Below are 69,153 nucleotides of genomic sequence, written 5' to 3' on the forward strand. Positions count from 1 at the left end.
CGGCGCTATACTCACAGCGGTGACTTCATGGGTTTTAATTGGCAACCGCCCATCATAACGTAGCCCTGTAGTAATGGAAAAGGGGGGTGGAATGGAGGTGGGGGGTTGTTTTGGGCTTGTATATCGCAACATCACATCGCAATGACGGCCTCCATTTTGGAAGCATAGGAGCTCTGAAGTGTTATTCATTCAAAACTCAGAACTTAGCCCGCCTTCATGCTCAGGAGATCTGTAGTTCAGCCAAATAAATCATTAAAATATTCCATGTTAATGAAGGACAGACTGACCGAGAGACAGACAGAGACAAACGGACAGAGACAGACAGACAGACAGACAGAGACACACAAAGCCAGACAGACAGACAGTCAGAGACACACAGAGCCAGAAAAACAGACAGAGACAGACAGACAGACAGACAGACAGACAGACAGACAGACAGACAGACAGACAGAGAGAGACAGATAGACAGACAGACAGAGACACACAGAGCCAGACAGACAGACCAAGACAAACAGACAGAGACAGACGGACAGAGACAGACAGACAGACAGACAGACAGACAGACAGACAGACAGACAGATGCGCCCTAGTGGCTCCTTGCAGCGTGGCAGCGAAGAGAGTTCAAAAGTTCAACAGGGAACGGGGGCGCTGTGAGGTCTATTGTTTAAACACATTAAGCAACTTAAGCGACTTACACGACCCATAATCCTTTGTGTGTAATTGATTTAATGAACAAAGCCTGCACACAAAAACACACAGGCTTTATGATCTTATGATCTTAAATCCTATGATCTCATCCCATGATTTCACTCACTTCTGTAAAGCCACCGGTTTCTGGATTTCAATCAACCACGGAAAGTAAAAAGTCTATACATTATAAATATAGTGGATGAATTAAACTTCCCTCAATAAAAGTTCCCTCCTTCAATAAAAAAGGATTCTTAAAGTTTGTTATGGCAGTTTGACAAGCGGAGAGAGTTTGAGTTTTACAGAGAGAGAAAGCTCCGGACATTAATTTGTTTCGTTGTTTTTTTTAGCTTCTTTTTATCCAGCAGAGAACGTCAGAACCCGTGCCAAGCCAGTCTATCTGCTGAGGTGGGGGAATCCCAGCAGGAAGGCTGTTGGCTCATCATGAGACCTCTGTCCCTTCCACCTGCTTAATACTTAATACTTCATGTATGATGCTGTCAAAGTCTTCTGTGTAAAAGCGGTAGTTTGAGCTCTGTTTAATTAAGGTCTTAAAAAGCTGAGATTAATCCATGAATGTTATTCAAGGGGATTTCGCCTTTTTTTAGCTAAATGCTAAACAAACAGAATTTCAAAGGTTAATATTAGGTGAAGTTATACAATAATAAATAAACGTAAAATACTTAATAACTATTTTCTAACATTTAGTGTAAAAAAGTGAGCTTTTTATAAATGATAAATATATTTATATTCACTGTTGTGCTGTCTATAAAGGGATTTTTTCCACTTTAAGTACTACATTTCCATTTAGATACGGTTCTAAAGAAAGAAATAATCACATGTTTAATCACAATACGTTTTGAGACTATTTCACAGAGGCCTATTTGTGTACAACGGAAAAAACGTGCATGTCTGTCGCACAACCTCTTTCTCCCCACGTTATCTTCATACTAGAAAACCTTAACCTCCCACCGAGTCGGAAGCATTATCATATCATCCATCTCTCTTAAATCTAGCCTGCTTGACATAGGCCTACATGCCTGAATGTATCCAACACATGAGTTCCATTATAGATAGATGAAGGCCTACAGTCCTGACAGTACCTATCGCTCGCTTTATGCGCATCGAGGCAGAATCAGATAAGCTCTTTTAGACATTCATTCATTAAAACAATAGTGCGTCAGTGCGTCACACCGTCACTGCGCAAAAGATAGGCTTTGCAGCAGTCGGTCGTGTTGACTGATTTTGTGATATCTCGCGGTATCCACCAGCATACACATGCTGGCTTGATGCTGTACAGCTGCTGCAAACTAAACGTCCCTTATGCTAATGAACAAAGAAGGACCTTTACCGGGGCCTCTGGTTTCAAACTAACCTGATGTCGCTTTACCTATTAGTCCTCCTTGATCACACTGCGGACACTTCAGAGTTCCCATTCCCCTTTAAAGTTGTTTTTTCTTTTCTTCCTTCCCCAACCACCGCTGACTTAAGTATGAATAGATTTTTGTCACAAGTGATTATTCGTTGGAAAACATAATTGAAGGTTCATTTAAACAAAAACTTAAAAAAACATACGGACACGCTATTCCTGTTGACTTTGCGAATAAGCATTTTTTTCTGGAAGTGATGTAATTAGATATGAACCTACAGTTCCCCCTTGTGGCGGAGGTGATTTTATTTATTTATTTATTTATTACGCTTTCTGAGACAGGGTCCATAGTTGATGACCGTTGGTTAGCATCCAGCAATACAATATCCAGGGTGGTTATGAAAGTAAAGAGATAAACAAAAATATGTTCCAATGTTAAATAAAAAAATCTTATATTCAAGGTCACAATTTATTAGATCTTGTTTTTATATAAAATGATACTAAAATAAGGCATTGTGCCCAGTGTCTGATATTTAACATTCCATGCATCTTGAGGTCAATGTTCACCTCATCCAGTGTTTATGGATTGAGTATATCGTCGTAATCATCCGTAGAAGAGGAGTGGGTTTCAGGGCTGACCGGGGAATAGAGACCGTCTTCATCGTCACCCCCATCATCATCCCCATGACCTAAAATAATCAAGGCATGATAAACAAGTAAGTATTGGGAAACGTGCTGTAAAACAGAACACTTCAAAGTAAAAGCAGCCTAAAAACATAACCGTTTGTAAATTAGCCTAAGATCCTTGATGCATAATGCTGTTAGAATGGAATCGTAAACTTTACCTTGTGTTGATGAAAGAACTGCGTGAGTGAGTGACTGAGTGAGTGAGTGAGTGAGTGAGTGAGTGAGTGAGTGAGTGAGTGAGTGAGTGAGTTTCCTGACTCACCTGGGTCCAACATGGTTGACATCATCCCTCTAGGTGGCAGCGGATAGCTGCTTGAGGGTAGAGAGGTTGAAGAAACGTCAACGCCCACATAGCAACCTCCGGGTTGGTGGGGTTCTGTCGATATAGCGAGTGGATGACACTGTGGCTTTAAAAGCTTTTAAAATGAAGAACCACTAGAAAGGTTTATGCTTTGAACGCCGTTTGTTGCATTTGATACTGGATCTTTATTTGGTTTGAATAGGTCAAAAAACATCTCTACTCAGACAGAAAACACACACACAAATACCCAGAAACCATGCACACACACGCACACACACACACACACACAGCAGAGAATTCGTAGGAGCAGTCCTCTCCAATATGTCTTCAGTGTTCAGTGACAGAATTCAAAATGGCAGCTTCCTCGTTACGGAACCGACCTCGGTGACATGAAGGCTATCGCCACGCACCAGATGTGGTGCCCCGCACATCTGCCTTTATGAATGGCTCCCTCTTATATGTGTGTGTGTGTTTGTGTGTGTTATATTCACGTATGTGTGTGTATGTGTGCGTGAGTGTGTTATGTTCGTGTTTGTGTGTGTGTGTGTGTGTGTGTGTGTGTGTGTGTGTGTGTGTGTGTGTGTGTGTGTGTGTGTGTGGGTTATATTCATGTGTGTGTGTTAGATTCATGTGTATGTTTGTTATATTCATGTGTGTGTGTGTGTGTGTGTGTGTGTGTGTGTGTGTGTGTGTGTGTGTGTGTGTGTGTGTGTGTGTGTGTGTGTGTGTGTGTGTGTGTGTGTGTGTGTGTGTGTGTGTGTGTGTTATATCCGTGTGTGTGTTACATGCATGTGGTGGTGGCGATGTTGAGGCTGAATGAACGTCACCCACCAGCTGTGACCTGGTTCTTCTTCTGGTCCGCAGAGTTCTGGTAGACTTCATCCCCAGAGGAAGAGGAGGATTCAAACGAGTCCACTGGAGAAGAAGAAGAAAGTCATTCTTCTTCCCTTCATAAATCGTTCATTCCAGAGAGTTGTAGTCGCACAACGATATATTACCACTGGGGTTGAGGCTTCGATGTTTGGAGATCATATCGCCGTTGAAGGTTCTCTGGTCGTTTCCTGATGCTGAAAAATTGAAAAATTGTTGCTGCATGTCATTTGAATGATCTCAATACTGTGATTTGTTATGGTGTTGATTTGCTATTAGGGAATAAACCCGATCATTGATGCATCGATTAACGCTTCACAAGCAAATGCTCCAGGCTGCGGACATCGGGGTTCGAACCCGGAACCCACCGACCCGCTCCACTTACCTCCTCAAATCATCCTCAATATGTCGAAAACATCAACAGGGCTTTTCACTTTAACAGCAACATATAAAGCCTTCCATGTTAACTCACCCTCCTGATAGAGGGTGTTCACAGCTGAGCCCGTCGCAGGGCTTCCCCGGCCGTGCCTGTGTCGCTGGGAATCTGAATCCAAAGGGCAAAGGAACGTTATGGGAACTATCGGCAGGTGACGACCTACGAACGGCTGAATCAACGGCACAATGGTTTTGTTAGGCCGAGCCAAAGCTCATGTTAAGCATTAAGATGTTAAAGGTGCAGTAGGTAAGACTCAGGAGCTAGAATTTCCCTATCATTAGTTGAGAAATGCCATCCACCAGGTATTACTAAGTGAAATCCTCCGTGAGAATATTTGCTGCGGTGGACGGAGCATGTCTACGTATGAGACCATTTTGATTTTAGCCCCCTCATGTATGTCCAATCAGGGCATTGCTTCCCAACAGCGGAGAAGACCTTACAAACGCCAACTTTAAGCAATTGAGAGGAATAATAGAGAAACGTAAGAGGGGGGCATAGCTCACTGTAAAAGGTGGACATGTGGACAGGAGGTGGATGGCTTGGCTGAAAAGGGCCTTGGTCTGAGGCTAGCATGCCACTGGGCTTGGAGAGGACTTCAACCAAACAGACAAACAAAGAGCAACCATGACTATGATGTAATGATTTTATATCTCTATCTGCACGCAGCATGTACTAGGGGGAGAAAACGCTGCACATACAAATAAATATTGACATGACCTCATGCACCGTGTGCATAGAACGGATCCACTTTCGATCTATAATAACGAGCATATTCTGAGCACGTAAAATACTTACTATTTACAATGGTTTTCTAGAGTTAATGCAATATATTACAAATCAAACACAACTTTTTCCCATAAAAAAATATGTAGACTAAAAGATAAGACCACAGGTCTCTAGTGACCGGTCCAGCATGTCGTTGCTCTTCTTTTCCCAGAGTGTCTTCACCCTCTATTGACAGAAGACAGCAATAGAGCACCATGTTAGCCCTACTTACCAGGGCTCCCGACGGGGGCCATCTTGACCAGAGTGAGGGCCTCTCTGTAGTCATTCAAAGCCTTATCTTCATGCTGATCTCTCTGCTGTCTCATCCATGCTGAGGTAGTGTGAGACGAGATCAAACAGAGATTGCAGCGTCAAACACAGGCGAATACTGAAGGTTACCAGTTGTGCTATGGATTAGATTAAACTAGTAGATTTATCAGATTAGGTCGATTTTGTGAGGTGAGGGATTAGATTAGATGAGGTGAGAATAGGTCATTCTCAACTGGTGGTTCGGTTTGGCATTTTGAGTAACAATCACATAAAGATATCTGATCAAATTAAATAAAGAATGGGCAAAACATGTTTCCATGCTTGACATCAATATGTGGAGGCGGGACAAGTACCTTTTTTTCTTCTTCTACTCTGGAGGCAGAGGACGCAGTTAACCGTGAGCAAAACCAGCAGCAGGACTGACAGAGTCACGCAGCCAATCAGCTCGGGAGACAAGGGGAACAGGAAGTGGTCTGGGGCACTTCCTGTTGTTGTGCCAGCTGTGAAAGGAGGATGTGTAAGAATTAATCCGAACTGTTGTTCTTCTAACCTTAAAAGAAAATAGTTAAACATTAAACATACGAATAGCGATATAAATAAGTAAGAAGTAATATATTATACGTAAAGCATAACAAATAAATATAAATTACCTCTAACCATTAAGACATTGTAGTTCAAACCCAGTTCCTTCCGGCTGGTAGTCGAACACACTAGCCACAACACTATCCTGCCTTACCATTTGAATGTAGTGTTAAACTATCAGTTATTATATATAAAGGGTTTATATGGTGGTATATATAAATATGTATATATACACCACCATATAAACACTACATATAGAGGTAGAGTAAGTAGATACGACATCTTTTGGGTCTTGGTTAGGGTTGGTTAACTTACCAGTCGTCAGTTCAGTCACTGACGTTACATTCGCTGAGATGGAGATAGGAAACCCTTTTGAGCCTGGTGGACAAGAACATATTAATCAAATAAATGTGGAGGTAATCTCCCCCCTCCAAAAAATATTTGGTATCAGAAGGGAAAGAAAAAGGGATATTCAACCTGTCGAAGCACAAAGCAGCCTCAACTAATCAGGACCATGACGACTAACACAATAATGGCAACCCTAAATTGGTACTGCCAAAGTAAAAGTAAGTAAGTAAAATGTATTTATAAAGCACATCTATAACATATCACACTGACCAAAGTGCTGTACATAGTGCATTAAGTAGGTATAAAAATGAAGATAAAAATAAAAATATTAAATAAAATAAAAACAGATATCCACATATAAACAAAGTAGTGCAAAGGTAAGATAGTTATTGGGGAGAAAGAGCCACGGTGTGCAGATGGGTTTTGATCCTTCATTTAAAGGCAGAAATGGAGGGGGCATCGAGTATGGGAGGTGGCAGTTGGTTCAAAGTAAAAGCCCCTTCGCCTACCAGCACACACCAGCCCGGCCGCCTTCGAGCTCGTACAGAGGTGTTTAACGTTGATGAACTCTTGGCACTGCGAGAGATCTGTGTGCTCGTCGGCGCACGAGTAGAACCACAGCGTCCCTTCGTTGTGCGTCAGGTGGGGCTCGAATTGTGTGTATTTCTTGGGCTCGGCCCCACAGCCCAGCATGGAGCACACCATGGCAGCCATCTGTCTGTCCCAGCAGGTGTCACACACCGTCCCCCACGTCCCGTTGAGGTGGATCTCCACCTTACCGGAGCAGCGGTCTGCGCCGCCGGTTAGACGCACGGCTCTCATCTCTGTGGGGGGGGGGAGCGGATATGAATGTCAAGTTGAACTTGATTGAACTTAACGTGGATGAGCTGCTTTACTTTGTCTGAACTGAGGAAGACGGGGCCTTTCTCGGTTTGGGAACGCTAAAACAGCTCTATGGTAATGAACCATTTTTGCAGAATAGATAGTGTAGGGCCAACATGTCAATGAACAAAAAGAGAAAAAAAAACTCCAACATGGGTCTTTATTATACGGAAACCGTAAAGGGACACCGGGGAAAATAAATAAAAAATTAACGTTTCTCGTGAGCACGAGAAAGTAACTGGTGAGCACGAGAAAGTATCTCATGAGCACGGGGAACTATCGTGCGCATATCACTGGCTGTGTGTGTGTGTGTGGGGTGGACGAGCGAGCGATAGCGTGCGTGTCAGTTTAGTGAAGTAATGAACGAGTCCGGTAGTGTTTAAGAATAAAGTACCCAGCCTGTCAAGAATTGGTGGCCGCTTCATTCCAACCATATTCCGACCTATAAGCAGACCCACTGTCGGTAAAAGTGAAGGGTGTTGCCCCCGAGAGAACATCGGCCCCCGGAGAGAACGTCTCCCCTGTGCTCCTCGGTCTGGGAGCCAACAGCAGGAAAGTGTAACTAACCATCTCGTAGTTGGAGGCGGAGCGCAATAGAGTATACGTGATCCAATAATTTGAGATAAAAATAAAGCACATTAATTTGAATGATTTAAGCTTGTGTGTGATTTATCGCGGGCACGGGCACACACAAGCTAAAATCATTCAAATGAATGTGCTATATTTGTATCTCGCACTATTGGAGCGTGTATACTCTCTTGCCTCCAACTACGAGATGGTTAGTGTGACTTATAGGTCGGAATATGGTCGGAATGAAGCGGCCACCGATTCTTTACAGGCTGGGTAATTTATTCCATGGGCGTAAATTTGGTCTCAGCTTTGGTAGGGACACTTCACAGACGTAACCCCAAATCACTAGACTGCATCATGCTGAACAATAAATACTCTATCTGTAAATCTAGATTTACATGTGCACTTATTCACATTTAAAGTACACACACACTGCCAGTGATATGTACACGATACTTTCTTGTTTCTCCCAAAATCACTACACACACCCACTCACACACACACTGCCAGTGATATAGGTACGATACTTCCTCGTGCTCACGAGATACTTTCTCTTGCACTCGACATACTTTCTCGTGCGCACAACATACTTTCTCGTGCTCACGAGAAACAATATATATATTTTTTTTTATCCCATGTCCCTTTACGGGTTCCGTAGATTTCAGACCTTTGACTGTCAGGAGTTTCAAAACGAATGCGCGACAGAACACTGCCAATAATCACGTGACTCAAAGCTTGTGCCTGTGTGGTCAAATCTCTGAAAAGTCAGTGCTGAAATGTCAGTTCTGAAAAAATACATTGCAATGGTGTAAATTTACACCTTTACAAGTTTTTAAAAATAAATATTCAACCTTTCAAAACTTATTTCTCAATGTATGAACACCTGTTTGCAGAATGCCATTTACAAGGTTTCAAAACCGGGAAACAATGAAATACACTGTTAGAACAGTGCCAGATTTGAAACTCTGCAAATGCGCTGGTGACATTTTTTAAACTTTGAAAATGTGTTGGTGAAAATGATGAAGAAGATAAAATAGAACACAAAATCATGTTTGCAGATGTTTTAATTTTTTTTTCAGGCTATAATCTCTTTTTTCAGTGTTGCAAAACCTTTTTTACAAGGTGTTGAGTTTTCAAACCCAGACTTACAAGCCTTTGAAACCTTTTTTTTCAGGTTTGAATTATGGCAGGATACTGGCTCCATACCACTTCAAAGCTGAACACTTGCAGAGAATACGAACAGACTTCTTCCTCCTCACCTGAGCACACCACCCCGGCGTCCTCCTTGTGGCCGCAGTCGTGGTGAACCCCATCCAGTGCCACAGGACATGCCCACAGGCTGCTCTCCGCCCCGGTGCACATCAGCTCGTCCAGGTGGACGGGTCCCGCCGTCGCCGGGGGAAACGCCCCTCCCTGCCCCGAAACGTTGACCGCGTAGCCGCAGCCCAGCTGGCGACAGACCACGTTGGCGTCGGCCAGGTCCCAGCGGTCGTCGCACACCGTCCCCCAGACGCCGCCAGACCACAGCTCCACCCGGCCGCCGCAACTGTGAGCGCCGCCCGCCAGCCGTGCCACCTGGTGGCCTGAGGTGGTATAGCAGTAAAATATATATATCTGTTGGGTACTGCATTGTCCATGGATTAGTTGTCACATGTGGTTGATTTGTAGACCTGTATGTCCTCGTCTAGAGTGACTTAACAACTTCAAGTAGTGCTTAAAAGCTTTAAAAGTGTAGGGACTTGGGTATTAGCCTACTGATAAAGCTTCAAAGTCACAATATTGTCAGCATAAAGTCACTTATACCTAAGGACTACTTTAAATTCACATTCCGTTTTATGAATTCATTTTATTTATCAAATTAATTTCAGCCTATTTTATAATTTATTTAGTTGAGAAAAAACATATTCTATGTACTTTCTCATGACAAAAATGTACCTTACCACAAACAATTTCAGAAACAACCGAGCAGTTATCCACCACCTCGGTGCAGTTGAAAAGACGTCGGTCGCTGTAAGAGCAGTCCTTCAGGCAGGCGCTGCTGCTGCTGTTGTTGGTGCTGGTGTGGCCGTCCTCAGTGAAAGCATACACCCGGCCGCAGCCCAGGTCCGCACACACATGTTCCAAAACCTCATCTCTGGACTCTCGGACGAGAGAAACCGGCTGGCTCTCGTTCCCTTCCGCCGCAAGAATCCAGGTGCACGTCCCCGCGTGTTGCACCACTCGCACGCTGTCTTGGGTGGGGGGGGGGGGGGGGGGGAGACGTTCACATATACATTAACGCTCTTTGATAGGATATTTTTCTTTAGAAAATATAAAAATACAGAAATATCGCAATTTAAAGATAGTTTGATCGTTGATTGTTGGGTACTGTCACACAAATTAAAATGCAGTTTTCTGTCCAGTTGGGACTGCGTTTAAATGTGCTTTATGGGGACAAAGGTACTACTTGTAACACCAACGGTATGGACTTAAGCACCCTCAACCCATATGTCAAGTCCCTTATAAGAAGGGACTTGACATATGGGGACCTTCACTTGCCGGGGACCTTCACTTGCTCCCTGTCCACCATAGAATGCATTTTAAGATCCTGCAACTAACATTTAAATGCTTAAATGGAATAGCCCCAATGTACCTATCTGACTTACTAGTCAAATACACTATATAAGAAGTCTCAGATCCTCTGACCTGCTCTTACTGGCTGTTCCCAAAACTAAACAAGAATCTAGAGGAGATAAGGCATTTTCTGCTGTTGCCCCTAAACTATGGAACAGTTAGCCACTGCATATTAAATTGTCCCCCTCTGTAGCTATTTTGAAATCAATCTTAAAACCCATCTCTACTCTATTGCCTTTAATTCAGTATAACCTTTCTTTTACCTCATCTTTTAGTCTTTTGATCCTGATTGCTCATTGATTGCATTGTGGCAACTTCTAGCCTACATTATCATTGTAATTACTGTTGTTATTATTATTATTAGGGGTCCGATCAGCGAAGCTGCTTGGCCCCTATTGTATCTGTAACGTTTTTTTTTCCCCTCAAATTCTGTAAAAAGTCAAAGCGCAGCCTTTACCGTGATGCCAAAAACTCTTGAAAATGTTTTCGACTTACGCCCATCTACCCATAAACCCAAATTTGTGGTACTGCACCCAAAGGTGGCGCTATTGTAGAAAATCATGAATTAGGCTTATTTCTCCTCACCAGATTGACCTGCACTCAAAATTCTTTCAGAATATTAATCTCTAGAGTCAGACGCATTTATAAAACCACAGGCTACAACAAAATAATTTGTTTACTTAGTTCCATTTGAGAAATATTGGCCAATAAAGTTGGAGCAGTTAGCCCATTTTTCTTAAATAACCATTTTGTTATTGTATAAAAAAAACATACGACTATTATTAGGTGGATACCAATACCCCCCACTACTAATGAAAATTGTGGTACTGCACCAAAAGGTGGCGCTATTTAAAAAAAAAAATTAACTAGCCTTATTTCTCTAGATGGATCTGGACTCAAAATTCTTTCACCATATTAATCTCTAAAATCAGATGCATCTTTTTCACCTTCTGCTCTAAAAATATTTACTTTTCCCACAATTTCATAGAAAAGCCAAACGTCCACAGTCTCAACCTATTTTGCCTATATGACCATTTTGTTATTGTATAACTACCATACGACTATCATTAGGTGGATACCATTAACAGTGCAAATTTTCAGATCTGTACTATTTTAGGAAAGCCCTTAATTCTCTTATGAAATGTGTGCTTGGAGTTTTCTTGATGTTGTGTGCTTATCAATCGACATTTTCACCATGTGAATGAGAGTTCATGCAGTTCAGGAATGTCAGTGTCTCAACGGGTTAATGCCGTGTACTGGTGATCCTTAGGTTGAGAGTCCGAATCCTGATTAGAGCATGCTGAACATGACATTCTGTCATTGCCACTCATTTAAAAAACACAACATTGAACAGCACCTGAAATTTATCAGGCAAACAACAATCCGGCTCATTAGTTTCCAAGTATTGGACTGCCAAGACACAGTATGGCATTAAGGGGAACTTCTTCGTTAACCATTTTTCCTTCATAATTAACTGTCATATTTATATTTCTTCCGTTAGTGTTCTTGACTACAAATGTTTAATTTCCCCAGAATTTCAAAGATTTTTCAGGTATATGCTTTGAAGAAAGCCCTTAATTCACTTGAGAAATGTGTGCTTGGAGTTTTCGGGATGTTGTGTGCTTATCAATAGACATTTTGACCATGTGAATGAGGCTGCAGTTCAGGTTTATAAGTGGAACATCTTTCCTTAAAAATGACAATTATGTTATATTTATAATTTATATATCTGCCATTAGTGTGTTCTTGACTTTTAATTTAGCTCGGACCCCGTTAATCACTGCTTGCGGTTATATTTATTATTACTATTGTTACTATTATTATCGTCGTCTCAAATGTGTGATTGTTACTTGTATTATTGTTTGTTTTTTATTTTATCTTTGTTTTTATAGCACTTGGTCAACTGTTTTTTAAATGTGCTTTACAAATAAATTTAGAATACATTACATCACAAAGGTCTCGCTATCCTGAGTAGACAATATAAAACATGATTCCCCCTCCGACCGTAGTAATATCAGCAGACAGTTATAGTAAGGCGTCATTCTGTGTGGCAAAGAGAAAATGCTTTGGGGGTTATTGAGTTCAACAAAAACTCACTTACACAACTGCAAATGAAATATATTTGCACTGCATCCATGGCTGTGTGCTTATGCGTGTGGGTTGATCGTGCACCTGCAAAATGATGAAGATAGGGTCGACCTCACATCCGGTAATAACAGTTCTCAAAGCATATCTTTGGTTGGTTTACGCATTTCAGAACTGCATGCCTGTGTGTGTATGTGTGGGTCTTTTTGTGTGTGCCTTTTTTGAGACATCCATTGTTATCGTTATTTATCCAGCTCAAATAATATGAAGAATATATTTTAAGATGCAATACAATACGAAACTTCATAAAAAAAAATATATACAAGTAGGCCTATAATCTATAAAATTTCAAACTACCTAAAATACAAATAGAAAATTATTAAAAATTATTCGGACTACTGTTGGATTGGTGGTGGCCTGGGTAAACTTTGAACCGTTCCCAGTTGCTTTGGACCTGAAGAGATATCCCTATTTCTCGGTGTCTAAGTCATGAAGCCCTAAACCAGGGGTCAGCAACCTTTTCAACATGCCGTGCCAGTATGACATTTTCTCGTTAATGAGTGTGCCTTAAGCAACAATATATTAAATATTAAGCTGAATCATGACACAGCGACCAAAAACATTTCCAGAAGACCTGGAATTGTATTATTTCCATATAGTCCATAATCATGCATCAACATTTTAAATGTTTTTTTTGGTTGTTATATTTGCTACATGGGCTTACAAATTATAATTACATATGTCCCATCTTAAAAAAACACTTTCAGAAAGTCATTCAAAAACACATTTGCACTTTGAGAAATGTAAAAAACAAGAATAGATGTTTTAGACCATTTTGAACTATGGTGTATCTAAAAGGAACAATCTTTGGTAGTGAGACTGCTGGTCCACAGTGTGACAAAAACTACTCGGCTCTATTTTACCACTTGACCCACTATTCTCTCTGATGTGGTCAGTGTGGTGCGATGACACTGAAAACACTGAAAATATCACATTCCTAAAATGTCATAAACACGCCTGTTATCGTTATGATTTAAGTACGCATAATAATAAATTCAATTTATTTTCTCACTCACGCTTAGCATGCGGGGGACAAAGATAGTATTTACTAAAAGCAAAGAGAATGTGTAAACCTATTTTCTACTTGAATACTTTGAATTGTAAAAGGTTATTTTCCAAAGTGTTTGTGTTTCTAAAGTGTCAACTTTTGAAAATACAATTTGTAGAAAAAGGGTACCCTCATGAAAACCTGAAATAAAAAGATATCTCCAAATATAACAAATACAGATGAAGCATAACAAATACATAGTAAAAATACAGCTTATTACCTTGACAAATACAGCTTGCCAGCACACAGAAAATGCAGTTTATAAACTTCATTGTGGAGAAGAGTCTCAGGGAAACTGCTCTTATTGCCGTCTACCTTTTGTCTAACCTCCACACTGTACACAGACTTATTTATCTACTTCCTACTTCACATACTGTGGTTTCCCCTCTGCCGTTGGGATAAGCTTCAGTTCACAGAACGCCATGTTAGCTACCAGAAACCCCTACCCTTTAGCTTATTTGGGTAAATAAAATGTGATTATTATGTAAGACAATGTTGTTTATTAGTCTTAATCAGAGGATACTAGAACTTTGTTAATTTGTAATAATTATTGTCCATACTGAATAGTGTAATGTTGTGGCAAAATTAATATAATTCATATTTGTATTATATGGATTATATGTATTATATGGAAAAATTATGTGAACCGTCTAAACTAGAAGGACGTCTGTGAATTGTGCATGTTCGATAAATTACACTATAAACGTATTTATATTGTGTGTGCTTAATAAACCCCTGGTTGTTGGCACTGTGTTCCCAGTCCACATCCCCAGCCTGCCACCCACTCCAACCAGGTGTCTCTCGTTAGGTCCTAATTACAGCCATACCACGCTGAACACGCCCGATATCGTCTGATCTCGGAAGCTAAGCAGTGTCGGGCTTGGTAAGTATTTGGATGGGAGACCGTCTGGGAATACCAGGTGCTGTAAGGGACAACCGATGGAAAATAGCCTTCTGGCTAACTCTGGTGCATTTACAGGAATGTTAATTAATGTACACTGTCCCTGTTAAAATATAAATAAATAGATAACGCAGTGCCGTTACTCCCTTAATTTCCGCTCAGTTTTGACTTGTCAAAAACAAGAAGGCATGGTTTTAAAAGAAAATAAAGTAACAATTGATGAGAAGCAGATTCAGTATGTATAAATCTTAAGTGTAAATGTATTTTTGTCATTGAACAATATTTTCGATGACAAAAATATGACAAATAAAGCACACAGAAAATCTGAACGATCTTGTATGCATTTAAAAAAGGTTTATTTTTCTATGACAAAACTTGTTGGTTTGTGAGTCGAGTGTTCAAGTGGCGGTTAGAAGTAGAGTTTAGCCATGGCTTGTAGGAACCGCTTCTTTCGTTTTTGCGCTGCTAACTGCAACACTTCCTCTGGGTTACTGGTATTGAGCTCTGCCTGGCCAATGGCTTTAATCTGGAGGGAGAGGTATAGAGAGAGAGAGGTAGAGAGAGAGGTAGAGAGAGAGAGGTAGAGAGAGAGAGAGAGAGAGAGAGAGAAAGAAGTTTGAGGGGGCATGAGCAAGATTGAGAATGAGAGTGTGAAAGTGAGAGAAAAAGGGGCGAGGCTCATGTTATTGTGGTCTCTCATTGCCCTACAGTCTGCAATATGATACCATTTTAACAGATTCCCCAGGAGTTTGGGACACTACTGCGCCTGCTTCAACGGCCAACACTAGAATTGAATGTCCTTTTTTATTTACTAGTTAAATGCAGGTTTAAGTTGTGCGTGTCACTTACTGCTATCTGTCTCTTCTCACTCTCCCCTCGTTTGTGATGAATGTCTGAGGGGGAGTTAAGGGGGAACAGCTCCACATTCATGACAGTCAGCCATCCTTATGACTTTGTAATAGTTCCTGCTAACACAGAATCTTAGTCGACACATTGTCATCATGTTTATCGTAAGTCACATGTTTAGGGTTTGCACCTCCAGCAATGTCCCTTCCAAATAAATGTCACACAAAAACTTTCTTTTTTGCAATCAAACCAAGTTTTGCTTTTGTGAAATAGTGTCACCGGATGCGCGCGCACGCACGCACGCACGCACGCACGCACGCACACGCACACGCACACGCACACGCACACGCACACGCACACGCACACACACACACACACACACACACACACACACACACCACTAGTCTCCGCGGTAGAAGGATACGTGTGAGGTACTCCAGGATGGTGACGTCCCAGATGTAGTCGTAGAAGGAGTCCATGGCATCATGGCTGGAAAGCAGCAAACAGACGTCAGTTGGATATTGATACTGGTATCGGTTGTGATTGATATTCCAGGGATGATCGGTACATCAGGACGTACCCGTTCTGCTCCTGAAGAGCTTTGAATGCCGTCATGTAGTCCGTTTCTCTGAGGAACTGGCAGAGAACCGCGACCTACATACACAAAAGAAAAAGAAAGAACTATTCATTTAGTGTTCAGGGCATACACAGTACAAAAACATAACAATGCTTACAATTATTTAACAATACAAAATAATTGACACAGTTTTGACACGGTATGGATCTATAACTTGATTTGACCTTTCCTCCTTTTGGAGCAACCCCCTTGGGATTGTGGGTAATGCTCTCACCTGGGTATGACAGTTCATCATGGAGCAGCACTTGATCATCCTCTTCAGCACCTGCGAAAGAGAGCGTCAGGATTTCAACCAGCAACCTTTAAAATCTCTCTTGAAACTCTCTCGAAGTTAGAGTCGGTTGGTGCACAATGTGCGTTTCCTGAATGACGCAGTCAACAAGATCATATCATCTATTTTTTTGCGCATCTCAGTTATACATTTTATTAATCTAGTGATACCGGTGCCTATGAGGACACAACCTTAACTTTACACTATTCAGTCCCTGGAAGGAGGGATCCCTCTTCTGTATTCCTTCTCCACAGTCTTCCTTAAACCGGGGGGGTGTTTCTGAGCTACTCGAATTCTGAGCTACCCTCGGCGGGATTTAGCGTGAATATTCATTACGGAGGTTGTAGCACACAATACAATGGAAAGATTACAAATGACAGACTTGGGTGCAAAATGTAGTCCTTTATAATACAGAAATTTGCTGTTGGTGTATTAGCCTAGGACAACACCCTTACCAGATTATTTATCTAAATAGCCCTATGTTATTAGAATTTACTAACTTTATGCAAGGTCTACGTTAGTGCAGTACTCGGCGTCGGTCGTAAAATACAATATCATTGTAAATTATATCACATCGAAAAAGTGGTAGCTAAAGTTAGTTCAATCAAGCAAACAAATAGCTGTTGTTTTTGCTCCAAAAAGCTTGACTTACCTCGAATTTAACACAAGATAGTTCCTTCAAATTAGGGCTGTACGGTATGGACTAAAATGTATATCACGGTATGATTTGAGGCATAGATGGTAACGGTATCACGGTATGTTAATTTATCTTCAAATTTCGATATAAATGCCTCTGAAGGGGTAAAATACTGGTAAGGCAGCAAAACTGTATAAAAAAGTCAGTTACTTCCATCTCTGAAAAACACTAATGTTTAATAGTATGGATTTGTTTCTCCACTTGCTTGCGGACCTTGCCGTGGCATCTCAATTGGGCTGAAGTGTGTGCAGGCAGGTAACGCGTACCTGGGATCGAGTGTTTTGACCATCTCTTTAACCCATTTGTGCCGGCTGCTGCGCGGCGCAACATTGTATCTAGTAGATACATTGTTGCGCCGCGCAGCAGCCGGCACAAATGGGTTAAAGCCCTTTGAAAGGGAACCATGACATTACACAGTGACGGCGTTTGTTATCTCGTGCCACTGCTGGCATTTTGTCGTAAGGACTGGCTTTCAAAATGCCTGCGGAAGCGATGTCTGATTGCAGAGACAGCTTCACGCTACCAGCGTCTGTCTCGTACGCTAAACTAAAATGCAAGCACGCAGGAACGCTGGCTGCGCGCCTGCGTGCTTGCGCAATAGCGTACTGCCTGAGAAGGCAGAATCACTGTCAAAGCTGTCCCTGGGAAAAGTAACGTGGCGCCGAATTGAAAAAGGAACTATGTTTCGTTACCATATTTTCAGTAGTTGCGCGTAACTTTGCTTTTTACATGAAAAAGTAGTTAGGTTACTGTGTTAACGCGTTACTTACTTTGTTACGCGTTACACACAACACTGTCTACCGTCACACCGGTCTTACGGTAACGTCAAAATCCATACCGTAGCGCAAATTCACACTGGTGTACTTTCTATACTGTTTATACCGTAGGCCTACACCCCTACTTCAAATTGACGTTGAGAGTTTCCATCAGACTCGCGCGGTAGCCAGGCGTCTCATCCAAAGGCGAGCTCAGTTGGCGCTGTGTGCTTCCTGATTCTGAAGCAAGTGCTGAGATTCCGATTGGCCCAGAGAAATGTAAATTCTAACAATTATCCAATAATGTTTCATATGAAGGACAGCCTTCCCCCCCCCCCCCCCCCTTAAAAAAACTCTCAGATTCTACGCGATTCACGTGAATGACCCAATTGACCAAGAGAACGGCGATTGGTTCAGAAAAGCGACAAGTTTGCAGGTGTGTATAAGGGCTAAGGGCCAGAGGAAGTGACATCACGCGGGCCTGTTAAGCCCTTTGAGACTGTACCTGTGATGGAGGGGCTACACAGGTCTCCATCACCTTGACGACCACCCACAATAGTGGGGGCTAGGAGTGGATACAGGGGTGTGGTAGGAGGGTTGGGGAGGGCTTGGGGGGGGGTTTACCTGGTCGTTGTAGACCTCAGGGGGTACGGGCCGGGTGAAGAAGTCCGAACAAACGGCCCCCGCCTGCAGGTAGAAGTGCACAGCGGCCGAGTACTGGCTGGTCACTGGACAGAGGAAGAGGAGGAAGAGGAGGGAGAGAGGAGAGTCACAAGGCAGCCATCTTGGACAGGAAGTACCTACAACAGACTTCATAGAAGGGATCCACAGAGCAGCAAATAAAATCGGTTTAATAAGGAAGAGGAGGGGGTTTGAATTGCAAATACTGATGAAGCTTATTATATAAAAAGGACAGCATTTATATGGACACTTTTATCCCAAGAGACTTGGTCAGATACATGACACTGGGGGACGAGAAGGGGTGAGGGCATCTTACTCAAGGATGAGTTAGACTGTGGGGATCGAACCAAGCACCTTGGGGATCGAACCAACAACCCTTTTGGCTCGAGTCTAACACCCCAGCGACGACACTATCCCACCGCCTTGTCATTACATGGGTACCCTCAGGACGACCGTTGGACAGCAAGCCTTTACAGTGTAGCAGGGACCCATCCAGAAAGCAACAGGAACACGAGGCGGCGCAGTGACCCTCCCTGACCACCAGGGGGCAGCAGGGGGAGGCGCTCCGTACCGAAGTAGATGTCCGCCTGGGTGACGAGCCAGGCCTGGTTGTTGGGGTTGAGGGTGAGGGCGTAGGAGACCAGCTCCTTCACCGTCACCGTCACCGCCACCGCCTCCACGTCCACCGCCTGCATGCTGGACGCCGGACGGAGGGAGGGGTGGAGCACAACATGAGGGGGATGGGTGGAGTCCGTTGTGGTGACGGTTACAACAACAACAAAAACGATGGGATAATAAGTGCAGAATAACACGACAATACATTTATCAGATTTGCATTCCTCATCAGTTGATACAAACTAAAAAGTGGCATCCGAACCAGTTGGTGTTGATTAAAGTGGTATCGGTATACATCGCTACATGCAACACCAAACCACTAGATACGACCAGACCAAATAACAGCAGTTACACTGGGAGCACTGGGAGTGGGGGCTCACTTGAGTAGGGTGGAGGGCCAGATAGTGAGGTGTTCTGCTGTGACTTCATTCACAATGTCATCCTTGAAATGAGAGGAAAGAGAAACGTTTCTTTACTGACAGAAACTGGGTTAAGTACAAAAGAACAGCGAACACGTCAGATAATTATTCACAGGATACTATCATCGGAGCAATTTTCAGTTCGCTAGGATGACTTCTGCAGCGTAAGTGTCACCCTTGCGTCGGTCATCTTCGTTACCTTGGCAACCAACGTCAACGCTAGGAGGCAAGGGGGAGAGAGAGAGTGAGAGAGAGAGACACAGAGAAGGGAGGTGAGACTCACCCGCACGATGCTGTGGAGCTTGACGAACAGGGAGATGAGGGCAGTCAGCACCAGTGGTTCCTGTCAGAGTTCGGGAGAACGCCGTTAGGTTTGACATCATATATACCCGTCATAAGCCTTGCAGTAACCGTCAAGACCAACAGGTTATTCACAATCGATTCTTGACCCACCCTCAGCTTCTTGACAAAAGTGATGAACTTGCTCCTAAAAAGAGGTTGGAAGAACAAAGAAAATTATTCAGGATGGCAGTTGCTACGGCGATGCTTCTTGAAAGCTGTCATGAAACATGCCAGCATGTGTAACAATCGTTATACAATATTTTTAACGTGTGAATATGTCTTGAATATAGTAGTTTATACCATTGTGACCCTGTTGCTACAACAATATCGTAATTAAGAAAATACATCGGTGTCACGTTTTACTCCGTTCCAAACTCCGACACCGGCAGGAGCCATTTCAGAGACCAAAATCTCATACTCTTCGACTTTGAGATCTGGTTCACTAACATTTGACAATTAATGCTTTTTTTGGGTATTTTAACAGCCCGACCATCATGCACACAACCAAATATCAACACAAAAACAAAACTCCCTCCATTCCATTCCTCATCTTCGCTCCCAGTAAAGCCCAACAACCCTGCACTCCGGTGAGAGGCCAACCACGGACCGCTTCATGATGCCCATGCTGGACTCGCGGTGCTTGATGAGGCTCATGCGGCCGTCGCTGTTCCTCTTGTGCTGCGTGGACATGCTGCAGATCTGCACCACCACCTCCCACAGCTCCTTGGCCGTGCGCCGGCTCTCTTTAGGACCCGGGAGCTCCTTGCAGGTGGAGGCCAGCAGCTGACCCAGCTGCCAGGGGGTGGGGGGGGGGGGGGGGGGGGGGATTTAGAACATGTTGGTTGCAGCATTACCCAGGGTGCCTTGCTGCTGAATGTAACTGACCCAGCTTACATCTCGGTTAACAATAACGAATTTGTGCTTTATTTTATTTTCCTTTCCATTTTCTGCAATGCGATTTAGCTTCTATGAAGATAATTTACATCATATCATTTCTATAATAAAATAATAATAATTGTTGAAATAAAATCAAAGAATTGCTAAGAGATAATAGTAAACATTTCATTCAAAAAGGTGCAAAAAGAAATGCCTGGTTTGAACCATCTTGCAAACATCCTATCTCCCCTGCATAATACAAATGCCACATAAGCCCCAAAAGTAAAGTCAGTGTATCTTTTGCTACTGCTGCAAAAAGGAGGGAGGAGGGAGGGAAGGAAGGAGGAACCAGGCCGCCTGGTTCCTCCTTCCTTCCCTCCCTCCTCCCACCTTTTCGCAGCAGTAGCAAAAGATACACTGACTGATATTTTAAGAATTGCTAAGAGAGAGATGCTAAGAGATAATAGTAAACATTTCATTCAAAAAGGTGTAAAAAGAAATGGGAAGGAAGGAGGAACCAGGCGGCCTGGTTCCTCCTTCCTTCCCTCCCTCCTCCCTCCCTCTAGCAATTGGCAGGAGAGATCCTACATTACTACTACTACTGCTAAAGCAGAGTCCAGAGAAACAGAGACACCAGCTGGAGGGAGGAGGGGGGAAGGAGGGACCCCCTCACCTTGATGTAGGGGTTGCTCTGGACCAGGGAGGGGGGGACGTGTAGGGTCAGGTAGTCGTTCTCCCGCCAGTTCAGCATGAAGGCCACGCACTCCTCCCCCACCACCTGCCTCAGGGGGAGGTCTGGGTGGGGGGGGAGACACAGAGGGTCAAACATCACGGCTAGATGAACAGATGCCACCCACACACTTCAGTGCAACGCTCTGCATTTATAGATGATTAATAAATGCCAAATGTTAAAGGAAACATATTTTGCCACCAGGTTTTTTGTTGATTAGCCAGCACAAGCCAAGTCAAAATGGACCCTCTAGTGACATCACAGATGATCTATAAATGTATGATTTATAGATCAGCCTACCAGTTGTGACAGCACACTGGACAGGCTGCTAGGCCGAGCACATAGTGATAATTCACAATTGTATATTCATATTTTGTTAAGGAATAGTTCACCAATGACTAACAGTTGTTCCGACATTGATATATTGTTTCTCTTTCTTCTAACAAATGTACTTATTTTAAGTCTGCTAAATGCCCAGAATTTAAATGTAAATGTAAAAGCTTATGAATGACTAAAGACAGAACGTTATTACAAAGTTTTACCAACACCAGTGAATCCAATGCGTTTCATTCCATCCAAAATGACCTCCTCTCCCCGAGTCCTGACTCACCGTGGATCCTCCTCTGCAGGTAGCCCCGCCCCCCCCTGTACCCTGACTCACCGTGGATCCTCATCTCCAGGTAGCCCCGCCCCCCCCTGTACCCTGACTCACCGTGGATCCTCATCTCCAGGTAGCCGCGGACCCGGCTCACCAGGTCGGAGGCGGGCCGGTCCCGGCAGCCGTCGGCGGCCAGCGTCTCGTGGGCGCGCACCTCCAGCAGCAGCATCTCGTTCAGCATCACCTGCCGCAGCCGCGGGGAGAACTCCGTCACCAGCTCCAGGCACGCCGAGAACAGCTGCCGGGCGTGGCCGAAGTCCTGCACAGAGGGGGGCGGGCGCAATGCATCATGGGATATTAGAACGCAGGACGGCAGCGGTTGTTCACATTTTAGTTTAGCTTTTGTTGTGTAACTTTATTTTGTAGGACAATTATACAATTCTTTATCAGATAGTTTAACTTCATTAATAGCCCATAGGAGAAATTTGTTAAGAGATTATTATATTATTAGAGATAATAGTAATAATAATATATAGTTTTTCAGGAGAAGGGAGAGGTAATGGTATATTGTTAAATAAAGCTTAAAAGGAGTGTGTGGAGATGCGCATGTACATAAACCCATGGATATGAACCCAAAACCTCACCCTAACCCCTACCAATCTAGAATCAAAGCATTGCAAGTACAACATTATCTAGCCGGAACTGAGGACGAAGAGAGTAAGCGTTTGGACAACCTTTATGGTGATGCAGTGGAGGCCCTTAGCCATCAGTATGTAGACCAGGTCTTTAGTCAGGGGGTCTTTGATGCCCAGGATCACGTTGATGTAGTCCGGGGGGACCTCCCACTGTCTCACACACACACACACACACACACACACACACACACACACACACACACACACACACACACACACAGTTTAAGTGCATTAGTCAAGCTGTAAGTATTTAAATACCATGTAGGACAGCAGTTTGCAGCCTTCTTCACTGGACCCAAACAGCAGTAGCTCAACCGCTGCTTCTAACCCCTGCAACGGCCATCAGGGAGTTCCTCCGAGTTCTGCGGCGGGTGACCTCTGACCTTGCTGTTGATCCTCCAGAAGTGCCTCTGGGCCATGCCGTGGACCTCGATCAGGATCTGACGCACCCTGCGGGGCTCCAGGGACAGAATGAGCTGCTGCTCCAGCTGCCCGATGCTCACACTGGCCGAGGCTGAGGTGGGAGGGACAGAGGGGGACAGGGGGAGAGACAGACGACGGACAGTGAGTCACTGAGTCAGTGAGAGAGTGTGTGAGAGGGTGAGTGAGAGTGAGAGAGTGAGAGTGAGAGTGAGAGTGTGAGAGGCTGTGAGTGAGAGGGTGAGTGGGAGGGTGAGTGGGAGGGTGAGTGGGAGGGTGAGTGAGAGGGTGAGTGAGAGGGTGAGTGGGAGGGTGAGTGAGAGGGTGATTGGTTGTGAGTGAAAGGGTGAGTGGTTGTGAGTGAGAGGGTGAGTAAGAGGGTGAGTGAGAGGGTGAGTGGTTGTGAGTGAGAGGGTGAGTGAGAGGGTGAGTGGTTGTGAGTGAGAGGGTGAGTGAGAGGGTGAGTGAGAGGGTGAGTGAGAGGGTGAGTGAGAGGGTGAGTGGTTGTGAGTGAGAGGGTGAGTGGTTGTGAGTGAGAGGGTGAGTGGTTGTGAGTGAGAGGGTGAGTGAGAGGGTGAGTGAGAGGGTGAGTGAGAGGGTGAGTGAGAGGGTGAGTGAGAGGGTGAGTGGTTGTGAGTGAGAGGGTGAGTGAGAGGGTGAGTGAGAGGGTGAGTGGTTGTGAGTGAGAGGGTGAGTGAGAGTGTAGCAAAGAGAGTGAAAGTGAGTTTAGCAAAGAGTGAGAGTGTGTGAGTGAGTGAGTGCAAGACAGGGCGAGAACGTGTGAGTGATTGTGGGTATGACATTAGTGAGAGTGTGTGAGTGAGTGTAAGACAGGGTGGGAATGTCCGTCCGTCCGTCCCCCGGGTACCTGGGATGTCGTAGAAGGAGGGCAGGGGCTTGGCACTGAGGTTGATGGTGGCCGACCTCTTCCTCATCTGCTCCACCAGCACCTTGCGCTCCTCCTCCCGCAGCAGCTCCATGAACAGCTTGTGGGAGGACACCACGAACACCAGGGGCAGCTCCTCCAGGCTCTCACACAGGGTCCTGGGGGGGGGGGGGGGGGGGGGGACACAGGGCTTCAGCATGCGTTTCCTGATCTCCTTTTTCCTTCAGTATTTACATTGCCGTCCTGGGCTGTGATTTATGCTGCGACGGCCATGATTCGTATATGGGATTATTAATGAAGCGTTGTTTTTCATCAAGACAGGGAATACAGAGAAAGGTTTTGATGTAGGACAGGGAATACAGAGACTACAGGGACAGGTCGTAATGGAAAACTGGGAATACAGGGACAGGGCGGGAAGGAAGACAGGGAATACAGAGAAAGTCCATTATGGAAAACACTAGGGAATACAGACAGGAAATTGAGGAAGACAGGGAACAGAGAGAAAGTCCATTATGGAAGTGGACAGAGACAGGTTGTTGGGAGCAGGTAGGGGTTTGGCTACAGGAAGGCTGCAGACACCCTAGCCACTACACCAGACTAAGGGTTAGGGTGTTCTGTGGACGTGGTTGAAAACGTGTCGGATGTATCCTCTCTCACTTCATGAAGTTGGCCATGTTCTGTCGAGACGTCTCGGAGGGCCGGTCCTTCTCCAGGGACCGCGTGCACACCTGCAAGGTGAGGATATTGAATGGTTTTAAATGTGCACTGCATTCGAAACCAAGTTGAAGTTGAAAACAAAGAAATAATTAAATCCAGATTTCCCCAAAAGGATTTGATAGAAATGGAACTATAGTTTGTTAAAAAATCGGGCTTAAGAATTATATAATAAGTAAAATAACAATGATAACAGTTAAAGCTGCACTATGTAACTTTTCCACTGCAGCTTTTTACTCCAATAATCAATCTGCAGTAGAACGTTTCTTAAATAAAAATAAAAAAACATCCACGATTCAAAGAAACTGACGAGGCTGTTCACTGTTACCACAGCATCTCAAGCCCCTAGAGGCTGCTAATGGGAAGACGAACACAGTGCCTCTTTAAAACGCAGTGCCATAGGGCTGGGGGCCCTTACCTCCAGGATGAAGTCTACCAGCCGCTTGCTGGGCTTCAGCAGCAGCTGGTGGAAGCGCACGCTAAGCCCCTCCCCTTGCAGCGCGTCCCGCACCGCGTTACAAACGCACAGCTGTTGGCACACGTCGTCCAGACCCCGCTCCCTGGAAACACAACAGGCAACCGAAATGGTAATGAGCTGTTGGGCAGTGCTGGTGTTGATCAGTACATGGCGCAGTATATGGTGAAAGTTAAGAAGTTAGTCTGGTTAATGCTAATTTATATATTTTTTCCTGGGATATTCCTGACGAGTGTATTCCAATTGTTCAATTCATACTTTGCAGTCACGTGACTACCATGGCTGCCTGGAGGGCAACAGACACCGACAAAATGGCGACGAATAGCGGCCAGCCAGGGGAATTGCAGCCTTGCAGAATTCCAATACTACAATCAATCAACTATTTAGACCATAAATGTTCAAATTAGATATCAAGAAAAGAAAAACATACTCGAAACTTGTGATCCATACAAAGCTGATGTGTTCATTGCTTTGAAGTTGGCAACGTCTCAACCAGACGTGGAGTTTGGAGATATTTACATTTATCTTATAGAGAATCCGTCACCTTATACCGCACAAAAAATGAAAGCCTACAAAAGTACGGAGAGCTAACTTTTTTTCAAGAGTGGGTGGATTAACAACGTTATCGTATGGGAGGTGAAAAACAGGAATATCTTCATAATCAAAGCAAAGTTAAGTGAGTACTATCTAGCTACCCGCAAAACGATAAGCAAATAGCTTTTTTCTGATTCAAATAACTTTTAAGTAGCTCTTTTATTGACCAAGAAATGCGGTAGCGTCCACACAAGTTACATTTTCTCAAGCATTTCTGAAGTTCCAGCGCAGCGGAGCTTTTTGCTGCACTCAAAAAAAATAAAACTGCTTCGGATCGTAAGTGACGCCTCCGGCAGTGTTACCACATTGGGCAGATTTCCCTCCCAATCTGGAACACGGGCTATCCCCATGACGGCAGAGGGAGATTTATTTTCATTTTGAAATAATCGTAATTATAATGTGCAATTAAACAATATATTAGTTATGGCAAATTCTAATCTTATAGACAATAATACAGTTTTTCTCCTTTTCGGATGGGATCTGGTAAAAACATAACCCGGCTTCACTCCTCGGCAGTTAATACATCCAGTCGCACAGCAACTATCTGGCATATCGTTTTTACCTCAAAATACCAACTTTCGTTTGTATGGTAAAACTGGCAACGTCCTGGTATATCCTTGATTAGGTTACTAAGTTGCTAGAGAACGTTGTTCTTGCCCGCCAGCCAGTCGTCGTGACGTCACGTGCAAAGTATGAATACTGTTTCTGGGTTGTGCTTATCAGTTACATGTTGACAGTTGGCTACAAAATATTTAAAAATCTAATTTTAAGGATTCCTCCCAATTCCTTTTGCACAGAAGAGTAGGTATTTGGTGGTTTTGAGAGTATGTATTTAAGAATATGTGGTTTCATTGAGTAGAGGTGGTCTCACCCTTGCTGGGCTTTATGGAGGTACTCTCGGAGGACGGACTGTCTGAGGTGGTTTGGTAAACTGTGGCTGGTGTTGTCCTGGATGAAGGCCTCCACCAGAGCCTGGGGAGACATGGAGAAACACAGACACTTTCATGGGTAGTGACGCAACGTAGCACTTAGTATTGTGGTGCGTAACGTGGGCCGTATCTCCAGCTTCTAGGTTTGAAACAGCATTATCCATTAATATCAATGATGCCCCAGTGAATATGTACTCAGTATGTTGTTGCATACTGCGAACTTCATACTACTTTTTGTAAACTTTGGTAATCATGAGTGCACTATCTATGTACGCATCTACAGCCATCCCCCAGGACACCAGATGTGGTCCCGACCCCGAACTTGAGAAACGCTGCCATAGTGATATCAGAGCGGCATCTTGTTCCAACCTGGTGGTTGTGGGTTCGGATGAGGCTGTTGATCTGGCCGTAGGGCGTTGCCGTGGCGTCGGCGGGGCCCAGGGTTCCGGTTAGCGCCCGGCAGGCATTCCAGTAGCCGGCCAATCGCTTCTCATCCAGGTGGACATGGAGGGAGGAGCCAAGCTAAACCACGCCCACAATAAACAAGAGCACCTCTCAGACTGGTTTCAATGTTGTTTAACATGGGAACAATTAATACATTCTGAACCCAGAGATAGTACAGTATTCCATTTAAGACAACTCAAGCAGAAAGTGTTTCCAATATCTTTCAACAGCTAAAGTTTTGAAGATCAAAACTTTGAAATTGTATTTTTTTAATGCGTGTTAAACATAATTATTCAACACAACATGCCACCATAGCATCACCTAACATACTGCAGTATAACCATAACAAATTATTCTGTTTCTTTAAACAAATGTTTTCCTAATACACTTTTGGAGCCCTTCGAACAACAACACGAATAAGGAAGATAAAATGCTAATACGTTTAAAAGGATTCTGGGCTCCTACCTTCTGTAGGAGGTCCCTGGTCTGTCTGAAGTGCTCCATGGCCTTCCCGTACGCCCCCTGGTCAGTGCAGCCCTGCTGGAAGTAGATACCTCCCAGGTCGTAGCGGACCTGGATCACACACAAACAGGTTAGCATCGCCGTGTAGTCGCTGCCAGTACAAGGGACGTTTACAAATGTTGTTATCGCAGCAAATAACCAACTAAAAATTGTTAAAAAAGAAAACTATAGAATTTTAATAAAGAGAAGTAATTGAAAGAACCACCAAATACTCTTCCAAAGTACAGTCAAGATTTATAAAGTCACTAAAAGTGCACCCATGTAAACATTTTTACGTGTACATCACTTTAAAGCAGCACTATCCGACGAAACACGCTGGCCGCTGTCATGGCCACCACAGGCCCCGCCCACCTGGCAGTGCAGCTCGTGGGCGCTGATGCGGAGCCCCGCGGTCGACGCCTCCGTCTCCCCGTTGGCGGTGCCGGCGGCGTCGGCGCCCAGCAGGTCCAGCGTGCGCACGTTGTGCACGTAGAAGTCCTTGTGGAGCCGCAGGGCGCCCTCCAGCACGCTGATGGAGTCCGCCGACTGCTCCTTCAGCTGCCACGGCAACCACAACCAAAACAACAACATACATCATTCGACGGCTAAGTCCTCAGGTCTCAGTACCGGGGGTCCAGCGTGTCGGTTGAAGTTTCGCGGCAAGTTCGGGGCTGACAATGTGTCGTGAATGATTCATTTGAACTTCAAATTAACTTTGAACCAGTGTGTGTGTGTGTGTGTGTGTGTGTGTGTGTGTGTGTGTGTGTGTGTGTGTGTGTGTGTGTGTGTGTGTGTGTGTGTGTGTGTGTGTGTGTGTGTGTGTGTGTGTGTGTGTGTGTGTGTGTCTTGATTGTAAATCGTTTTTTGGTTTACGCACCACAATGAGGATGTTTTCTGTCATCTCTTTCTCCTGCTGGATAATATTCAACCTGGGGAAGAAAACAGCAACAGAAATGTACTACGTTATCATGTGTGCATTTCCCAAACGTTGCCAACAGAAGGTGATGACCATGTCATTTCACAACACTTTCTACTGTAAACCCAGTACGTGGTAAAGAACCGGTGAAACCTACATGTTCATCTGGTGGGGTCCGGGTTTGGTCTGCTTCTCTGGGAAGCTGCTTAGCACGATGGTTCTGATGGCCCTTCACGAAACAAACACAAACCTTTACTGGATATACAAACTTTCTGTATCATTTTCTTGAGCAACAGAGAAACGTAGAGCAAACAAAACCACTTTTTTAGTAGAAAAGTAGAAAATAATGTATTGGCATCATCATTGAGGGATATAAAAGTTATTTAAAGAAACATGTTCTACAGGTGTTTACAAACATGTACCAGTTACAAACATGTACCAGGCCTTTCGGCACAGGGGTGCCCACTGTACTGGGACGCCCTGCTTCCTAAGAGCTGGGTCAAACTCAGCCTCCACTGGACTATACACAGTCACTCACAGACAGGCAGAGTGGCGGGGGGCTAGCGATACAATGCTTTTTATGTCAAATCAGTCAACAGGATATGTGGTGTGATTCCATCAAAACATACGGCAAATGTCAATCAAATCTAAAACTTCCCTGAAGTGTAAGAACTCGACCTGTACACACGCTTATTTTAAGTGCAAATTGAAGATGCGCATAAAAACAGGTGGATCGTTTCGAAGCAGCGGTTGTGCGGGACCCACCAGCGGTTGTAGATGAGCACGGCCATGGCGGTGGTTGGCGGCAGGGTGGAGAGGTCCAGGTCGACGTGCTTCACCCCCGGGGGAACCTTGCTCACACACAGCAGCTCATTCAGCAGCATGTTGAGCACCGGGATGCTCAGGCTGACGGGGTGGAAGGGACACACACACAGAATATGAGAACTGATGGTGGTGATATCAATTTTCACTTTTGAGTGACTTTCATCAAAACACAAAAGGCATGCGTGAGTTAAAGTGAAGCATTGTTGTCCTAGGCCTGGATAAAATTATGGATCTCGTAGTCTTTAGTCTGTCGTAATCAGATTACACTTTTCATTTCTTGCGACAGTGATGTTTGATTTTGTTCATATATACACACACATATTTTTGGGATTCTCAAATCCCAAGTAAAATAAATTAAAATCACACACCAACAGTAACACTCTCCCCGACACTCTCTCCTAAACACACTCCACCTCACACCCTCTCGTCCTCACCCCCTCTCGCCTAACCCCCTCTCACCCCCTCGCCCTCACCCCCCCCCTCTCGCCCACACCCCCTCTCCCCCCCTCACCCCCTCACACCCCCTCTCGCCCTCACCCCCCCCTCGCCCTCACCCCCCCCTCTCGCCCTCACCCCCCCCTCTCGCCCTCACCCCCTCTCGCCCTAACACCCCCTCACCCCCCCCTCTCGCCTCACCCCCCCTCTCGCCCACACCCCCTCTCCCCCCCTCTCCCCCTCACACCCCCTCTCCCTCTCGCCCTCACCCCCTCACACCCCCTCTCGCCCTCACCCCCCCCTCGCCCTCACCCCCCCCTCTCGCCCTCACCCCCCCCTCTCGCCCTCACCCCCTCTCGCCCTAACACCCCCTCACCCCCCCCTCTCGCCTCACCCCCCCTCTCGCCCCCACACCCCCTCACCCCCCCTCTCGCCCTCACCCCCCCTCTCCCCCCCTCTCCCCCTCACACCCCCTCTCGCCCTCACCCTCTCGTCCTCACCCCCTCTCGCCTCACCCCCTCTCGTCCTCACCCCCTCTCACCCCCTCGCCCTCACCCCCCCCTCTCGCCCACACCCCCTCTCCCCCCCTCTCCCCCTCACACCCCCTCTCCCTCACCCCCTCACACCCCCTCTCGCCCTCACCCCCCCCTCGCCCTCACCCCCCCCTCTCGCCCTCACCCCCCCCTCTCGCCCTCACCCCCTCTCGCCCTAACACCCCCTCACCCCCCCCTCTCGCCTCACCCCCCCTCTCGCCCCCACACCCCCTCACCCCCCCTCTCGCCCTCACCCCCCCTCTCCCCCCCTCTCCCCCTCACACCCCCTCTCGCCCTCACCCCCTCTCGCCCTCACCCCCTCACCCCCAGGAGCCCCTACCCTTTCTCCAGCAGGTCCAGGTCCCATCTCATGTGGGCGGCTATCTTGAGCGCCAGCAGCTTGAGGGTGCGGTTCCTGCGGTTGTCCACCGGGGGCTGGACCTGGTTCTGCTCGTTCAGCGACGGCTTGGACGCCTGCTCCAGGAACTGGACGATCAGCTGGGCCGCAGTGGGGTCTGCGGAGGGTCACGTGTCCAACAACAACATTTAACAAGTATAGAATAGTGAACACAAGCAACCACCGTGTACACAGCTCCTACTGAGAGCTGTGTACTCCTGCACAGACTGAGTACGGAGGCACGAAAATCTATTTTACTTTTTTATTATAGTGCTTTACAATGCATAATGCACACGTCTTCATAAGGAAAGGAACCTCTTGAGCTCTCTCTTGAAATGTATAATGAACCTTGAGTCAAAACATAGTTAACCGGTATTAACAGATCTACATTTATAATTTGATTTGACCAAATTAAGGGCAGGAAAGTGTAGCAGATTGGCTGTTCAACTCCCAATGGCCAAGAAGGTACTGGGTTCGATGCCCTTTTGTCTTAAACCTACCTGTACCCAAGATGCACTAAACTCTTAACACTCCTCAATAACATGAATTGGCATTCATTGTGGTCCCTTTGAAAAAGAGCATGTTCCAATCGAAATGACTCAGTAGTACATAGCAACTACGATGTAGTAAGCAGGTACTAGTATAAAGGTAACAAGCCCCACATCAAACATAACGCCCCGTATTAGAGACCAAAGGTTCAGAGCAGCACTGACCCGGGCTGGCCTTGTGGAGGTGCGCCTCCAGCAGGCTTCCGTCCAGCAGGAACTCGAACCAGGAGGTCTGGACCGGGGAACTGGGGCGGCCTCCGGGGGCAGCGCTGACCCGCTCCACTGCCTCCGCGCTCATCTTGCCCTGGGAATGAGGAGAACATGGTGGAACGGTTGACAAGGTATTCTTTTTCCAAATTTTGACAAACAATGATTATTTTATAGTATGTAATTAGAGCTATGATGACAATAACAATACACGGTGATAACGTGCATTAAGGTATAATATTGATTGAAACTAAATTTGTTTAAGTCGCAATATTGATATACATTCAATCATTACAGAAAGCTAGTCTCCCAACACTGGGACTCCCACTGTGAATATCCATGGCACATGTCATGTGCCTGTACTATTCCCTGTTCAAGAGGTGCCGGTACACAGCTAAACCTCCTACCTCTATGATCTTAACGGACGGAACCCTGTTAGGGACATTTTCGAAGCAGATGAATGGGATGATATTAATGTTTTGTACTTGAAATATAATCTACTGTGGAAACTGTGTAAAATATCCAAAGGGAGACGCAAGATTGCAAGGTGTGGGTTTATGTGCGATTTATAAACTCCTTGGAAGCCAAGGAAAGTTATGGAGATTATTAGAGCCCTCCTTGTTGTGAATGGAGCAGTGAACATGGAACTCTCTGAAAGACACTTGTGTACACACTGCATGGAGGTATTGAAACTACAAGTGCTATTAGTTTGTTGCATGGGAATTGTAGTTGATTCAAAGCAGCAGGGTTGCATTTTAGCAAAGTCTGTTCGTCGTGAGATGATCTGACAGCACACAAGTATGCATGTAACTCGGCTTACAGATGCCATTGAAGATACAAAACGGAATATCTCTGGAGATGATACCCAAACTACACAGTAGAAAGATATATGCAACTAACGTTAATTAATGTTTTGGAAGCACTCAATATCACCAGCATCATTTCTTTCATTGGATAATACGGCTGGTTTACGTAAATGTGTGTTAATGAATAGTGTTTCCACGGAGACATATCGCGTATCTTACCTCAATGATTGGATAATTAAGCTGCTAAAAATATGTAAGACATTTACACCCACATTCGTGATAAAATTGAATCGCTAAACTGTTGTGTTCTCACATATTTCCTTTTCTTCATATCCACGGAATTTCCGCTTCCGCCGTGTCGCCAGGGGAATCCATGTTGCGCTGCATTTGCGCATATTTATAGTTTTTCGTGAGTGCATAATACATAAACTAAACTTGTGTATTTACTTTGTAATATTTTATTGGAAACAAGTTAATCACATTTAATTCACTGCACTTCACCCCTTCACAATAGTTTTTTTTAATAATCAAATATTATTTTAATTGGTTTATTTGCATAGTAGGCTACATTCAGAAAACCAAGGTAGACAGTATACGAGAATCTCAACACATTTTTGTTTATCAACTCATACACGAGGCCTGCATCGAATCACTTTTTGGTTCACACCCAATAGGACATCTTTTATGCAAACGTCAATAGTTATGGCACTGTCAGTTTAGCATTTTTTTTACTAAATGTACTTTTTATTTCTTGTACAGTATTATCTGAAACATGTCTTGGCAAGTGCTGAATAAAAGTAACATTAAAACGAAAACTTATCAAAAAATAAAAACGCATTAAAAATCAAAAGGAAAATAATTATGTTGAGGTTTTGATTGAGAATCTACGTCATGATCCAAAAAAATGGCATCTAGCTGAATACCAGAACTTAAGTTTTGATCTTAGTACCTGTACCGAGACCAGACATTACGGTGTGTACCGCATCCTTTAAAAGCTCGCTCAAAAGCAGTAACAACACAGAAACACACATTCTTGGACATCATCGTTCTCACATTAAGCTGAACAGGCAATAGGCAGGAAACGGTGACAGTTGGACACTTGACGACCATGGCCCCTAGACTTTTGACAAGAGCATGGCTTCACACGAATCAGAGAGTTAGCAGACATCTTCTCTGTCCGTCCAAGGACATTTCTCTGCAAGGACGTCAGCCTTGCACAGAAATGCAACGATTTGGACCAAACCAAACCCTTTTAAAAACCTCTTTATTCACATTACAGAATCTGAATTAAAGTGTCTTTAATTAATCGGTGGCCTTTCCAGTGTTTTCCCAACGGCACGACCCTCCCCAAAACTGCCTCCTCTTCTCCCTACTGACCACAGCCCAGTCCAGGCAGAAGACAAACAGAAACAAGGCCTTTAGAAAGACACCGTAAAAAGATTACAAGAACATGACAAAAACCAAGAGCACATTTTTGAGTCAGAATGAGAATCTGAGCATGAGGATGATCAATCAGAGAGCTGAGCGGGCAGCGAACCTTTAACCTTGCATGGATGCCTCGTAGCCCCACATCGTCATAACACGTTTCACAGGAATGTAAAGACAAGAGCGGCCGACAGTTAAAAACAGACACAGGATTCATTGGTACACCGACAGTTGACAACAAATAAATAACGCCAAGAGGGTGAATAAAACTTTGTATGCTGATTGATTTCCCCCCCAGGCAAGCAAGTCACTGGACGCGCGGTAAAATCCGCCCTCCCATACTCTTAAAACCCAGACGTGGAGTTTATTTGAGTGGCAAAGAAGCGTTTAAGGAGAACTTCAGAATCATATATCTGTTCTGGTGGGCTGTGGGTGGAGAAGCTCTTTATTTAAAATCCATCGGGTTAATCGGTGCGTCAGTGATATCATCATCATCATCATCATCATCATCATCGTGGAACTCCAGATGAATAAAGGGCATCGAGCTGGACCTTTCACACAGGGAGTGAAGCGCCACAGAGAAAGTGTTTTGGGGAGGTGGCGGGGGTGGAGGTCAGTACTGGAAGGAGATGACAGCGTTGACCCGGTAGATGTGGTAGGAGCGGTTCCAGAACACGCGGGTGAAGTAGTTGGTGTAGGGGGAGTAGTTGAGCTTGATCTCGCTGCAGAAGCGCCCGTGCTTGGAGAAGGAGTAGATCTCTCCCCGGTCGTACACCACCTGGTCGGCGAGCGGCGGAGAGGGAAAAGCATAGAGCACATCAAACACACATTCATCTCGGTTGGGTTCTCGATGTCAAGGCTTGTTGGAAGCGCTTCAAGATTGATAGATTAATTGGTTCAATTAATAAAAAATAATTGCACAATTGATTATACACATTTCAAATTGTGTTAAAAATAACATTAACGTGATAAAAAAGACATAGGTAAAACAAAAACAGATGGCATTATGGGCCTAAGAAACTAACAGTTAGGGATGCTGATATCTAGTTTGGGCCAATGGCACAAAGATACTTTTGACCACAGGTATGAGCGAGTGAGTGATTGACGGAAATAATGAGCGACTAAACAAATGAATGAATGAACGAACGAACGTGCGACTAAATGAGTGAGTCAGTGAGTGAATGAATGAATGCGCAAGTGAGTGAGTAAACGAATGAGAGGGTGAGCGAGTGTCCCTGGACTCACGTGTCCGTTGGAGATGTCCAGCAGGTCTTTCATGCGGCAGGCGGGCTTGTGCGTGTACTCGTTGCACAGGGAGTCCTCCAGGATCACGTAGTTGGTCTTCTGGGAGGTCAGGATCTTGTACACGTCCTCCGCTGACCTCCTGGCGTACACCTGGCAGGTCTGGTGGAGCCCCAGAGAAACACAGATCACCTCTCGTGGGAAAGGAGAGAACGTCACCACTTCTTTTGGTTCAATGGTGAGCGCAATACGGCGCACCTTTGGACCGATCTTTCGCTAGGTTAGTTTTAGAGTGCCGGATTCTCCAAAAAATGGCCTATAAAACGGGCAAGGGAGTATCAAAGGATTTACGGCCGAACAGATACGAGCAGCAGAGCGGAAACCTGACGAATACGCTCCAGCTGACGCCGTAGTAGGAGACCAGGTTTTTGTCAACTTCTTTTCTTTATCAACATTCATAGACGAGACAGGGAATCTCGCGTTTTAACGCACTCCTAGGAATAATGCGGTCATTGTTTTTGTGGACCCAGACGACTGGGTGTACTTTGTACTGTTAAATTAATCACAAATGTAAATGTTTATCATAGATTTTTTATGCTATATTATATTTTATACTTTATAACTGCCTCAGTGGAAAAATCAACAGGCCAAGCACTTGTTTGAACATGTAACCCTGGACATTTCTTTCCCTGGCAAAAGTTCAAACCCTCCCGCCATTGGCTGGTGGGAGGTGTTCATTCTGAACCGTCAGATGCAGGGTCAGGGGTCAGGGGTCAGAGGTCAGGGGTCAGAGGTGGGCACTCACGTCCTCGCTCCTCCTGAGCAGGCTGATGTCAAAGTAGAGCGGGAGGCTGGTGACAGCCAGCCCTGTGCACAGCTTCACCACCCCCATCACCTGGGGACTCCCCCCGAACACCGTCCCCGTGGGGGCCTGGGACCTGCAGGCGGGGCCAGAAAGAGCGAGGGAGTGAGCGTATCAGTAAGTGTGTGTGTGAGAGTGTGAGAGTGTGAGCGAGTGGGTGTGAATCCCCTCACCGTCAGTCCATTGGATAGAGTAGGTCTCAAGTCTCACCTAATCCAGTTGACCAGCTCCACTGTGTCCGTGTCGTAGACCTCCTGCAGCTCAGACAGCTCTCCCAGCACCCGGGGGAAGTACTGCCGCCCGAACAGATAAGAGGATCAGAGGATGATGAGACGGTAACCCTAACACCACTCACACAGTGTACATGCTGTAGTACAAGGAAGCTCACCTCTCTCCACAGACTGAAACCGATGATGGTGGGAACGGCTGTGCTTAAGATCAAGGCCTGGAGAGAGAGAAAGAAAATACATAAACGATCAAATCGTGAGACAAACCGTGTGATTTACGGGGGATGGGACTCAACAGGGGATCATGCAAGACCTCATTATGACTAGGGATCGACCGATATGGATTTTTTAGGGCCGATACCGATTTTCTTGAGCCGATATTTGGAGCCGACAATACCCTGGTAATCCAGAGTTCTCGGGAGAGCACAATTTGAATTTGCTCAGCGAGTCACTCTGGGAACGAGCAATATACGTATATTCTGGGCCTCCCCTGGCCCAGAACATTAATCAATCACATCGATGTATCAATATAGGCGGGCCAAAAGCGTTGCTGTTTTACCGACCGATACGGCAAGAGTCTTATCTATTGGTTAGCTCCACTGGTCTGGATACGTCACCCCTTGTATTCTTCTGATATTTTCAAATGCATGCTTGGCCCCTCGGGTTGGACCATTTTCTAAGTAAGTCTGGATTTCCAGGCTAAGCCTCCCTCAATTAACATCATAAAAATGACACAATGATGATAACAAATGTTACAATATCTCAATTTTAAAAATTAACTATTTATTGAACTGTCTGTCAATCATGCCGAAGGGAGGAAAAAAAAAAAAAAAAAAAAAAAAAAGGCAGATATCGATACACGATAAAAAACGCAAATATCGGACGATAATATTGGCCGACCGATATATCGGTCGATCACTAATTATGGCAGGGAGCGTCGAGGGCGGGAGACCTACCAGCACGACGGGGTGTATGGAGCGGAGCCTCAGCCACCTGAACACGGTCATCCAGAGGTCAGGGGAGCACACGCCGAACGCCGTCAGCATGCAGACGTGAGGCGTCCACAGGTACTTCATCCTGGGGGGCGAGGGGAGATTTAACTAATACCTAGATAGCTAACTGCCTAGCTGATATCTTGTTAGCTAACTGCAATACAAAAGGTTGACAGTCTTCATTCTATGGGATTTTATATATGATTGTGCTTTATTACTCTGGATTTTAGTTTGCATGTACATGATATGTAAAATAATGTCTGGCAGTACTTTAGTATAATTTACATTTCACCTTGTTTATACATTTTTTTGTTAGAAGAGTATATTTGTGCTTTGGCAATGGAAAGTGTTAATTTTCCATGGCAATAAATATATTTCCAGTTGAATAGTAGAGAGAGACGTACCCCTCAGACACCATGGCCAGCCCTCCAAACAACACTGTGTGGATCACGTGGTAGGCCACCTCAGGCTGCTCTCCTATTCGTCCGTCCTCCAGCCTGAGGTTGGTCTTCATTGGCTGTCCCCTGTAAAGCAGGAAGTAAATGAGAGTGAGTGCAAGAGCGAGGTTGTTTTCATTGGTTGTGATTCTGAACCGCGCCAACTCGCAAATCACATGGAATGGGTTCTAAATTGCCGTGCATTAGCGAACCGTAGTATCGTTAGCCATACATTATTAACCTTAACGAAAGCTAAACGATCGATAACAAAGGATTTGAAGTGAACGTGTAAGCTGTGTGAGCTACCTCAGCCTGGCGTAGACGGTCTGCAGGGTGGACATCAGGCACACGGACAACACCAGAAGGTAGAAGGGCAGCACCGAGGCCTGGGTCAGCCGCAGGAACAGCTCCTGGCTCGGCGACTGGAAGCCATCTTGGCACAGCAGGAAGTTGGTCACAAAGTCCCTGCAGGGGGTTGATAAAGATAGCAAATCAAAGAACACAGATAAAAAGTTGGCTTGTTAGCTTTAAATTAAAGGCTGGCGTTTCAAAGATAATGTGTAATGCTAATAATACATTTTTTAATATAAATACTACTTCAAAATATATACACTATTGCAGATATGTCCTTTAAATGCAAGTACAATTAGTAGTATTAAGTAATAACATAAGTATTCTAAAAAAAAGTATCTGTCTAACCATTAACTGTTTAAGGACATCTTTTAAGCCAAATAGGCCATTGAAGCGTACACATAAGGCTACATAGATTTAAATAATTTTATGTTCGAAATTTTGCAGCTGTGAGGTATAAATACTGTTATACTCACGTTGTTCTGTTGAAGCCAAACTTCACTTCTAAGAACTTCAAGAAGAAGTCACTGTCACCGGTTGGAAGGAGTTTCTGTGAAAATAAAATACATAAATAACAACATCAAATTATTCTGACTATGACGGTTTACTACCATTAAGTTATGTAGCAGATGTTTTAATCCAAAGTGATCTATACATTATGTAGTCAGTTTGTGTGCATTTGAGATTCCACAAGTAGGGGAATTTCAGAAAAAAAAAAAAAGAAGAAATATCAGAAATAAGTGTTTTTGAAAGGTTTTAAGGATTAACCTCAACCCTAATTTCTTGTAGTTTACATCCCCTCTTTAATTGTACAGTCCTCTCTAGTGTTTCGTGCTCCAAGTCCCCATGCTGGTCCCCTATGGCTGTCACCATGTCCACCACAGGGCAGCCACCCCAGACTCACCTTGACCAGGTAGCTGAAGGTGATTCCTGCGGTGAACACCAGGTAGAAATGGAAGAACAGCTTCAGCAGTCGGGCAAAGATCGGACCCACCTTCAAGTTTTGCTGAAATTACAGAACAAAAAGTATGTTCAGTGCTACTGCGCTATTGACACCGCAGCCGCGGCGATGCACCGCTGCTGAAATTTGAGAGCCGCTGCTTATCCCTGACGAGCAGAGAGGAGGGAGAGGAGAGGAGGGGATAGGAGAGGATGTGAGAGTGCTCCATAGTATATCTTTTTCAAAAATTACTAAAAGTAGTTCAGTATTTATTTAGTAAATCATTAAATCATTCCAACTCAAGTGGATAGGGTACTGTGGCACACTTGTTTAAAATACCTCACAATCAAACTATTTACTTCCCCATAAGTTTTAAAAGCCCAGTTAACACCTCCATCATCAGATCAAATACACTTTATTAAATCCCAGACAGGAAAATTAGGAAAACGTCACTATTCTAGATGTGAGAGAGCAGCTAACTCTACCTGGAAGTACCTGGCCAGCAGGGAGCCAATCAGCAGGCAGAGCAAGGGGCAGCCCAGGAGGCTTGGACTCTGGAAGCGGATCATGTAGACCAGGGCCAGAGAGCTCATGTACACCCGGTGGATGTCCACCACCTGCAGGGCGAGAGAGAATTGTGAGGGCTTTGGCATGCCTAATAAGGTCATAAACAATGTACTCATCAATCTATAAAACATTAGCGGGCAACTTCCATGGAAGCATCCACAATTAACTAATCCAGCTAACGTGAGATACATCTTGATCAATCAATTAAACATTGTACAGTTATACATGTTATGCAGTGTAAACAACTTTTATTGAATAAGAGTTAGATATTTAGCAGACTCTTGTTAAGTTGATATATATATTAAAAACAATTGTGGTTAAGGTATCACGCTAACAACTGGATTATGCCGTTCCTCATTCCGGACTCCAATCACTATCTTCCCTATCCACGCGCGCATGTGCGCGCACACACACACACACACACACACACACACACACACACACACACACACACACACACACACACACACACACACACACACACACACACACAGAGAGCTACCTTGCGCGTGGGCACCAGGTCAAAGGCATCCAGCAGCAGAAGGCACAGGGCCTGGATGAAGAGCACGTAGTGGCTGTGCTCCCACAGCAGCAGGAAGGAGAAGGTGGTGGCGCTCACCGTCAGGTGGCAGAACAACTACGGGGACACGGACACACAGGGGGCTTCCTGTTAGCAGCACACCGCGGCACCCCTCACCGTGGCGCCACGGTGACAAAAAGACCCGAACGGCCCGCATCCTCTACCGAGAACATCTCGTCTCCCGTCTCGTCTGCTCACCTCAATGGGAGCAGCTGTGCCCTCTGTTGTGTGAAGCGCTCGTGTTGAGGTTAGAAGACGCGTCCTGTTGTGATGCACTCGGATACAGAGGCTGCTATCGTGCACCTGACTACCACTGATAAAACGATCATTTTTATAAATCGACTAACCTTGCTTTTACTAAAAAAGGCCCCCCTTGTTTTGTGTGTGCAGGGACTCAAAGGTTGATTATTTGAAAGTTCCCTTTGTGTCGCGTTGGGTAATAGCATCTGCTAAAGGATTAAGCCTGAATGTAGGACCTGTGGGGACCAGAGCTTGAAATCTTAAGTTTTAAAAAACGCGTAGAAAATAAGTGGATCAAGGCAATCCTGTATATCACACCATCATGGTATTAGTTTACCCATGTAATCCATATTCAAGCAGAAGACATGGACTACACGTGTCACATGTCAGTGAGACAAACGATTGGCTGATACTGTATGTTACTGAGGTCCAAGGTTCCCAGGGGCGGAGCCTCACCTCTTGGGAGGGGCCAACACTGTTGCTGAGGAAACCGGTGAGGGCGGCCACCTGCCAGGAGAAGTAGGGCAGCGCCCAGTTCTCCCGCAGTGGGATGGCTTGGTCCAGCTGGGTCGTATCCGACCTGCACACCACAAAGACATCCATCCTCTTGATTATTATCAGCTTGAAACGTTTGAAAAAATGATTCAACTATTCAACTTTACCCCCTGTGCAGGTTTTCAAATGAAACTATTGTCTAAGTTAATCAATGTTTCCTGCTGGGAAGGTAAAAGCGGAAACAGATGTGTGTCTCTTTGGCAGTTGGTCTCAGCGCTCACTTGTTGATGACGAACCAGGCCACGGCCAGCATGCCCGCCACCCAGGTGCCACTCATCACCCAGCTGGTGACGAACAGGGCGGTGACGTACAGCGCCTGCAGACAGAACACCGCCCCGATGTAGAAGCAGATAGGATCCATGAAGTCCTGAGGTCAGGGGGGCGGGGGAGAGAGAGAACAGGGGCTGCTGTTACTTCAATGCCCTTAGGAAGCGACAGGAAGATATGGTTCCATGATTAGTAATGTGAGTGGGTGAGCGAGAGAGTGAGAGAAGGAAAGAGATTAAGAGAAAAGGGGAAATGCCGATATAGACCACAAGGTAATGATGTATGACTCAAGAGTAAAGGAATGGGATTCCCCTGTTGCTGCGAATATGTCGTGACATGTACATCCCCCAGGCCTCCAAAAATAAACTCCAGATCCAGATTTTTACGTAACAAAAGATTTCCATTAGACCCTGACTCACCTGGCTTTCTGTGACTCTGTACACAAATGCAGTGATGATTTCTGGGTAAAGAGACAAGCGCTCCACTGCATTGATGGTCTCCCCAGAGATGGTTCTGTTATCCACTGTAAGCTCCAAGACGCCTGGAAGACCACATGTAAACACACAGGAATAAACGTTTGAGTAACAGGACTTAAACCATGTGGATATGGAGGTGAGGTGACATTCAATTCTGATACAAAAAACAATCACCCATTTCAAAAGAAGGTGCAGACAGCATGTGTTTGAAGTAGTAATAGTAGAAGCCACTGCCTCCCTGCAATGAGATCTCTCGCTCCAGCTCCTAGCATACAACACAATGAAAATTGCATCAATTTTTTTTTTTTTACAATCGTTCAAAAGATCGACCAGGAGGAAGTGTGACTGAATGCTATCACCTGAACACACATCACGTCACGCTCACCTGGCGGTTTGAAAACCAAAACTTCCTGTCATGGTAGGTGGACAGGTAGCCCGTGTAGACGGCACCACACGCGACCGCTGCCAGGCACCCAAAGAACAGCTTCACGGCCCGCTGCAGAGTGCCCGCTGGTTGGAGGGACAACCGTTAATAAACATGTTAGACGTCTGTTTGTTTCTATGGAGATGTGTGAGAGAGACCTGGAACGATTGTTGGTGAAAAAAAAATGTTGACATGGATCAGGGTATTTTCTTGGGAGCCAATAGTGAGCATCAATATAGTGACATTGGATGAACGACTACATACTAGCTACGACTAAAATATCAATAACCTAGTTATTATCGTGTTATGTGTTCAGGAACCCAATCTGACAGGAGAGACTACTGATTATATTTAGATTTATTTATATTTTACATTTATGGCATTTTAGCAGACGCTTTCACACATTCAGACACCGACGGCGGGGTCGACCATGCAAGGGGATAGCCCGGTCATCGGGAGCATTTAGGGTGAGGTGTCTTGCACAGGGACACCCAGCTAGGAGGACCCGGGGAATGAAATAGCAACCTTCCGTTTACAAATAAACCCGCTCTAAGCCGTTCCACAATACTAATTAGTAGTATTTGTGTTTACATACTTACACTTTGAGCTGCTGTTACACTTTTTATCAGAGGACTTTTCGGCGGTAACTCCATTCTCCTGCGCCGCATCAGGCTCCTCTCCGCTGGGCTCCTTCTTGCCCTCCTCGGTCACCTCCTCGCCGCCCTTCTCTTCGTCTTGGTTGCTCTCCGTCGAGCACTCATCCGCAACTGTTAATAAAAACTAACTTGTTAAGAGAAACTAGTAGTTATCACGGCATGGAAAGGACTCATATACACCAAGTGCAGGGTACAACGTTGACTATCAGCATCGGTGGTGAAGATAGCATGTTAGCATAGCCTAACTTACGTGCAGTTGGAGAGTTGAGCTCCGTCGGCGGCTCTTCGTCTTCTTCTCCCCCGGCCATTGGGTTAGTTCCTCGGCATCTTAATTCAGCCATTTCCTCAATATCACAGACGAGGACCTCGTCCCGCTCCAGGAGAACACAGCATGCTATGTCATTAGCATACGTACGTCAAGCGAATGCCTCTTATCACCTCGGTATTTCAGATCCAGTAACACTACTCCCGGTGTCATGGGGGCTAAAAGTGGGCTGCGGTTCCGCCTGCTTCGGTGTCGCGAACAGCGGCTCAAGGTTGCGTGCCAGGACGGGGGAAACTTGGCATATCGTTAGCTGCAACGACCGCAGCCACCCAGTGAAGCTGTTGAGCTGCACTTGACTCAGAATAACACTAGTGTCCAAGGAGGAAATAGCAAGAGAAAAAAAACACTCGATCTCAGCCAGAGACTATAGATGAGACGCTTTGCAAATGTCCATCGATGTGACTGGGTGTCAGTGGTGTACTGTGTCATGGCCTAGGGGAGTGCTAGGGTTGATGGTGGTGACCCACTAAATGCTTATTACCATTGGAAAATGGATGTCAGAATATTGACAGTCAATATTGCTTCACCCTATTTGAGAGAAGCAGCTCCAACACGATTTCTGGCCCCAGAATCACTCAACAATAATTGATATACGGACGAAGAAATTTGATTTTCTGAAAGGTTCAATCTAGTTTTTTCTTTTTCATTCATCTTGGTTGGACGCTTTCGTGACATATTTCATGTTATATTTGAATGTAAGGCTGTAGGAAACGAATCAATGTATGAAAGTTGATTTAATACTTTTGAATGACAAAATCATTTTCCACTTCATTTTCTTTTCAAAACCTGTGTAAAGTTGAACTTAAGTGACATACTAATGGATAATATATAAAATGACGCATAAATCTAAATAAAAAGGTACACAGAAAAAAATAACATTGAATAAAAATGTTCCACTACAATAAAATATTTAAATGATCATTAAAATCTTTTGAATTTTAAAAAACATTTAAAGATTTTCTATGACTAACTATCTAGACCAGGGGTGGGCAACCCTAGGCACGCGTCCCACCACTGGCACGGGGCAGCATAATCATTGGCACACTTAAAAAAAAAAAACAATAAAAAAAAAACCTTTTTTATTTTTCTTTTATTATTATTAAAAAAAAATCACAGCACAATGCGGCAGCATAATCATTACTACCGACCTTTTTTGCAATTTATTCTGTTTTGGGCATTTCCTCCCAGTGCAAATATGTTTAAAATAGTTACAGAAACCAGTGTTCTGAAATGGGATCAATTAATAGTTTTTAAACCTATGTTGTGAGTAATAGAGAAGAAAATATTTAAAATATTGTTGCAAGTGGCCTTTATGCATCGCCTTCACATGGTTTTGCAAAGCTGTACATGTCGTAAAGATATTGATGTGGATGGTTCCAACACTCTCATATATTCTCGTTTTTTACATTTCTCACAGTGCAAATATGTTTTTGAATGAGTTTCTGAAAATGGTGTTTTAAGATGGGACATGTGTAATTATAATTTGTAAGCCCATGTTGCAAATATAACAACTAAAAAAACATTTAAAATGTTGATGCATGATTGTGGACTGTATGGAAATAGTACCATTCCAGGTTTTCTGGAAATGTTTTTGGTTGCTGTAATTCAGCTTAATTTTTAATATATTGTTGCTTAAGGCACACCCATTAACGAGAAAATGTAAAACTGGCACTGCAAGTTGAAAAGGTTGCTGACCCCTGATCTAGACATTTCTGAAATCATACCTGCAAACTCATTTGGGTTGAAAAAGGTGACAAACTAAACTGTTGCATGGGGGTCTGGGGGAATCCCTCCCAGCCAAATTTTGCTATTTTAACATGTAAATTAAGCATTCTGGTGTACTCCATGAAGAAAATAAAGGGAAAAGACAACATTTTCTTATGGTAAAAATGGCACATTTATTAACCCATAAACTGGTCAGTTAAGAACATTTTAAATGTGAAAAGGTCTATCCTCTATTACCATTGTTTCTGCTGCTACATGGGGGCGCTATACCACACATGAACATTTAGGACAGGTAAACAGTAAATCCCATTGGCCAAATTTGGCAATATATCAACATAATATTAATTTCATTTTTTCATCCTTTTGGCCTGGACAAGCCTTTCAAGGGCCCGTTTCTCTGCTTGGCCATGTGCCTCTTTCGGGCCACACTATCGTTCTCCACCACCTCTGCCCTATTACCAGCAGCACTGGTAGATGGCTGGCAGCCAAACTCAACCCTCCTTTCCCTGATTTCAAGCTGATTTTCCTGTCGTTGGGCTTTGTCCCTAGTTCCAGCTGCACTAATGTTGGAACACAGCCTCCTTTCTACCTCCCCAAACTTCAAATCATCCCTTCTGAACATTTCCACCCCAGTCTGGTTCCTGGTCTGCAAAGTGTATTAAAAAGTCTGCACAGCACTGAGGGTGGTGATTTTCATTGATGTTGATCAATGATGTTCCCCATGACACTGAAGGACTCAACCAGGGCACCATGGAAAATTGAGAGGGCATCCTTGACTGCCTGACACAGTGCGGGATACTTCCCTGTATTGAAGACGACGGCCCACCACTGGACAACATCCTCTCCATTCTGAAAACTGGGAAGCGCCTGGTCAACATTAAAATGCAGAATTTCTTGGTCTGTGTCAGCATCTGGTGGCAGCAGGTGACCCATCATATGTGTGAGCTTCCTCAAGTTCGGCTTCCTCCTCGAGTTTCACTCTGCAAAGGCAGCTTCTTTTGCAGGTATTTTGCACAGGTTTTGTATGCCTGGGACACTTCCTGCAGGAATGGCTTCGGTAGCTGAAACAGATCAACAATACTTATAGTAGGTGGAATTACAGTGGGGCAAAAAAGTATTTAGTCAGCCACCAATTGTGCAAGTTCTCCTACTTAAAAAGATGAGAGAGGCCTGTAATTTTCATCATAGGTATACCTCAGCTATGAGAGACAAAATGAAAAAAAAAAAAACTAGAAAATCACATTGTCTGATTTTTAAAGAATTTATTTGCAAATTATGGTGGAAAATAAGTATTTGGTCAATAACAAAAGGTCATCTCAATACTTTGTTACATGCCCTTTGTTGGCAATGACAGAGGACAAACGTTTTCTGTAAGTCTTTACAAGGTTTTCACACACTGCTGCTGGTATTTTGGCCCATTCCTCCATGCAGATCTCCTCTAGAGCAGTGATGTTTTTGGGCCTTCGCTGGGCAACACAGACTTTCAACTTCCTCCAAAGATTTTCTATGGGGTTGAGATCTGGAGACTGGCTAAACCACTCCAGGACCTTGAAATGCTTCTTACGATGCCACTCCTTCGTTGCCCGGGCGGTGTGTTTGGGGTCATTGTCATGCTGAAAGACCCAGCCACGTTTCATCTTCAGTGCCCTTGCTGATGGAAGGAGGTTTTCACTCAAAATCTCACGATACATGGCCCCATTCATTCTTTCCGTCACACGGATCAGACGTCCTCGTCCCTTGGCAGAAAAACAGCCCCAAAGCATGATGTTTCCACCCCCATGCTTCACTGTAGGTATGGTGTTCTTTGGATGCAACTCAGCATTCTTTCTCCTCCAAACACGACGAGTTGAGTTTTTACCAAAAAGTTCTATTTTGGTTTCATCTGACCATATGACATTCTCCCAATCCTGTTCTGGATCATCCAAATGCTCTCTAGCAAACTTCAAACGGGCCCGGACATGCACTGGCTTTAGCAGGGGGACACGTCTGGCACTGCAGGATTTGAGTCCCTGGCGGCGTAGTGTGTTAGTGATGGTAGCCTTTTTTTACTTTGGTCCCAGCTCTTTGGAGGTCATTCACTAGGTCCCCCCGTGTGGTTCTGGGATTTTTGTTCACCGTTCTTGTGATCATTTTGACCCCACAGGGTGAGATCTTGCGTGGAGCCCCAGATCGAGGGAGATTATCAGTGGTCTTGTATGTATTCCATTTCCTAATAATTGCTCCCACAGTTGATTTCTTCACACCAAGCTGCTTACCTATTGCAGATTCAGACTTCCCAGCCTGGTGCAGGTCTACAATTGTGTTTCTGGTGTCCTTTGACAGCTCTTTGGTCTTGGCCATAGTGGAGTTTGGAGTGTGACTGTTTGAGGTTGTGGACAGGTGTCTTTTATACTGATAAGGAGTTCAAACAGGTGCCATTAATACAGGAAACAAGTGGAGGACAGAGGAGCCTCTTAAAGAAGAAGTTACAGGTCTGTGACAGCCAGAAATCTTGCTGGTTTGTAGGTGACCAAATACTTAATTTTCCACCATAATTTGCAAATAAATTCTTAAAAAAATCAGACAGTGATTTTCTGGATTTTTTTTTTTTCATTTTGTCTCTCATAGCTGAGGTTTACCTATGATGAAAATTACAGGCCTCTCTCGTCTTTTTAAGTGGGAGAACTTGCACAATTGGTGGCTGACTAAATACTTTTTTGCCCCACTGTATATGGAAAAACGTTACACGTTCTTGGGCACCCCTAAAATGGAGATACACCATACTGAGTATCGATACCAATTTTTTAATCATTCATTTTTATGTACTCACAGGATGTTGTGGATGTTCTGATCTGAATCTACTAGCCTTCCATCCCATATACATCTCCCTCAAAGGTAGCAGCTTGTTGTCAAGTTCAAGAGTAGCCAGGGATTTGGGCATCAGATTCAGGTGTTCAGATTTGACAAAGCAGGCCAGAAAGTTCATGAAAACTTGCAGCTGTTTGTCATGCAATGTATGGACAAGTGTCTGTCTGCCCTATAAAGAAAATAACATTGTGGTTCAATGCACAAAAAAGCACACAAGGAATGCATGCCAATTATATCTCAGGAAAAGTATTAGGATTCACTGGGATCACTTTGCAATGAAAAAGCATAACAACATAATAAGGAACTGCAGATACCCTCTGCTCAAAGAAAATATCATGAATTATTAGACCCAGGTCCTATCATAATCCAATTCTCATAACTCATGAGAGTCATGAGAGCATGGGAGCCCTTTTTGCCATAATTTATTTTCTTAGCGAAAAGGCTGCACTTGGAATAGCCCACTTTGTCGATTTTTTAAAAATATTGTGACAGCGGGAAGCTGTACTGCTGTCCCTTCACCTCCGTTTTCACCTCCAGCTTTAGCCAAGCCCAGCTCCACCTGCACTTAAGCCCTGATTCAAGCTGTGCTACATACAATGCTTCATCCTCTTTAAGTTCTCTCATTCTGAAAAGATAATCATCTGAATATTTATTCATCTGGGTCAGGGCTCATTTTTTTTATCATAAACGTGCCAAGGCCAAACCCAACTGCATCCGTCCAGGTTTAATGATCCGTAAGAGTTGGTGTTTCCATTACTGCTAGCTACTCATTAAAGCACACACGGATGTGTTTTTCATTACGTGTTCGTTTTCATCCCTCATATCTGACCACAACGAAATAGCAGCCAGTAATATCAGACAACAATACGGATGCTGTGGAGATTAGCCGTCACAAACGTATTCTTTTCGCATTAACTGGGTGCCGTACAACTAGTCTAGCTAATAATTTACTTAAGCAACGTTAAATTTATGCAGCATAAATTTTTTGGTAAGGTTACTAGACTTACCTCAAAACTTATATCTGTAACTCGCTGACGACTGAGCAGTCCACTCCAAGACTGGAACGATGGGGGGGGGGGGGGGGGGGGAGGGGGACGCGGACGCGCGCTGATTATGATTGGTGGTCGTGGAACACGAGTCATTTGGCCAAAGATTTTTTTTATTGTGAAGATAGCAAACTTGTTTCTCGCTCATTATACAGTCGGTTATTATACAGTCTATGGTTGGTTGGCTGGTCGGTCAGTCGTCTCCCCCCCCCCCCCCCTTAAAAAATCTTCGGATCTACACGATTCACGTAAATGACCTATTTTGAGTTGAAAACGGCGAATTTCGCCGAAAGGTGACTAGTTTGCAGGTATGTGAAATGCAACATGAACTGCTCCAACACGATATCCCATTTCTTTCAAAGCTGTCGAAAGCTACAATCAATATTGAATACAATTGCCATGAGATATCCTGCGATTCATTTCATGTAAAAATCAGTTAGGCAAGTATATTTCCACAACCTGCTTGACTCTATATTAATTTCTGCTTTCATTAAGTTGCAATTCATTTAGCAGAGGGTTCTACTTAGTGCGTGGGAAGCTATTAGGAACCACACTCTTTGAAATCCTCGTGGCAGAGAAACGTGGTAATATTCCAAAATCAACGAGTCCCTAGTTCTTGTTCAAACAGAGCACCTTGACCTGAATTCCCCTCTGACTGGGGCGCTCTGTTACCATTGTTGCAAGCCCTTTGTCTTTTCATCTTCTTGGTGACTATGGCCTTTCCTGATGGCCCTTGGTTGTTATTCGAAGGAGTTTGGTCCCTCTTCTCTGTCCTCTTGCCATTCTCTTGTGACAAACTTTTGTTTGTCGCGTCTTTGAGCGGCTTCTTTAACAGGTTGAGCAGAGGTTCTTCGTCAGAGCCCTCAGCCGCTGCTGCTGTTCAACAGAAATCACAACAGTCACATCTGGAAAGGGGGGGGGTCTTCTGAACGGTAATACAAAGGGACATCGGTACAACGTAAAACCACCCCAAACAACAACAAAAGAAACACTGACATCTAACTTTGGTTTCTTGTTGGTTTCGTCCTGAGAGAACTGTCTTATTATTAGTACTTGAACTAGTATCATGTAGCTGTAATACCATGCGTCCTGGGTGCCCTTGTTGGGGGTTTGGATGTAGACCTCTGGGCCGGTGTGGACCTAGTCTTGGTCTCGGTCTTGGTGATGGACTGGTTCTCCTTCCTGTTCAGGTTCACCAGCGGAACGTCATCATCAGAGCTCCCATCTGAGGACTCTGTGTCTGGGGAAAGACCAACGCATAGACCAGCGGATATCAGCTGATTCTCTTTGAGGTAGGGCCGGTCAGGTCTCCCAGCCGAAAGACACTGGGTTAGATCCCCGATGGTTCTTTGCATTTGCTAAATTAATAAAGGCTCAAATAGTATTTGTAAAAAATAAATTATATAGTTCAACCTTTGAGTGAGTACATTATTTCCCGTATGGAAATGATTAATGACGTCGTTATGGTGGCTACTTTTCTGCCTGCGCCTCTGAGGTTTAGGCTGAGGTTTAGGCTGAGGATTACGCTGAGGTTTAGGCTGAGGTTTACGCTGAGGTTTAGGCTGAGGATCACGCTGAGGTTTAGGCTGAGGTTTACGCTGAGGTTTACGCTGAGGATTATGCTGAGGTTTAGGCTGAGGATTACGCTGAGGTTTACGCTGAGGTTTAGGCTGAGGTTTAGGCTGAGGTTTAGGCTGAGGTTTACGCTGAGGTTTAGGCTAAGGTTTAGGCTGAGGTTTACGCTGAGGTTTACGCTGAGGTTTAGGCTGAGGTTTAGGCTGAGGTTTACGCTGAGGTTTACGCTGAGGATTAGGCTGAGGTTTAGGCTGAGGTTTAGGCTGAGGTTTACGCTGAGGTTTACGCTGAGGATTAGGCTGAGGTTTAGGCTGAGGTTTACGCTGAGGATTAGGCTGAGGTTTAGGGTGAGGTTTAGGCTGAGGTTTAGGCTGAGGTTTACGCTGAGGTTTAGGCTGAGGTTTCCGGCTCTTGGGTGAAGGCCTGGGGGCCGAGGGGCCCATGGTCTTCTTACTCGGCTCATAGTCCGAGTCGTCACTGGAAGCCACTGGATATGTAGGGGAGAACAACAAGGTAAGGTAGAGAAATACTAAATAAAGTAATTATATAAATACGCAGTAATAAAAACAAAAATATATTCACAAAATACATTATATGTTAATTAATGAAGAATTATTTAACCCTATTTCCCCAATAAATGTATACGTTTAGTGGCAAAGAAGAGTCACATATGTGGACTAAAGCTGTCATTTGTTCTCAAGTGTAAAGAGGACTGCACCTGTTCTTTTTTTCTTTTTGTTAGTTCTGCGGCTGCTCTTCAACTCGATCGGATTTGCCTCCTCTTTCTTTGAAGGTCGAGTGTTTGTAAATTTGCTCAATGGTTCGTCATCTGAGGAGTCATCTGTCCAACGCAACACAAAGAAGATAAAGTTAAAGGGGAGCTACGACATTATGAATCAAAATCGAACCTGTATACTTATTAGTAAAATACAATTTATTTAATGATTGCGTCATTTGTTTAATTAAAAATATATAATTATATTATATTATATTAATTACTTTTGAGAAATAAAAAACACTTTGGCACTTTGACTCTTAGGTGTATTTAGTCAAATTAGAAAAATTAATAAATTCACCTGCTGTTTTTTTAGATTTAGCTACTTTGGACAAGGGCTCATCATCAGAGGAGTCTCCTGTCAACACAACACAGGGAATATAAAGTTATAGACACAGAAATACATCCAGTATGAAATATAACACATCCTGGAAACAGCTGAAGACAGAGAAACTCAAATGTCATTGTATTGAAGATTATTTACAGTCTTGTGAAAGACATAATGTAAATAATGTATTATAAGTTATAACACACTAGGATTATCTTTATTTAACTCCCCCTACCCTCATGTTGTGTCTGTGGAGCCTCCGAACTGAGGTTCTGACCTGCTGTCCGCTCAGAAGTTTTCTCCTCCTTTAGCTTCTTCAGTAAGTTCCCCAGAGGTACATCATCTTCATCATCCTCATCATCAGAACTGTTCAGAACTGGGAGGACATAAAATGGGTGATGATGAATGGTAAAAGGGAATCTGACAGAATCTATTGGTCACATTGAGACTTGATTTAAATTCTTTCCATTATGTTCACACTTGGTGTTGATTGTATTAAATTATGTTAATTACTTGTAATACATAAAACAATTTCATGTGTAATTTGTCACGTTTAACGAGGCGTCACCTGCTGTTCTTTTCCCCATATTGATGCTTCTAGAATGGTTCTGATTGGCCGAGGCTTTCTTTGATGAGCGAGATTTTGCTACTTTGGACAAGGGCTCATCATCAGAGGAGCCTCCTGTCAACACAACACAGGGAATATGAAGTTATAGACACAGAAATACATCCAGTATGAAATATAACATGTTGTGTCTGAGGGGCCTCACAGTTGAGGGTCTGACCTGCTGTCTGCTCAGACTGTTTCTTATCCTTTGTCTTCTTCAGTAAGTTCACCAGAGGAACATCATCTTCATCATCAGAACTATTCAGAACTGGGGGGACCAATAGGATAACAGATGACCAAATGCAGTGATATCCACCACAAAGCAACACTGAAGCTAGGACTTTCTGTCATTACCATCATGTTCTGCAGTTATGTTTGTTTTATTCTTAGGCGATTACAAATAAGAAGATTGATGCAAAGAGCTTCACAAAAATCTAAAATACATTATTTATTATAAAGGAATTATGCTGTATACTTATTAGTATAATACAATTTATTTAATGATTGCTTCATTTGTTTAATTTAAAAAATATAATTATATTATATTATATGAATTACTTTTAAGAAATAAAAAACACTTTTGTATTTAGTCAAATTAGAAAAATTAATAAATTCACCTGCTGTTTTTTTAGACTCCGCTACTTTGAACAAGGGCTCATCATCAGAGGAGTCTCCTGTCAACACAACACAAGGAATATAAAGTTAAAGACACAGAAATACATCTAGTATGAAATATAACATATCCTGGAAACAGCTGAAGACATAGAAACTCAAATGTCATTGTATTGAAGAAGATTATTTACAGTCTTGTGAAAGATATAATGTAAATAATGTATTATAAGTTATAACGCACTAGGATTATCTTTACTTAAGTCCACCTACCCTCATGTTGTGTCTGTGGAGCCTCCGAACTGAGGCTCTGACCTGCTGTCCGCTCAGAAGTTTTCTCCTCCTTTAGCTTCTTCCGTAAGTTCCCCAGAGGTACATCATCTTCATCATCCTCATCATCATCAGAACTGTTCAGAACTGGGATGACATAAAATGGTAGATGATGAATGGTAAAAGGGAATCCGACAGAATCTATTGGTCACATTGAGACTTGATTTAAATTCTTTCCATTATGTTCACACTCGATGTTGATTATATTAAATTATGTTAATTAATTGTAATGCATAAAACAATTTCATGTGTAATTTGAAAAGTTTAATGAGGCGTCACCTGCTGTTCTTTTCCCCATATTGATGCTTCTAGAATGGTTCTGATTGGCCGAGGCTTTCTTTGATGAGCGAGATTTTGCTACTTTGGACAAGGGCTCATCATCTGAGGAGCCTCCTGTCAACACAACACAGGGAAAATAAAGTTATACACACAGAAATACATCCAATATGAAATATAACATGTTGTGTCTGAGGGGCCTCAGAGGTGAGGGTCTGACCTGCTGTCTGCTCAGACTGTTTCTTATCCTTTGTCTTCTTCAGTAAGTTCACCAGAGGAACATCATCTTCATCATCAGAACTATTCAGAACTGGGGGACCAATAGGACAACAGATGACCAAATGCAGTGATATCCAACACAAAGCAACACTGAAGCTAGGACTTTCTGTCATTACCATCATGTTCTGCGGTTATGTTTGTTTTATTCTTAGGCGATTACAAATAAGAAAATTGCTGCAAAGAGCTTCACAAAAATCTAAAATACATTATTTATTATAAAGGAATTATGCTGTATACTTATTAGTATAATACAATTTATTTAATGATTGTGTCATTTGTTCAATTTAAAAAATATAATTATATTATATGATATGAATTACTTTTGAGAAATAAAATACACTTTGACACTTTGACTCTAAGGTGTATTTAGTCAAATTAGAAAAACTAATAAATTCACCTGCTGTTATTTTAGACTTAGCTACTTTGGACAAGGGCTCATCATCAGAGGAGTCTCCTGTCAACACAACACAAGGAATATAAAGTTATAGACACAGAAATACATCTAGTATGAAATATAACATATCCTGGAAACAGCTGAAGACAGAGAAACTCAAACGTCATTGTATTGAAGAAGATTATTTACAGTCTTGTGAAAGATATAATGTAAATAATGTATTATAAGTTATAACGCACTAGGATTATCTTTACTTAAGTCCACCTACCCTCATGTTGTGTCTGTGGAGCCTCCGAACTGAGGCTCTGACCTGCTGTCCGCTCAGAAGTTTTCTCCTCCTTTAGCTTCTTCAGTAAGTTCCCCAGAGGTACATCATCTTCATCATCCTCATCATCAGAACTGTTCAGAACTGGGAGGACATAAAATGGGTGATGATGAATGGTAAAAGGGAATCTGACAGAATCTATTGGTCACATTGAGACTTGATTTAAATTCTTTCCATTATGTTCACACTTGGTGTTGATTATATTAAATTATGTTAATTACTTGTAATACATAAAACAATTTCATGTGTAATTTGAAAAGTTTAACAAGGCGTCACCTGCTGTTCTTTTCCCCATATTGATGCTTCTAGAATGGTTGTGATTGGCCGAGGCTTTCTTTGATGAGCGAGATTTTGCTACTTTGGACAAGGGCTCATCATCAGAGGAGCCTCCTGTCAACACAACACAGGGAATATGAAGTTATAGACACAGAAATACATCCAGTATGAAATATAACATGTTGTGTCTGAGGGGCCTCAGAGTTGAGGGTCTGACCTGCTGTCTGCTCAGACTGTTTCTTATCCTTTGTCTTCTTCAGTAAGTTCACCAGAGGAACATCATCTTCATCATCAGAACTATTCAGAACTGGGGGGACCAATAGGATAACAGATGACCAAATGCAGTGATATCCAACACAAAGCAACACTGAAGCTAGGACTTTCTGTCATTACCATCATGTTCTGTGGTTATGTTTGTTTTATTCTTAGGCGATTACAAATAAGAAAATTGCTGCAAAGAGCTACACAAAAATCTAAAATACATTATTTATTATAAAGGAATTATGCTGTATACTTATTAGTATAATACAATTTATTTAATGATTGTGTCATTTGTTTAATTTAAAAAATATAATTATATTATATTATATGAATTACTTTTGAGAAATAAAATACACTTCGACACTTTGACTCTAAGGTGTATTTAGTCAAATTAGAAAAACTAATAAATTCACCTGCTGTTATTTTAGACTTAGCTACTTTGGACAAGGGCTCATCATCAGAGGAGTCTCCTGTCAACACAACACCAGGAATATAAAGTTATAGACACAGAAATACATCTAGTATGAAATATAACATATCCTGGAAACAGCTGAAGACAGAGAAACTCAAATGTCATTGTATTGAAGATTATTTACAGTCTTGTGAAAGACATAATGTAAATAATGTATTATAAGTTATAACACACTAGGATTATCTTTATTTAACTCCCCCTACCCTCATGTTGTGTCTGTGGAGCCTCCGAACTGAGGCTCTGACCTGCTGTCCGCTCAGAAGTTTTCTCCTCCTTTAGCTTCTTCAGTAAGTTCCCCAGAGGTACATCATCTTCATCATCCTCATCATCATCAGAACTGTTCAGAACTGGGATGACATAAAATGGTAGATGATGAATGGTAAAAGGGAATCCGACAGAATCTATTGGTCACATTGAGACTTGATTTAAATTCTTTCCATTATGTTCACACTCGGTGTTGATTATATTAAATTATGTTAATTAATTGTAATGCATAAAACAATTTCATATGTAATTTGAAAAGTTTAATGAGGCGTCACCTGCTGTTCTTTTCCCCATATTGATGCTTCTAGAATGGTTCTGATTGGCCAAGGCTTTCTTTGATGAGCGAGATTTTGCTACTTTGGACAAGGGCTCATCATCTGAGGAGCCTCCTGTCAACACAACACAGGGAATATAAAGTTATACACACAGAAATACATCCAGTATGAAATATAACATGTTGTGTCTGAGGGGCCTCAGAGGTGAGGGTCTGACCTGCTGTCTGCTCAGACTGTTTCTTATCCTTTGTCTTCTTCAGTAAGTTCACCAGAGGAACATCATCTTCATCATCAGAACTATTCAGAACTGGGGGGACCAATAGGATAACAGATGACCAAATGCAGTGATATCCAACACAAAGCAACACTGAAGCTAGGACTTTCTGTCATTACCATCATGTTCTGCGGTTATGTTTGTTTTATTCTTAGGCGATTACAAATAAGAAAATTGCTGCAAAGAGCTACACAAAAATCTAAAATACATTATTTATTATGAAGGCATTATGCTGTATACATATTAGTAAAATACAATTTATTTAATGATTGCGTCATTTGTTTAATTTAAAAAATATAATTATATAATATTATATGAATTACTTTTGAGAAATAAAAAACACTTTGGCACTTTGACTCTAAGGTGTATTCTGTCAAATTAGAAAATTTTATAAATTCACCTGCTGTTTTTTTACGCATATGTATTTTTTTAGACTGGTTCTGAGTGGCTGAAGCTTTCTTTGCTGGACGAGACTTGGCTACTTTAGACAAGGGCTCATCATCTGAGGAGTGTCCTGTCAACACAACACAGGGAATATAAAGTTAGACACAGATATACATCTAGTATGAAATATAACACATCCTGGAAACAGCTGAAGACAGAGAAACTCAAATGTGTCCGTGTCATTGCATTGAAGAAGATAATTATAAGTAATAACACAGTAGGATTATCTTTATTTAACTCCACCCACGCTCATGTTGTGTCTGTGGAGCCTCAGAACTGAGGCTCTGACCTGCTGTCCGCTCAGAAGTTTTCTCCTCCTTTAGCTTCTTCATTAAGTTCCCCAGAGGTACATCGTCTTCATCATCCTCATCATCATCAGAACTGTTCGGAACTGGGAGGACATAAAATGGTAGATGATAAATGGTAAAAGGGAATCCGACAGAATCTATTGGTCACATTGAGACTTGATATAAATTATTTCCATTATGTTCACACTTGGTGTTGATTATATTAAATTATGTTAATTACTTGTAATATATAAAACAATTTCATGTGTAATTTGTCACGTTTAACGAGGCGTCACCTGCTGTTCTTTTCCCCATATTGATGCTTCTAGAATGGTTCTGATTGGCCGAGGCTTTCTTTGATGAGCGAGATTTTGCTACTTTGGACAAGGGCTCATCATCAGAGGAGCCTCCTGTCAACACAACACAAGGAATATGAAGTTATAGACACAGAAATACATCCAGTATGAAATATAACATGTTGTGTCTGAGGGGCCTCAGAGTTGAGGGTCTGACCTGCTGTCTGCTCAGACTGTTTCTTATCCTTTGTCTTCTTCAGTAAGTTCACCAGAGGAACATCATCTTCATCATCAGAACTATTCAGAACTGGGGGGACCAATAGGATAACAGATGACCAAATGCAGTGATATCCAACACAAAGCAACACTGAAGCTAGGACTTTCTGTCATTACCATCATGTTCTGCGGTTATGTTTGTTTTATTCTTAGGCGATTACAAATAAGAAAATTGCTGCAAAGAGCTTCACAAAAATCTAAAACACATTATTTATTATAAAGGAATTATGCTGTATACTTATTAGTATAATACAATTTATTTAATGATTGCGTCATTTGTTTAATTTAAAATATATAATTATATTATATTATATTAGTTACTTTTGAGAAATAAAAAACACTTCGGCACTTTGACTCTAAGGTGTATTTAGTTAAATTAGAAAAATTAATAAATTCACCTGCTGTTTTTTTAGACTTAGCTACTTTGGACAAGGGCTCATCATCAGAGGAGTCTCCTGTCAACGCAACACAGGTAATATAAAGTTATAGACACAGAAATACATCCAGTATGAAATATAACACATCCTGGAAACAGCTTAAGTCAGAAAAACTTTAAAGTAGCCTTGTGATTTTATTGTGAAGATTATTTACAGTCTTGAGAAAGACATAATGTACTATATCGCACAAGGATTATTGTTATTTTATTCCACCTACCATCGTCTTGTGTTTGACCCTCAGAGTTGAGGGTCTGACCTGCTTTCTGCTCAGACTGTTTCTTATCCTTTAGATTCTTCAGTACGTTCACCAGAGGAACATCATCAGCACTGTCCAGAACTGGTTGGACATAAATATAATGGCAGACAACAGCCCGAATTATCAAGAAGAGATGCTGAATTGCATGAACGACTATCTTAAAAGTGTCTTAAATTGTTCCAACGTTAAGTTTTTCTTACCACTTTTGTCCCTTTCCGCCATTTTACAAAAGCCAGTTTTTCCGTCCTGTTTACGCCTTTGTTTTTCGGCTTCCTCATCTGAGACGCTAGGGTCCAGCCGCAGACGGAACTCTGTGGAGGAGTTACAACAGAGACCCAGGATGAGGGCAGGCTCATCATTTGTATCTCATCACCTCACCGCATCCAAGGATATCATGTATTCGATAGAAAGCAATATCAATGGGAGACTTTTCATCCCTACGAACCAGTTCTAGTTATTACTGTGTGGGAAAACAAGAAACACGTGAATAAAAATAGAAACAAGATGCGTGTGAATCTTCTAAGCAACAATCCTCTTAAAGGGATATGTGTTCATTGCACCGGCTGTAGTCTTACCTGTGCCTTTACACTTGTTCCCAAACTCCTCAACCTGATACCGCTCCACCATCACCTTCAGAAGCATGGTCACCTGAGGACTCTTGGAGGTGATCTTGACCAGTGGCTCGTCATCACTGCTGTCGCTCGATAACCCTTCATCAATGCAACAACATTTGGTAGTCGATAAATCACAAGTGAGGCTGACGACAATCAACTGATACAATCAATATTGAACACAATTCCCATGAGACATCCTGCGATTCGTTTCAAGTAAATATCAGAGCAAGTATATTTCCACAACACTTCTTGACTATATATTTATTTCTTTCGGATGCTTTGATTAAGTTGCATTCATTGAACCTCTGAACAACCTAACAGGTTGTTCAGAGGTTCGTCATCAGAGCTCTCTGATCGGAAATACAAAGAGACATCGGTACAACGTAAAACCACCCAAACAACAACAAATGAAACACTTACATCTAACTTTGGTTTCTTGTTGGTTTCGTCGTGGGGAGCTGGTTTATTATTCAGTCCCTCCAGAAAAACGCGATTATGCGATCGCATAATTCAACGCATAATCAGCCAAAATCCGCGTATTCATGCGGGGGCCGCATTTTTTCAAATATGCCGCACTTTCACGCATAAATTGCCGATTTCCGCGCAAAATATGTGGGGCTTGCATGATTTCATAATCCCAGCATTTTGGTTGCAAAAAAGTCACATAAATCTTAGCAGAAAGTTGAAAAATGTTGCGGTTACTTCACACAAGAGCAGCCATTTCCCCGTTGCCATGGGAACGTTATGAAGTGACGTAATTACGCGACGTGAACGTCATCGAAAAGCTGCATTTTTCGCAAGTTCCCGCAATTTCATCGCATAAAATTGCATAAATATGCCGCATATTTCATCGCATTTTTTAAGAAAACGTGCCGCATAATCAAGGATTTTTGGCCGCAACATTCACAAAAAAACGCCGCATTTTTCTGGAGGGACTGATTATTATTACTTGAACTAGTATCATGTAGCTGTAATACCATGCATCCTGGGTGCCCTTGTGGGGGGTTTGGATGTAGACCTCTGGGCCGGTGTGGACCTAGTCTTGGTCTCGGTCTTGGTGGTGGACTGGTTCTCCTTCCTGTTCAGGTTCACCAGCGGAACGTCATCAACAGAGCTCCCATCTGAGGACTCGGTGTCTGGGGAAAGACCAACGCATAGACCAGCGGATATCAGCTGATACTCTTTGAGGTAGGGCCGGTCAGGTCTCCCAGCCGAAAGGCACTGGGTTAGATCCCCGAATGTTCAGTCAGCCTGCTCCTTAAAGATCAGTATCTCAGTATCTCACCCATCTGAGGAGTTATCTGTCCAACACAAAACAAAGAAGATAAAGTTCAAGAGAAGTGGAGGAGTTACAATATAGACCCAGGACGAGAGCAGGCTCATCATTTGTATCTCATCACCTCACCGCCTCCAGGGATATCATGTATTAGATAGAAAGCAATATCAATGGGAGACTTTTCATGTGGATTAACATGACAGAAATGTAAAACTGCTGTCATATACTCAATAATGTTACACGCTGTTGTAATTACCTGATGGGCCGTCTTTGAGACGAGTATGTGATGTGTCTGTGACTTTATCCATTTTAAACAGCATAGGCAGCCGGGGAAAAAAATATGTTGTTAGAACGACACTTTAGATTAGAATTGTCGTTTGAAAAGTTTATTCACAGAATAAGGCGGTTTAAAAAGTGCGCCCGTCGCACTCTGATGACGTACAATGACAGTAGTATGACGCAACACATGACGTCGTGTAAAGACCACGCATCATGTCATACTATAGAGGTATTCTGGTGCGTTCACATCGCTGGAAATTATGGGGAAAACATTTTCGCGACGTCGGAAAGTTCGCGTGAACGACACATCATGACGCTGTTATGATTCCGCTTCCGTTCGGCAACTCGGGCCAAATTTTGTTAACAGAGTTGCCCAGTTGGTTGATTGAGAATCAACCATCATATCACATACTTTAACTTTACTAATGATTGACGTTGTTACCGTCTGTTGGCATCGACTTTGCTCAGTTTTAAACGTTGTATATTGGTAAACCAGCTCTAGATAAGGGGAAGTCTTGCCTTACATACAGTTGCTATACTGTATGTGCTTCTCATGAATAAAAGCAAAAGGATAGTAGGTGATAGGCATCAAGGAAATAAAGGCATGCAAACTTGAAACTGATCCTACTAAGTTCTGTTTAGTTCTGACTGGTTTTTGAAGAAATTTTAGATTCCAAACCGGCTGTTTCCTGAGTGCACATGAACGGTAGCTGTCGGGAACACGCGTAAGCGTGAGCGTCATCACTGGCGAGCCGTCTCGTTATCACTTGGAGAGTGAACGCGCCTTAAACTGAACTTGCAGCAAGCACTAAGGCAAAAAAAACAATTCTATCATTTGTATTACGATACATTATAGCTTACAATTATAAACATCAACTGATAAATTCTCCCTCACGTTCAACCATCGCAAGCAGTTCTAATAACTGATTCATCTGATTCAGCAAAGAAGCGCAAAGAGGTCCCCGCGGGCACCCATACTTGTTGTTATGAAGTCTAGTCTCACGAACGATCTATTTTTCCGGTTTTATGAAATAGCCTACGAACGTTTCCTGAACACTTATTTCGGAAGAAGGGAAGGTTTACGTCAAGACACGTAAGCGCTTCCGAACCTCCGAGCCGTTTTGAAGGCGGCATCAATTTGATACATTTATTATAATAAAGCAAGAGGCAGGAATGCGTTGGTAGTTATACTTTTTTTTATTACACATATACAGAACAAATAGTGTATGATAGGCCATGGTATAAATTATTTGAAAGGTGTAGCCTTTCCCTGATTTTCTTTAAGATGGTAGGCCTATATATATTGAGCACATCCAAAAAAGGAAGCATTGTTACTGATGTAGTGTTTGTATAATCACTCAAATAGGAAAAACAAAATAAACAGGCATCCAAAATGCGGCAACAGAAATGCTATCGCTTCTAAAGGTGTGGTCTTTTCTGTTCACGGGAACATTGCCAATTTAATGTTTAACGGTGTTTCAAACAGCCTGGTTCCCCCCGTCCCGTCCCCCCAACATATATCGTGTGATCTCTCCGCTACAAGAGGATACCTAGTACACTATATTCACTTCACTGGAAATCCAACCTTTGATTCAATCAGATGGGCTTTCGAATGAACATAAATATTTATTTATTTTTCCCCATCAACCGAAAAATGACACTGTTAATAGTTTGAGACAAAAAGTGCTATAATCCTTGCGGAAATAAATAAAGAGCTAGCCCCTGACATACATGATCTTCTTCATGTTGGAAACAGTATTCTGCCAGTCTGTATACATATTACAGTACGAGTAGCAAAAACACAGTTTTTAAAGAGGAGCGATCCAAAAGTAACTCAGTATAGGTTGAGCAACTGTAGCTTGTGTCGTACTGTGTGACCCGTGAGTGTGTGCTGGTGTTATGGGTGCCTTGTGGGGTCAGGTTTTAAACGGCGGACATTTTGCTGGCTTCCCTGACCCCGCTGAGGTAGGCTCCGGTAACCGTCTGAGGAAAATGTCGGTTGGTTGCCTAAATAAAAAAATAAAAAATAAAGATAAAAGAACAAACATAAGAATATGGAGATTCAAGAGAAAATGGTTAAACAATATTTGTTTGGCTTCTTCATGTATGTATGTATGTATGTATGTATGTATGTATGTATGTATGTATGTATGTATGTATGTATGTATGTATGTATGTATATATATATATATATATATATATATATATATATATATATATATACACAGTGTTGTGCCTGAACGCGTTCATTGAACGATAGTTCATGAACTCGTTCATATTTTGGGCGAACGTGAACTGAACGTATTGTATTACTGCCTGATGAACGTTACTGTGAACTCGTTCATTCTGGTGTCTGTGAACGGCACCCTCACTTGGTTTAACTTCGTTCAATATGGGGGTTATTTGTTTATCAACACGGCGGATGCGCGCGCAGATCGCCGTGTTGTTTGACCGGTTGCCATGGTAATCTCTGTGTGGTTAATTTTCAGTTGCGGTGTTGCCAGCTTACTGTTACATTAAACTGCAATCAGAAAAGGCGGTTATATGCTATAGACCCTATAGTATCTGTCGTATAAAGGCTGGGACGAATTTCAAATTATAAATATGTATTTATAATTTTATTATTTTGAAAGTATAGACCGGCGCGATTCCCATTGAAACGAATGGCGCGGTGATTATTCTTCAAAACGAGAGCTGTTAAATTGTGGAAAATGAATTAAACTGTAATCAGACAACGCGGTTATATGCTATAGACCCTAGAGCAGAGGTCCCAAATACGTAGATTGCGATCGACCGGTCGATCGCAAAGGTAGGGTGGGTAGATCGCGTGACGTAAAAAAAAAAAAAAAATACGTATAACTTTTAAACAAAAAAGAATTGCATCCCTATGGCATTTACCACTGGATTGATGAAAATTGTCTGTTTGACTTTGACTAACTTTTCCAAGACTCTCAAGACTGCTATCCATTTAGGGAAGATGTTGAGGTTGATTTACTCAATCACAAAAAATTGCAGCACTGTTTCACCTAAACACGTCTGCAGTGGAGGAAGAGATTTTGATAGTACAAACTGATATTGAGCTTAAATCCAGGGCTCATGGACAATTTTGGAACTTACTCACAAAGGAAAGTATCCAAACATGAGGAAATGTGCTACCTCCTTGACTGCATTATTTTATTTTTACTCTATTAAGTGCAAATACCATTCCACCATGACTGATTGTCATTTGGAAGCCTGCTTGAAACTAACTACCAGCAGCCACCGTGTTGGCGTTTTGCCATGTACAGTAGGTAGATCATTTTGACCTGCTCATTTTTAAACTAGCTTGCACGCAAAAAAAGTGTGGGCCCCCCTGCCATACGAATTACGAATTATAAATATGTACTATCCATAACGTTAGCTCTCTGGCTCATAGTTCAGCGGACTAGAATACCTCATAGAATCATTGCTTGTTGGCCGGAAACGGAAAGGGGGGCTGTTCACGTTTGGTTGTAGTCTTTTCGCTCGGTTCTCCGTCTCATCAGTAGGGCTAAAAGACTACAACCAAACGTGAACACCCCCCTTTTCCGTTTCCGGCCAACGAGCAATGAGTCTTCCAAAATAAATCAATGGGATTTACGAAATGCGCTAAATGTGCAATAAAACACGATATAAACTGTATTTCGCTACGATACTTGATTCAACCACTCTATTTCATCCTAGACAAACCACAAAGGGGGCTCAATGTTCAAAATACCGGAAAAAACAAATAGCTCACAGCAACATATTGAAAAAAAGAACTATGAACTAGTTCATTTTTTGGAACTGTGAACTTCGTTCAAAATTTTGAATTATGAACGTTTAACTATATATATATATATATAGTTAAAAAAGAGGTTGGCATGAAGTCATTTATATGCAGTAATTTAACAGACATAGAATGAGGCTGAGAACAATCAAACGCAAACAATACCCTTTTTACGCTTTTCCCCTGATAAAGCTTGTGTCGGGACGCATATACGCATTATAAAGAGTAGCCGAATGCCTCACAAGTAAACGCTGTTCATTAGTACTTACTTCGCCAGCAAAAAAGAGCTTCCCCTGCACGTCCTCGGCGATGATGTCGTAGGCCTCTCCACTGCCCCCTGTCTTCACGAAGCTGTAGGACATCTGGGACCAGACGTCTTTTCTCCACTGAGTGACAAAGTAGTTCAGCGGCTCTGGGACCTCCTGTCAAACAACATGAGACCGTTATGCAGTTTACCCTGATGTGGAAATGGACACCACCTATCAGCTCAGTCACATATACACTCCAGCACCATCAGTTCTGTCCCTTTAGTGGTTTCTGTTGTTGTGGTTCATCCAACTTTTATTTATTAATTGTCAAGGTTTCCCCTCAGGCTGAATAATGTATCTATCCATCCGTCTATCAAAATTGGAGGGAAGTATTTGCGTAGAATGTCTTTTAATAATGTTCCCCAGTCCTTCTGTCTACTGAGCAGCGGTTATAGGACTGTATAATGAAGAGGGCTTTCATGGCAGGAGCCAAGCAGGCAGTCAGGTCAGTCCAGGAGGAGCTGAGGTGGGAGCTGAGAAAGGCAGAAAACAGCTAGAGGGAGAGGGCAAAGATCTTTACTCCACTAATGTGTACAATTGTGTCCTTCATAGCAATGCCACTCTGCATTTCCTCTAGCAGCGTTTGATTGGTCGCTCTTTTGTCAGGCTTATGTTGGTCTGGGAAGCCCCTCTGAGACCACCGTGGTGGCAAAGCGCTACACCAGAAAGCAACCTTGATTCAGGCGAGGGAGCCTGGACGAAAACGTGGAGCGAGTTTGCTCACCTGTTCCTTGAAGAGCTGGCGCAGGACCTTCATGCACTCGCAGACCACCTCCGACTCCCCCATGTCACGCACGAAGGGCACAGCGTCCCCCGTGATGACCGACATCAGCACCGACTGCTTCCCCTGTACGCAAACACCGGCAGAGTTAACGACGCTAGCCTAGCCTTAGCCCAGCTTTGGGCAGACATTTGCTGAGTTATTAACTCGATAAATGTAGCGAACCGAGCAAACTAAGGGTTCAGGCGGTGGGTTAAAGACTGAACACAGAAACGTGTCATCAAGGAGCAGGTGTGGGGTGGGGCAGCTTGCTCAACGGTGCCTACAGGTAGGCTATGAGCATTGGGGATCAAACCCAGGACCCTTGGGGCTGGGAGTCGAACACCCTAACTAACACGCCTTCCTCTACACTTGAAGGGCCACTCTGTAAGGGCTCTACCGGAGCAGTCAGTCACACCGACCTGTGGATCCAGGTCGTAGAAGACCCCGAACATGCCCCTCTGGTCCGGACTGGGAGGGACGTGGCCGAAGTAGTCCGCGCCTTGGACCTTCTTGTCCCAGAACCTGTAGGGGAACTGCAGGGCGATCTGCAGGACGGTTTGAAAACAGTTGAACCTTTTTTGTTACTTATGTGCATCTGTCCAACCCCTCGATACATTCCACCTCCCTTCATTCAAACGATTAGTTTGGGAGTTACTTTACCTTCAATATACCGTATAATATTAAGTGGGCTGAAATCAATTCAGTCATTTGAATATAAGTAGTAAAGAACAAATTAAAACATCAACACCAAAATACAAAAGTTAAAATTTTAAAAAATGTCATCAAATATACAAAAATATAAAAAGATAGCCAAGGAGACGGAGAACCACAGGTTCCCTTCACAGAGGCCCCCCCCCCCCCCCACCTTCTCTATGATGCCGGCCCCAAGGCTGTTAAGAGCTTTGAGCTTCCTCTCAGGGAGAGGAGGGTAGAACTGGATCAGGTTCTTCTGCAGCAGAGTCAACGGCACCGTCACAAGAACCTAGAACCAGTATCAAGAGAAAATCATATTTCAAAGTAAAACAACGTGATGAATGTTCTCCCCAACATAAACACAAGCAGGTCAACATTAAGAGGACATAGTGTTTGTCTGTACCTTGTGTGCCGTCCACTGAGATCCCTTTGAGGATGTCACCTTGATGACATCACCTGAGTAGTCGATGGACTGAACCTAGCATCGGAAACAGATAGATGTTTGATCTTTTTTTGCTGAAATCCTAAGCGGTGGCAGATGGAAAGCAGTTACAAGGAGTTTAAAACCAAAAATATAAATTTATTTACGATTACATTTAGTTTGAGGGCTTGAAGTCACAGGGCAAGAGATTTTCCAGTGTGAGCTTTGAGATATGGCATAAGTAGTAGTATACGATGGTTATAATATGGTATGATAAAGTATAGTATTGTAATAGTAGATCGTAAGGTATAGTACGGTCTGGTTTTGGTATGGTATGGTAAAAGTGTAAAATGGTATGCTTTTAATATAGTAATAGTTTAGTATGGTATGGTCATAGTATAGTATAGTAAGGTATAGTATGGTGCGGTTATAGTAGCGGTTGTAGTATAGAACAGTATAGCGTAGTGTAGCGCAGTAAAGGAAGCTTTGGATGTACGCACGGCCCACTTGGTGCGTATGTCGAGGCCCTCGGCCAGCCTGAGCAGCAGGGCGGAGTACCCCCTGGTGAGCAGCGTGTGGTCCCCTGAGAACTGGGCAAAGAACTCGTTGTGGTCCCAGGACCGTGCCGACACCTGGGAACACAGACCAGCAGCCAGGGGTCAGCGAGTGGGGGCACTGGGAATTGTGAAGCATAGGCGCGTAGGGTAAGCCCACTTGGAATTATACCGAATGTTCGTCACGAGGGACGGTTGGTCACCGTATCTGCCTTAAGCGAACATAAATACTTTCTTCAGCTATTGTTTGTGGGACTAATTACACACAACCCATAATTATTGTTGCCAATAAGCAGTTGAGAAAGTTTGACAATTAGCAATCCAGCAAGGGGTGTCTTCTACCAGGGGGGGTCTTCTATCTGGGTGTGTGTCTGATACATGCTACAAGGGTGTGTGTCTGCCAGCAGGGGGCGTGTCTGCTACCAGGGGGGCGTGTCTACTACCAGGGGGGGGTCTTCTATCTGGGTGTGTGTCTGATACATGCTACAGGGGTGAGAGGAGGGCGGGGTCAGCACCTGGTCCAGTGTGCTCCCGCAGGCGTACTCCAGGTTGCTGAGGTGGAACTGCATCACCTTCTCCTCCAGCTCACTGAACTGGATCCCCGACTCCTGCAGGAAGTTCTTGTACACCTCCTGGACCTTCTCTGTGAGGTTCAGATAAACGTAAACATGTAAAACAGGAATGCTCTCGGAATTACAAGTAAGGGTAACATCAGGTTCTGGCCGTAAGAAGAAAGGACAGCTAATAAGTAGATCTAGATGGTTGCATAACCATACTGAGGTAGGGACTTTTATTTTGTCAAGTCCTCCGTGAGTTTTTTGTTTCGTAAAAATTAAAGGGCTTTTCCTTTCGAAAGTGTTTCCCCCATGCTTTTATCTGACATGGTTTTGAAATTAATGCATCAAATGGTTTACTCAATGTTTACTCATTGGAACACCTTTTGCTAAAGGCTTAACATTTTTACCACCTTCAGATTACATGAGGTTCTCTTTATTGATAATTGGTAATATAAGAACAGTACCTCCTAGTGGCGCATCTTGGTTCTGCGTCTTGTCCTTCCGCCACTCCGCCACCACGTCCAGGATGGCATTGAAGTGGAACTCCATGCGCTTGTCTATGGCAGTGTCGGTCATGTGACCTCCCTCCTGGAACAGGTCACACCTCTCGCCCAGTTTGTGCATCTTGATGCCCATCTTCAAGTGAAAAAGAAAAGGCAAATTCAAAGAAAGATTTATTGTAAAAAAAAAAAATTAAATAGTAATTAACATGTAAAACATACATATGTTGAATAAAATAAACGTAAAAATTGTCCTTAACAAATACCTAACTAATACCTTTTCAGTTATTACAGTTCTAGAGCATAAGGATCTGGGAGGGGCCAGGGTGTTTTAACAAGCCAATCAGGGATGCTGAGGCCGTTAAGAATCTTGATACAGTTGAACTTTTTTCGGTTGCAAAGGTTTCATAGAGGGGTGAAAGGTCTGACTGGACCCCCTTAAACCCACCTCACACCTGGAGGGGCTCACCTGTTCACACATCAGGGCGATGGGGTTGTTGACGCAGCCGTTGACGATCTGGGCCCCCTGACCCACGGTTACCCCCAGAGACGCGTCGTCCCAGACACGGCCCCCGATCCTCTCCCTGGCCTCAAGAACCACCACCTGAGGAACCAAACCTCACGTCACCATCTCAGCGTACAACCATAAAGTACGTCATTCAGCCTCGACTACAGCACAGCGGTTAAACGATACAACTTTATTAATCCCCCGTAGGAGAAATTAGTTTGTTGCAATAGCCCAGCAGCAGTGGAAAAACATAGGATAAAAATAAATAAATTACAATACAATAAGAAATAAAAAATAATACAAACAAAGGCAGACACTAAGGGTAAATGCTAAACGAAATGCTAGTAAGGAGAAGACAATACAAACAGATCGAACAACAACAAATAGGGGGAAAAAAGTAAAATAAAGAAAGGGGTGTGTATTTGGCACTAATGTGTGTTCCTTTCCACCTGAGTGCCAAAGTTCTGCAGTTGGCGAGCAGCGGCGAGCCCTGACGCCCCGGCGCCGATCACGATCACGTTCTTCTGCAGAAATGTCACCGTACCGTGAACAAAAACATAACACACAACATGAACGGTCCACTTTCGTCAAATACTAGCCGTGTTAATTCTTTTCGAACAGTTTGTTTTCATTTGTGGTTTTCATTGTTTGTTAATATAACTTAAATTCTAACTGTCCACTTGTTTCATCGTTATATTTTATTTATTGCTTACTTTTCTCTTTTTCTTTACTTGTTCGAAATAAAAATATTTTCAATTCAATTAACCCCGGACATTCAATTAGTAGCCTGCTCTACCAGTGGAGCTAGCCAGGAGGACGGTACTCACCGAGCGGTACCTCTCCGGCAGGAGGGGCCGGCTGACAGCCAGGACCCCCGTGTTGATCAGACCCTTCCTGGTCATGAAGTGCAGCACGCGGTCCATCTCCTGCACGCAGCGCACCCGCACCAGCCCGCGCACCACGATGTGGGGCGCGCATTTCTGTGGAGTCAGCACCTCCTGGGGAACAAGTATAATCATGAACAAATGCAATCATACATTTATATTAACATTTAGGGCGTTTGGCAGAAGCTTTTGTCCAAAGCGACTTACAATGAGTCGATTTGTATATCACTGTTTGTACCGTAA

General features: G+C 43.4%; 5 protein-coding genes across 12 annotated transcripts in view; all 5 read right to left on the reverse strand.

Annotated features, from left to right (window-relative positions):
- Positions 1 to 2,407: 2,407 nt before the first annotated feature.
- Positions 2,408 to 14,516, reverse strand: LOC307084930 (T-cell differentiation antigen CD6-like). 3 transcript variants are annotated; one of them, XM_079749453.1, is made up of 13 exons: positions 13,794 to 14,516; positions 9,708 to 9,998; positions 9,027 to 9,350; positions 6,825 to 7,139; positions 6,283 to 6,345; positions 5,739 to 5,885; positions 5,348 to 5,446; positions 4,854 to 4,943; positions 4,387 to 4,458; positions 4,043 to 4,111; positions 3,876 to 3,959; positions 3,006 to 3,052; positions 2,408 to 2,745 (listed from the first exon to the last, which is right to left on the reverse strand). In XM_079749453.1, exons 1-12 carry the CDS (start codon positions 13,843 to 13,845, stop codon positions 3,027 to 3,029), a joined length of 1,632 nt encoding a protein of 543 aa, XP_079605579.1. In that variant the 5' UTR covers positions 13,846 to 14,516; the 3' UTR covers positions 2,408 to 2,745; positions 3,006 to 3,026. The 3 variants fall into 3 exon arrangements, with proteins under 3 accessions (XP_079605579.1, XP_079605577.1, XP_079605578.1); XM_079749451.1 differs by having other exon boundaries at positions 3,006 to 3,119; positions 13,794 to 14,513; XM_079749452.1 differs by lacking the exon at positions 4,854 to 4,943 and having other exon boundaries at positions 3,006 to 3,119; positions 13,794 to 14,510.
- Positions 14,517 to 14,755: 239 nt separating this feature from the next.
- ints8 (integrator complex subunit 8) lies at positions 14,756 to 32,612 on the reverse strand. Its single transcript, XM_079749450.1, has 28 exons — positions 32,486 to 32,612; positions 31,419 to 31,557; positions 30,649 to 30,823; positions 29,281 to 29,421; positions 28,673 to 28,744; positions 28,477 to 28,528; positions 27,972 to 28,157; positions 27,564 to 27,671; positions 27,024 to 27,176; positions 26,597 to 26,697; positions 25,075 to 25,216; positions 24,600 to 24,670; positions 23,925 to 24,100; positions 23,020 to 23,150; positions 22,676 to 22,786; positions 22,056 to 22,260; positions 21,287 to 21,408; positions 20,345 to 20,529; positions 19,849 to 19,882; positions 19,679 to 19,738; positions 19,357 to 19,418; positions 18,933 to 19,057; positions 18,305 to 18,408; positions 16,172 to 16,222; positions 15,901 to 15,974; positions 15,745 to 15,809; positions 15,324 to 15,367; positions 14,756 to 15,000 (listed from the first exon to the last, which is right to left on the reverse strand). The coding sequence occupies exons 2-28, from the start codon at positions 31,549 to 31,551 to the stop codon at positions 14,884 to 14,886; spliced, it is 3,000 nt and encodes a 999-aa protein (XP_079605576.1). The 5' UTR covers positions 31,552 to 31,557; positions 32,486 to 32,612; the 3' UTR covers positions 14,756 to 14,883.
- A 207-nt stretch (positions 32,613 to 32,819) lies between these two features.
- On the reverse strand, positions 32,820 to 43,125 carry LOC307085021 (putative C-mannosyltransferase DPY19L4). Its single transcript, XM_079749641.1, has 19 exons — positions 42,758 to 43,125; positions 42,451 to 42,618; positions 41,813 to 41,937; positions 41,602 to 41,692; positions 41,371 to 41,492; positions 40,906 to 41,051; positions 40,586 to 40,709; positions 39,812 to 39,946; positions 39,228 to 39,359; positions 38,707 to 38,808; positions 38,279 to 38,352; positions 37,758 to 37,916; positions 37,419 to 37,538; positions 36,979 to 37,099; positions 36,184 to 36,240; positions 36,006 to 36,088; positions 35,739 to 35,871; positions 34,937 to 35,095; positions 32,820 to 34,469 (listed from the first exon to the last, which is right to left on the reverse strand). Exons 1-19 carry the CDS (start codon positions 42,846 to 42,848, stop codon positions 34,305 to 34,307), a joined length of 2,307 nt encoding a protein of 768 aa, XP_079605767.1. The 5' UTR covers positions 42,849 to 43,125; the 3' UTR covers positions 32,820 to 34,304.
- Positions 43,126 to 48,636: 5,511 nt separating this feature from the next.
- Positions 48,637 to 60,067, reverse strand: LOC307084935 (uncharacterized protein). Of its 6 annotated transcripts, XM_079749468.1 has the most exons (31): positions 59,913 to 60,067; positions 59,666 to 59,681; positions 59,358 to 59,516; positions 58,342 to 58,476; positions 57,967 to 58,077; positions 57,728 to 57,847; positions 57,472 to 57,528; positions 57,015 to 57,104; positions 56,798 to 56,911; positions 56,462 to 56,605; positions 56,171 to 56,284; positions 55,714 to 55,803; positions 55,497 to 55,610; positions 55,161 to 55,304; positions 54,899 to 54,955; positions 54,442 to 54,531; positions 54,225 to 54,338; positions 53,892 to 54,032; positions 53,627 to 53,683; positions 53,171 to 53,260; positions 52,954 to 53,067; positions 52,618 to 52,815; positions 52,353 to 52,409; positions 51,914 to 52,003; positions 51,697 to 51,810; positions 51,364 to 51,504; positions 51,102 to 51,158; positions 50,744 to 50,866; positions 50,408 to 50,512; positions 49,532 to 49,690; positions 48,637 to 49,326 (listed from the first exon to the last, which is right to left on the reverse strand). In XM_079749468.1, exons 2-31 carry the CDS (start codon positions 59,667 to 59,669, stop codon positions 49,049 to 49,051), a joined length of 3,381 nt encoding a protein of 1,126 aa, XP_079605594.1. In that variant the 5' UTR covers positions 59,670 to 59,681; positions 59,913 to 60,067; the 3' UTR covers positions 48,637 to 49,048. The 6 variants fall into 6 exon arrangements, with proteins under 6 accessions (XP_079605594.1, XP_079605593.1, XP_079605592.1 ...); XM_079749467.1 differs by lacking the exon at positions 59,666 to 59,681 and having other exon boundaries at positions 52,618 to 52,761; XM_079749466.1 differs by lacking the exon at positions 59,666 to 59,681 and having other exon boundaries at positions 51,406 to 51,504.
- Positions 60,068 to 61,175: 1,108 nt separating this feature from the next.
- kdm1b (lysine demethylase 1B) overlaps positions 61,176 to 69,153 on the reverse strand; it is an 11,128-nt gene continuing 3,150 nt past the window's right edge. Inside the window, exons 10-21 of the mRNA XM_079748939.1 lie at positions 68,854 to 69,024; positions 68,476 to 68,550; positions 67,988 to 68,122; positions 67,483 to 67,654; positions 66,977 to 67,104; positions 66,408 to 66,539; positions 65,890 to 65,964; positions 65,659 to 65,775; positions 65,213 to 65,338; positions 64,755 to 64,877; positions 63,992 to 64,144; positions 61,176 to 61,942 (exon numbers count right to left, since the gene is read on the reverse strand). Of these exons, the coding sequence (XP_079605065.1) occupies positions 61,859 to 61,942; positions 63,992 to 64,144; positions 64,755 to 64,877; positions 65,213 to 65,338; positions 65,659 to 65,775; positions 65,890 to 65,964; positions 66,408 to 66,539; positions 66,977 to 67,104; positions 67,483 to 67,654; positions 67,988 to 68,122; positions 68,476 to 68,550; positions 68,854 to 69,024 (1,491 nt within the window). The 3' untranslated portion in view covers positions 61,176 to 61,858. The remainder of the gene's footprint in view (positions 61,943 to 63,991; positions 64,145 to 64,754; positions 64,878 to 65,212; positions 65,339 to 65,658; positions 65,776 to 65,889; positions 65,965 to 66,407; positions 66,540 to 66,976; positions 67,105 to 67,482; positions 67,655 to 67,987; positions 68,123 to 68,475; positions 68,551 to 68,853; positions 69,025 to 69,153) is intronic.

This window comes from Pollachius pollachius (assembly GCF_949987615.1).
Source record: "Pollachius pollachius genome assembly, chromosome: 13".
Lineage (NCBI taxonomy): Eukaryota > Metazoa > Chordata > Actinopteri > Gadiformes > Gadidae > Pollachius > Pollachius pollachius.

Excerpts from the sequence above, each read along its gene's own strand:
- LOC307084930 (XM_079749451.1), bottom strand. The coding sequence starts at position 13,845 with ATGAAGTTTATAAACTGCATTTTCTGTGTGCTGGCAAGCTGTATTTGT. Across the intron at positions 4,944-5,347 it reads GGCCCCCGTCGGGAGCCCTG|TCCTCTCCAAGCCCAGTGGC; the intron begins GTAAGTAGGGCT and ends GTTTGGTTGAAG. Across the intron at positions 4,459-4,853 it reads CCACATGTCCACCTTTTACA|ATTCCCAGCGACACAGGCAC; the intron begins GTGAGCTATGCC and ends CTTTGGATTCAG.
- ints8 (XM_079749450.1), bottom strand. The coding sequence starts at position 31,551 with ATGAGCGCGGAGGCAGTGGAGCGGGTCAGCGCTGCCCCCGGAGGCCGC. Across the intron at positions 21,409-22,055 it reads CCTGGAGATGAGGATCCACG|ACCTCCCCCTGAGGCAGGTG; the intron begins GTGAGTCAGGGT and ends CCCCCCACCCAG. Across the intron at positions 15,368-15,744 it reads CATCCTGGAGTACCTCACAC|ACATTCATCACAAACGAGGG; the intron begins GTATCCTTCTAC and ends ACTCCCCCTCAG.
- LOC307085021 (XM_079749641.1), bottom strand. The coding sequence starts at position 42,848 with ATGGCTGAATTAAGATGCCGAGGAACTAACCCAATGGCCGGGGGAGAA. Across the intron at positions 38,353-38,706 it reads CCTTCAGCTACCTGGTCAAG|AAACTCCTTCCAACCGGTGA; the intron begins GTGAGTCTGGGG and ends TTATTTTCACAG. Across the intron at positions 37,917-38,278 it reads TTTGGCTTCAACAGAACAAC|GGACTTTGTGACCAACTTCC; the intron begins GTGAGTATAACA and ends AACCCCCTGCAG.
- LOC307084935 (XM_079749464.1), bottom strand. The coding sequence starts at position 59,976 with ATGCTGTTTAAAATGGATAAAGTCACAGACACATCACATACTCGTCTC. Across the intron at positions 54,956-55,160 it reads TCCACAGACACAACATGAGG|GAGACTCCTCTGATGATGAG; the intron begins GTAGGGGGAGTT and ends TTGTGTTGACAG. Across the intron at positions 50,867-51,101 it reads TAAATCTAAAAAAACAGCAG|ATGACTCCTCAGATGACGAA; the intron begins GTGAATTTATTA and ends TGCGTTGGACAG.